This window comes from Miscanthus floridulus, chromosome 10 (assembly GCF_019320115.1).
Source record: "Miscanthus floridulus cultivar M001 chromosome 10, ASM1932011v1, whole genome shotgun sequence".
In the NCBI taxonomy this organism is placed as follows: Eukaryota; Viridiplantae; Streptophyta; class Magnoliopsida; order Poales; family Poaceae; genus Miscanthus; species Miscanthus floridulus.
In genome coordinates, this window is record NC_089589.1 from 22,111,186 (window position 1) to 22,181,923 (window position 70,738).

Sequence of the window (70,738 nt, forward strand, 5' to 3'; positions counted from 1 at the left end):
CTCGATGAACCTGACTTTGCCCAGTGCCTTCGTCAGTATATCTGCTAGCTGGTTCTGTGTACTCACATGATCAATGTCAATGCTCCCATTGTCAACACATTCTCTCACAAAGTGATATTTTGTGTCTATGTGCTTGCTCCGTTCATGATGAACCGGGTTCTTACTCAGGGCTATGGCAGACTTGTTATCAACAAGGAGATTTACTTTCGGAGCTTGGATTCCCAGCAGTTCACCCAGCAGACGACTGAGCCAAATGCCTTGACATGCTGCATTTGCACTAGCAATGTACTCAGCCTCACAAGAGGATAGGGCGACTACTCTTTGCTTCTGAGACACCCAAGTTACCAGATTCATCCCCACAAAGAACACTGATCCACTGGTACTCTTTCTGTCGTCAATGTCACCAGCCAGATCACTATCACTGAAACCGAGTAATTTTGGTTCAGACAAGCCTAATCTGGTGTATCTGCACCCAAAATTCAGAGTTCCAGCTATGTACCGAAGTATCTGTTTGACTGCTGCCCAATGACTAGCCCTTGGCTTTTCCATGTACCTGCTCACTATCCCAACAGAGTATGCAAGATCTGGTCTTGTGTTCACTAAGTATCTCAAACTCCCAATCACACTCCTGTACTTTGTTGCATCAACCAGAGGAGACTTATCATCCTTGCTCAGCTTCAACCTATTTTCCATTGGAACATAGCAGGGATTGCACCCACTCATTCCAGCCTGTTCTAAAATTTTCTTGGCATAGGAACTCTGACACAAGGTTGTCTCTCTCTCTTTCTGATCTACTTGTATTCCCAAGTAATATGTGAGCAGCCCAAGGTCACTCATACTGAAACTTTTCATCATTTGTCGCTTGAATGCAGTAATGCTGTCCTGGCTCGGCCCTGTGATGATTAAATCATCCACATACACTCCCACTATGAGAAAGTTTCCATTGTTATCTGAACGCCGGTAAACTGCATGCTCAAGTGGATTTCTAGCAAAGCCAAGTTTCAGCAGCTCCTTATCTAACCTTGCATTCCAAGCTCTGGGTGCCTGACGCAGCCCATACAATGCCTTCTTTAATCTCAGCACCTTGCCACTCCCATTCTCTACAACAAAGCCAGGAGGCTGCTGGACATACACCTCCTCACACAAGTCTCCATTCAAAAATGCCGATTTGACATCCATGTGATGTACTTTCCAACCACTTCTAGCTGCCAGCGCTATCAACAGCCTGACTGTCTCAATTCTTGCAACCGGGGCAAAAACCTCTTCAAAGTCCACCCCCTCACGCTGAGCATATCCCTTCGCGACTAACCTTGCTTTGTGCTTGATCACCTTGCCTTCAGGATCTTTCTTTACTTTGAACACCCATTTGAGGCCAATAGCACGATGTCCAGCAGGTAAGTCAGACAGCTCCCATGTTTTATTTGACTGAATCGACTCCATTTCAGCTTTCATGGCTTCTCTCCAACACTGTTCTTTCAAGGCCTCATTAACACACCCTGGTTCTTCAGCAGCTAAGTAGCACAGCCCACTATATTCAAACCCATGGAGTTCATCAGTAGTGTCAAAAATATTCTGCAGAGATCGAAATCTCACTGGTACTCCTTCTGAATCCACTGTTTGTCCTGTTGGTGGGCTTACAAGTTCAATAGCTGGTGTTGCAGGACTTCCTTGAGGTGTTTGTGCTGCAGACCACTGACCTGGAGAGTGTGATCCTCCCGAGGCTGCTGCAAATGGGTCATCACCTTCAGCCATCTGCTCTGCATTGCCGAATTCAGGTACTGTTCCCGGTTCGGCAATAGTGAAGCGTTCAACTTCAAACTCCGGGGCAGCTGTGTTTGTCTGAGCTTCTGAATCCCAATTCCAAGCCCGACTCTCTTCAAAGATCACATCACGCGATATGTGGAGCTTCTTAGCTACTGGATCATATACTCTATAGCCTTTTGTCCCTGACTCATATCCGACAAACACCATTTGAGTCGATCTGTCTGACAGTTTTGAAATTCCAGGCCCTGTCTTCTTCACATGAGCAACACACCCGAAAGTACGAAAGTAGTGCACCTTGGGCTTCTTCTTGTACCAGGCTTCATATGGAGTCTTGCCTTGCAAACTCCTAGTCGGTGCTCTATTCAGTAGATGAACAGCTGTTGCCACTGCCTCTCCCCAGAGCTCTCCTGGAACACCCTTGCTCTTCAGTAGGCACCTCGCCATCTCAACAACCGTCCTGTTGCGACGTTCCACCACACCATTTTGCTGAGGTGTATACGGTGTGGTGGTGAAATGCTTCACTCCATGTTCAGCACAATACTCAGTGAACTCAATTGAATTGAACTCACCTCCTCTATCACTTCTGAATGCCCGCAACTTGCACTGTTGTTCAGTCTCAGCCAAAGCCTTGACCTTCTTGAAACACTTGAATGCCTCATCTTTGCTAGTCAGGAACTCCACCCACATAAATCGACTGTGATCATCAACTATCAATAGGAAATAGTTCTTACCACCAGCTGTACTTGGTTTGATCTTCCCACATAAATCAGCATGCACCAAATCCAAAGGTTTCTGAGCCCGGTAATTGGTCACTTGTGGGAATGGATGACGATGCTGCTTTCCCAGTGCACATCCATCACAAAACTCCTCAACACGATCCAGCTGGGGTAATCCTTCCACCATACCTTTTATCCCAAGTTCACGGAGTGCTCTAAAATTCAGATGGCCGTATCTACCATGCCATAGCCAGGCCTGATCGTTTGCCTTTGCCACAAGACAGACTGGAGCTGCAAGCTGCATCTTCAAGAAATATAGCCTGTTCTTGACACGTGGTGCTCGTGCCAGCAGTGAGCGACTAACATCAAAAATCTCACAGTAGCCATCCTCTAGCACTACTTTGCAGCCTCCCTCTTCTAATTGGCCTAAACTGATAATACTGCTCTGTAACTTGGGAATGTAATATACCTCAGAGAGTACCTTATGCCCGTTCTTCTTCGTCTGCAGCAGCACTGATCCGATGCCCTTGATATCGACGAGAGAACCATCTCCAAAGCGAACTGTGCCTCCAACCGAAGTATCCAGGGATGAGAGCACCTCACGGCGCCCAGTCATGTGATTGCTGGCTCCGGTGTCAAGCACCCATGCGTCCTCGCTTTCATCTTGATCAGCGAGGAACACCTTCTTCTCAGTGAGGTGCACGATGTGGCATGCTGTGCCCTCCTCCGACAGCTCGACGTCGCGCGGTGACACGCGCACGGCGTTCACCGTAGCCATCAAGATCGACGACTGATCGGTGTCGGCCTGCGCTGTGTGAGCCTCCTCCTTGCGCTCCCGCTTGGGCCTCTTGCAGTCTTCTGCCCAGTGGCCGTAGATGCCACAGTTCCTGCAGCGCCCCTTGCGCCTGGGAGTGCCCATCGTTGTCAGTTTGACAACGGGCTCCTTCTTGTCGCCGCGATCACCGCGATCTCCTGAGCCACCGCCACCACCACCGCCACTCTTCGACTTCCAGGCCTTCTTCTCTCCTACGAATGACCCCGACGATTCAGGCTTGAGTCGGTGGCGGTTCCTCGCCGCCCAGTCCTCCTCTGTCAGCAGGAGTTTTCCGGCCTTGTCGGTGACGGACTCGATCTCGAGGCGGTCCTCCGCCATCTTCAGTCTCCCAACGAGCTCCTCGATCGTTAAGGTTTTCAGATCGAGTAGAGTCTCGATGGAGATTGCAATCTGCAGGTACCTCTTGGGGAGAACGCGAAGCATCTTCTTGACCACCCAAGAATCCTCAATGGCTTCACCAGACGTGCGCAGATCCGCCGCCAGTGCGTTGATGCGCAGGGCAAAATCATCAACTGTCTCTCCCTCCTTGAACGCGATATTCTCGAATTCTTGGAGCAGGCGTTGGGCATTGGCTTCTTTCACGCGTTCAGCTCCAACGCGCATACTCTTCACCGCCTCCCACGCCTCCTTGACAGTTTTCTTCGCCCCCAACATCTGCCACATCTCCTGAGGAACAGATCGGAGAAGTCCGCCCATGGCTTGGCGATCATGGCTCCTTTTCACCGTCTCACCTCCCGGCTCGATTGCTTCCCACACCTCCAAGATCTCGAAGTTACACTTCATCAGGACTGCCCACTCGGCATAATTCGAGCGGGTGAGCATCGGCCACATGAGAGATCCCTCTCGGACTCCATGCCCCGATCCGCCTGCGCCCGACGCGCCCGTCTCCGGCATCTCCGACAGCGGCGCTGGTGATCTTCGTGGAACAACGTACTTCTTGCGAGGTGGTTGACGCGGCGGGCTGACCGAACCGTCGTAGAACATGCAACGCGGCTCTGATACCAATTGTTGGCGCCGGCTGCCGGAATGGCTACGCCGACGACGCCGACGGTTTGCTTTGAGCTTTTCCACGATATAGATCCTCCTGCGAGAGTGAATATGTATCCTGACGTGGACTTTCTTTCATCTCCCGCATAATCAGAATCTGTATACCCCTCATTGTGCAGGAAATTAGATATTCTGTATGTTAGCATGAGACCCTTCATACCTTGCAGGTAACGCAAAACTTACTTTACTAATTTTCAGTGTTCTATTCCTGGATTACTCTGATATCTGCCAAGCAACCCGGTAACAAATGCTAAGTCAGGGCGAGTACACACTTGAGCATACTGTAAACTTCCGACAGCTGAACTATATGGAACCGCTTTCATTTGATCGATCTCATATTGGTTTCTAGGACATTAAAATTCCCCATATCTGTCGCCCTTGACTATGAGAGCAGGTGAAGACTTACAATTTTGCATACTGTATTTTTTAGATCTTTTTCTAAGTATGCCTTTTGTGATAATCCTAAAACGCCATTTTCTCTATCTCAGTGAATCACTATTTCTAGGAGAACGAAGCTTCACCTAGATCCTTCATATCAAACTTTGAGGACAAGAACTTCTTTGTTTCTAGTAGTAGATTAACATCACTGCTAGTGAGCAAGATGTCATCCACATACAAGACTAGGAAAATGTATTTCCCACTCTTGAACTTTGCATAAACACAATTGCCCTCTACATTTTCTTGAAACCCAAACTTTCTTATTGTACTATCAAACTTCAAATACCACTGTCTTAAAGCTTGTTTTAATCCATAAATAGATTTCTTTAGGTGGCATCCCATACGTTATTTTACTTCCACAACAAAACCTTTCGGTTGTGCCATGTAAACATTTTCCTCCAGATCCCCATTTAGGAACGCCGTCTTTACATCCATCTGATGTAATTCTAAGTCATAATGTGCTACAAGCGCCATTATGATTCTAAAAGAATCCTTACATGAGACTGGAGAAAATATCTCATTGTAATCTATGCCTTCTCTTTGCATGAAACCTTTTGCCACAAGTCGCGCTTTAAATATTTCTATATTCCCTTTGGAGTCATGTTTAGTTTTGTAGACCCATTTACAGCCTACTGTCGTGGCTCCTTTAGGAATTGTTTCTAAGTTCCAAACACTGTTGGTTTTCATTGATTTCATTTCATCTTCCATGGCCTCAAGCCACTTGGATGAGTGAGCGCTTCTCATGGCTTCTTCAAATGAGGTGGGATCACCCTCCATTTGAAATTCCTCACTTTCATAAACTTCATAATCATCAGGAATGGCTGATCTCTTGACTCTTTGAGACCTTCTAGGGGCCGTGTTAGATGACGCTTGTTCTATATGAGGCTGTTGTTGTTCTTCCTCATGTGTGACTACGGGTTCTAGGGGATCCTAAAGGACAAGTTCCTCATGTTCATTCATTGTTGCCACAAGAGAACTAACAACAATTGTTGTTACTACAGTGGCTTGCACTGTTGGTACAGCTACAACAGGTAGCGTGAAGAATGGCTCCTGAACCATAGGAGTAGGCACGTATACCTGCTTATCTTCAAAACTAATTTCTCGCGCTACCATGCTCCCCCTGATCATATAATCCTACAAGAAGACAACATGTCTTGTTTCTACAAACTTCGTTTGTCTGTTAGGACAATAGAAGCGATAACCTTTTGACTTTTCTGGATAGTCAATGAAATGGCAACTGACTGTCTTGAAGTCTAGCTTCCCTATGTTTGGGTTAAACACTTTTGCCTCAGCTGGACAACCCCACACACGTAAATAGTTAAGTGACGGTTCCTTTCCTGTCCACAACTCATACGGTGTTTTTGGCACCGACTTACTTGGTACTCGATTATGAATATGAATGGCGGTTTTCAACGCCTCCATCTATAAACTTATCGGTAAGGTAGAGTAACTTATCATGCTTCTCACCGTATCTATTAAGGTACGGTTACGTCTTTTAGCTACTCCATTCTGTTGAGGCTCGCCCGGTGTAGAATACTGGGCTACTATGCCATTTTCCTATAAGTACCTTGCAAAGGGTCCAGGAACTTGGCCGTATAGGGTGTGTCTACCGTAGTACTCTCCCGCACGGTCGGACCTTACTACCTTAATCTTTAAGTTGTGCTGATTTTCTACTTCAGCCTTGAATATTTTAAATTTATCCAATGCTTCTGATCTTTCGTTAATTGGATAAATATAGCTAAAACGAGAATAGTCATCTATGAATGTTATAAATGAATCATAATCATCCACGCTCTTTACAGAAAAAGGACCACAGATGTCTGTGTGAACTATTTCTAAAATTCCTGTGCTTCGTTTGGCATCTTTCTTTATTTTCTTAATGTACTTTCCTTTTATGCAATCTATGCATTGTTCTAAATCTAAAAATTCTAATGGCGGAAGAATTGATTTCTTAATCAATCGCTCTATTCTCTCCCTCGAAATATGGCCTAAACGACAGTGCCATAATTTTGAAGATACATCATGCACTCTCTTTCGCTTATTTGTGGCATTCATAGACGAAGATGCATTCTCATTCTTAATACTTACATCATTCACATTCTCAGAAAGTGATAATAAATAAAGCTTGTCTTGTCAGAAGGCAAGACCAATACATTTATTATTATAAACAATCTGATATTTGCCATTACCAAAATGGCAATCATATCCATCATCGTCTAAATGTGAAACACTTATTAAGTTTCCTCACAAAGAGTGTACAAATAGAACATCTTAAGTAGAAAACCGTCAACTAATTCTAGAGAAAGATTTCCAATGGCTTCAACTCCATTTGCTACTTTAATTCTTCATTCTCCTCTTTGCAGGGTTCTCCTCGTATGGAATCTCTGTAACGAATTTGCAACATAAACAGTTGCACTTGAATCAATCCACTAAGTAGATTTGCATAACTTAAATATAGGGATTTATCTATGAATATAATGAAATCCTCACCTCTCTTCAGAAGGCTCTTCAGGAAGTCTGGACAGTCCCTCTGTTAGTGTCCATGCTTCTTGCACCATTTGCACTGATCCTTTTCAACTTGAGCATTGTTGTTCTTCAGATGATGCTCAGTCTGAGGGGCTTTCCCTTGAGGTTTGGCATTTTTATTGAAGTTTTTTTTCTTGTCCTTCACAAGGTTAGCAGAGTCACCGTGTAAGGATTTTAGCCTCTCCTCTTCTTGAACACACATTGCGATGAGCTTCTCTATATCCCACTTATTGGGCTGCATGTTGTAATTAACAACAAAAGTTTCATATTCCTTTAGCAAGGAAGCAAAAACCAAATGAATCAGGAACTCATCCTTGAGCTCCAAATCCATTGGCTTCAGCTTCGAGGCCATGTTGCTCATCTTCAGTATGTGCTCTCTGATATCGCCACCCATATATTTTTTATTGAACAATTTCTTGATCAATGTACTGGCATAAGCCTTTGAAGAGCCAGTGAACTGACTCTCCACCTTCTTATAGCATCTGAAATTGTGGACTTAGCCACCATCAAGCACTTGCGGTTTGAAATGTCCCATTTCTTGCGTTCGAGATCATACTTCATCCACACTTTTGCATGATCTCGCTGTCGAGCAGTGAAATCAGCATCAGTCTCATTTTCTTCCCTCACCAGGTCCACTAGCTCAGTAGGACACGGAGAGGTAAGCACTAGGTCATTTTCAGATAGCGCAAGTGCTAGCTCATACTTCTCTCGCCATACCCTATAGTTGCCCCCTTTAAGAGGTGGTATGTATGAGATGAATGCCATTGGGTTGAGTCCTGGAAAACATCATCAGAGATAGTGAGAAAATATGACATTATAATTGCATGCTATAATTTAACATTGGTCAAAATTAAAACATACAATATTCTTATACACTAATTCTACATCATCGCTGGGCAGAAATAGAATTAATGCATGGAAAACTTATGAATAAACATTATAATATTGCTATTATCAACGTTGGTCAGAAAAATAATAATATTATAATTTACTGATTAAAATTGATTACTCTTCAAATTAAATTATCCAGTTGGTTCGAATTTAATTAGAAGATTATAAACTTTAACATTGCAGCGGAAACATAAAAAAATTCATTATCTATTTTTAGAAGCATTGAACTTTTCTCATATCTACTTTCTAGAAAAAAAACTAACATGTTGGTGCATTTTTACCAGAAATTTTAAACCTTCGAAATTCATCAAAATATATTCAAATCTGCTTCTGAAAATAAATAAACTTCAAACGTTATTTGCTATTCATTTAGGCCCGGCCTGCAGCAGCAGTAAACGGCCAAGCGGCAATAGTGCGCGTCCCGGCAGCAGCAGCGACTCGCGGCGCCTCCACCGCGCCCAGGCTGCAACCTGGGCCTAGGACGGGAAAGTGCCTCCCCGCCTAGGCCGATTTTGGTCCGACGCGCTCTCAGCCGTCCATCCAGATCCGACGGCCAGGCGTCGTCTTCGGGAGATCAAAACCCCCGGCCGGCTCGTGCCCCCCAAACCCTAGCTCATTTATTCCCTCTCCCTTTCCTCTCTCAGCGCAGTAGCGGTCGAGCGAACGAGCGAGAGCGCAGAGAGATGATGGCGCCATTGTCGGCCCCCTCACCGGCGCGCGCGCTCCCCAGCGGGTGAGCGCGCCGCCATCGAGTGGCCTAGCGGCGGTGCCTTTGGCCGAAGCTCGCACGCACCTGACGAGCAACGGCTCGGCCTTCTTCCCGCGCACCGGCAAAACAGCAGCGCGGTGCAGCGGCGAGGTAAGCTGTCTTCCAAAGCCCTTTCCCTTTCACCTTCTTCCCTCTGAATGGATTTTCTTTCTCTTCTTCTCAGAAGTTGTCCGATTTAGGGTTAGGGTTAGGGTTAGGGTTGCGTACTGTTCCTCTTCCCCGAGCTGTTTGTGCAGGTTAGGGTTAGGGTTTCCGTTGCTTCTCAAAACCAAGACCCTTTCGTACTGCTTTTCTTCACCCGATTTGGATTTAGGGTTCGATGAACCCTCTGCTTAGATCCGAAACGGATCTACCACCTCCTTCTAAATGCTGCTATTCGGTTTTCTACTCCGATAGGCTAGATCTACACCTAGTTAGGCGACTGATACATTGATAGAAGTAGAACAAGATCACTAGCCATAGATCTAGCATGTTTACATGCATTTGGAATAAACAGTGAGTCCGAGAACATCTACTAGTACGGGATTAATAGATAGAGTGAGAGAGAGAGGGGTGAAGTAGGTGCAAACCATCGGCCGCCTTCACAGAAGACGGGCTGGCCATCGCAGCGCTCGGTGGAGACTCGGTGGAGCCACGATGGTGAATGGCGGCGGTGCAGTAGTGGCGTTGCCCGCGGTCGTAGGTGAGGTCCAGTGGCGGCGGCGAACCTCGTGATGGTGCTTGCCGTCACTGGCTACGCACCCTCTCTTAGATCGGATTAGGGTTATGTCGGTGGAGCGACTGTAGCTCGTTCAACCTCGTGGAAAGAGTCGTTGGCCCCCACCTCTGTTTTTATAGCGCAGTGTGATAGGGGCCCACCAACCACGTAGGGTTGGGCGTCCCCGATCAGGACGCGGATCCAAGGGCCCAATTGGATAGAGATCAGCTAACAATCTACTTCCAGCTGTCCGAGAGGCACCGTGTCAAAGTCAAACATGGTGGCGAAGAAGAAGATGCACTATGGCTACTAAAAGTCGATATGAGAAGCAAGACAATACAATCAGTCTCACGCTATGAAGATGGGTTTCCAAACATGGGAGACACTCTAATCCCCAGCAACGTATCGTATTTCTTAAATCCTTATCATCCAAATGATGGCACATTGACACGGCAAAGACAGATGGGCGTCGAGAGGCCACCGGTAGCCGTCGTCGTTGATGAGCAGCCATTATTTGGGAGAGAACGATGCTAGGAATCCAACGCTAGAACCATCTTCGTCGTTTCCTGAACCATCTGAGCAAGCATCGGAATTCTTGGAGGCGTTTCTAGAGATATCTAGGTATGGCTTGGATGGTGATGAGCTGCTGAAAGCCTATAGAATTCTTAGCCACCACAATGGCCGCCGGTTTAGATCTCTTTTAAGGTTACCGAAGGATTTGAGGAAGGATTGGTTGCTGATGGAGATTAAGGCAAGCCAAGCTTACTGACCTATCAGCAGCTCTTTTCGCATCGCCGGCTCATCGCAAGATTGCTTCCTATAAATGGTCAGGCAAGTTGTATCATGTGTCATCGAACGAGCTAGTATAACGCTTAATACTTTTGTGATTTGTGAGTACAATGCTCTATTGGAATCGTTCGGCTGCACTTATCTGCAGCGCTATAGCTTGTAGGCTGTAGCGGCGGCTGCTGCACTGAATAAGAGAAAAAAAATACTGTAATAATAATGGCAGCTCCAGTGCTAACATCGAACCAAGTCTCACGGCTGGTCTAGTCAATCGATATTGCGTACGGTTCGTCCTCTCTGTTGTGAGCGTCGATTAGTGGATCCATGATACAATTAAAAATTGTACGTTTGCCTGTGCAGGTAAGCCACGAGCTGTGTTTCAAGCTTTATTCCCCACGGCCACGGTTCAAACCTGAAACAAGACCCGATTTTTCTCTCATCTCTGTCGCTTCGATCTGCAGTGCTCTTATAGCCTGTTCGTTCGCTCGTATCTAGCTTATAAGCCATAGCTTATCAGCCAATGAATAATATTTTTCTCTCACACAAAACCAGCCAATAGTACTTTCAGTCACATCATTAGGAGAAGTCTGAAATTCTGGTAGTGTTAAATGGTACATGATGGTAAGTCATTTTCATTTAATCAGTCATTTATCCTGTTTAAACAGCTACTTTGTTCATTTTAATTACGGCTGCACTAGCGCGCGGATGTTCGGACGCCCACGGCTGCTCCACTTCGTCTCTCAGATTCACGCGCCACCCGCGCCATCTCCGTTGTCCGCGTTAGCATCTGAACCTCCCGCTTCAGATCCGTTGCTGACGCTGCTCGGATGACTCGCCCCCGCCTCTTTCACAACAACTTCGCGCACCCTATGCCTCATGGACACCAACGCCGGCGGTCTGCACTTGCAACATGAAACACTCGAATGCAACATACATTTGAAATAGATGAAACGTTTGGAACATACACTTACAACATGTGTGTCAAACATATGCAACATCCAGATAAAACAACTGCAACATGAAAAACACTTATTGCAACATAAGACTGAAACAGTTGAAATATTTAGAACATACTGTTGCAACATATGTATGAAATCATATGCAACATCTAGATAAAAAACGATAGCAACATATGTCTACAAAATGAAATATTTTGAACAAACGCTTGCAAAATGCATCTGAAGCACTTGCAACATATGTAACATGTGCAACATTCCCGATCTACTTTTACAACATCCATAAGAAATAACTGCAACATACCTTTAAAACGACTGAAACACCTCAAACATGCATTTGCAGCATAGGGGAGGGGAAGCCTGGGCCGGTCGATTCCAGCCATCGGGGTCGCAGCCGGCGACGAGCGGCGGCGCACGAGCACCACCGCCACCAATACCGGGCTTGGCTCGGCGGCGACGGTGGGGGATGGGGGAGGAGCGCCATGGTCGCTAGGGTGGGGGAAGCTCGGGCGCTGGACTGAGAGAGGGCACCGCGCCAAGGTGGAGGAGAGCCGCCTACTCCCCTACAACCCCGCCATGCCACCTCCATGGATCTCGCCGGAGGCGAGTGGATCTCGCTCCTGCTCCATGGATCTCGCCGGGGTGGGGGAGGGGGCTGCTGGATCTACGGGCGTTGGGGGCTCCCGGAGGGGGAGGACGGCGGGCGTTGGTGCACTGCGGCAGGGGATGAGGAGTGCGGATTGGCAGGGGTAAGGGCGGGGGCGGAGCGAGGCGTGCAGGAGTTGATTTTATTTTTTTAGGCGAGCGGCGCGTGCGGCAGTGAGCGAAGCGAGGCGTTCGTCCTTCCGGACGTCTTAACAGTAGCATTACCATTTTATTTGGGCATTTAGCCTGAACAGTGGATAAATAGTAGTTGAGTGCTTGTTTAACATCTAGGAAAACATTGTTTGCACATCAAAGACTAAAAAACACCAACAAAAAAAACGGACACAACGTATATGGCTTGGGGGTACTTGAAAGATGCCACATCATGCTATACGGCCTACGGGGTGGTGGATGAAAAATTAAAATGAGGTGACTTTAGGCGGGTCACTCGTCCTAAAGAAGAGGGACGGAGACAATTACCAGTGAATAAATAGCATTAAAGTAAAGCACTGCTGCCCACGTGGCTAAAGGTTCTCCGACCCCATCGGAAGCACAGCTCATTCCCCCGCCAAAATTGCAGAGGGCGCCAGCCTCTCTCAGTTTCTGAAACCATTCCTGCAGGTCCCTGCTCCCTCCCTGGTTATAAGCAGCTCACAATCTTGGCATTTGTAGGCTGGCAGAGTCAGAGACTCAGAGGAGCGAAGCTTTTCAGTTTTGACACAACACAATCTTCCCTTCCACTTCCAGCTCTGCTTCACTACACTCATCCAACCAACGAACCATCCATCCATGGGTCTCTTCAGCACGCCGGCCAAGGTGTACAAGCCGGCGGCGGAGGTGGACCTTGGCCCGGACAGCGGCGAGCACTACATCAGCCCCAACGTCAAAGGTCCCTCGCCCTGCCCTGTCCTGATCGCTCGCAGTTGCAGACTTGCAATCAATCGTGCACATGCATGCATGATTCAGTTCAGACTTCAGACTTCAGAGTCCTCTGCATCCAGAACCCAGTGATGCTCGGAGATGATATCAGTGTCTGCTTACCCTGATGCATCGATCGTATTTCCCCTGCAGCTCCACGCGTCGCCGGGTTCCTGGTGAAGATGCTGGCGTGGGTGCTCGAGACGCACGTCCTCGGCTGGATCGTGCTCTCTGTCCTCAAGAGGGACAACCTCATCTACAAGGTGCATGCCATCTGAATGAATGAAACTGAACTTAGCCTGAAACTATACTAGTAACTAGTCACCAACTCATAGTCGTCCTCGTCTCCGCAGCTCGTCTCGGACGCCGAGATCCCTGAGCCGCCGCTGTTCACGGCCACCCACGCATGGCAAGGTTGTCTGTCACCTTCTCACCTCTGACATTCGATCGCTCTACATTAACAGAATGAAACCGTTGCGTTTGCTGTACGATGGATGCAGCAGCGATCCCCGAGCAGCAAGTGAGCGTGACGGAGCCCGACTTGTCGCCGGCGGAGCGCGTGCAGGCGGCCGTCGCCTGCATCCCAGCTGACCTGGAGCCGCCGGCGGCGGCGCTCGCTGATGGCCCGTCGTTCAGGCGTTGGACGGTGCGGGACTTCCACAGGGCCTACAGCTCAGGACAGACTACCCCTGTCATGGTAAACAACCCGTTTTTCTGTATTTTTACCCCGGCCGGCATGCATGATGGTAAAGTAAAATAACGTTACAGCTCAACTTTACGTTCGTCATTCCATCCCTGTCAGGGTCCCTAGTTACCTTCTGTCTCGATGCATATGCTAAAAGTGAAAAGGAGGGGAGAGACAAAGAGATTAAAGTCACCTGGACCACTTTTAGTCACTTTTAGATATCTCTTGATGACTAAAGCCACTAAACTTTAGTGACCCCTTTTAATTAGGGTGTTTAGCATTTTAGTAATTAAAAGTGATTAAACTCTAGTGACTCTGACCAAACAGACCCTAATTTTGCACCAAGTTTGGTAGGCAATAATAGACCCCCACCGTTCCTCCCTGACAAGCAGAGCCTTGAATGCAGCGACAGAATTTAGGTGGCCTCTGAGCATTCGCTGCACCTGAACCAATCCTGCCAATCAACATTTGTGTGCAAAGTTATTAAGGTGATGTTTAAATTCAGGGCCTAAAATTTAGGGTGTCATAACGGGTGTCATTTAAGGGTGTCACATGAAAGTGTTCGGATAGTAATAATAAAACAAATTACAGAAGTCATTAGGAATCCGCGAGACGAATTTATTAAGCCTAATTAATTCGTCATTAGCACATGTTTACTATTGCACCACATTGTCAAATCATGGACTAATTAGGCTTAAAAATCATCTCGCAAAGTAGTCGTAATATGTGCAATTAATTATTTTTTAGTCTATATTTAATACTCCATGCATGTGTCCAAACATCTGATGTGATAAGGACTAAACTTTACGGAAGGAACTAAACCAGGCCTAAGATAATCGAAGATCACTGCTACACAAGTCTTTCTCGAGGTGGCTAGACATCCTTAGAAATCAATTTATAGCGGCAGACGAAACATCAGCCGCCTCTACGAGTCGTTTCCTAAAAAAAAAATCAAAAGTCAAGCCTAAAAACCAGAAATAATGCTGTCTCTATAAATCATTTTCTAGACAATCAAAAATCAAGTCCAAAAAATAGTAATAATTTTTTAATCCCGAGAAGACCACACTAGGTAACTACAAGAACCTCATAATTTTTCGCGCAAAATTTGTGCGTGTACATGGTGACCCGCAATCTATTGTCTCACGCGGGCTAACCTGTCCAGCCATTCGACCCCTAAATCAATTGTGAAAAAGGTGGATATGTTTACTTTTTTGGATATTGAAATAAATATTTGAGACCCTAAAAGAATTCAAATAAAATAATTTGGAACTACAAAGTTGTTGATCTCGTCGATTTGTCGATTCGAGGCTGTTCGAATATTTTGTATTTTAAAATGTTAGAACTTCAAACAGAATTTGGGAGCCTAAACTAACTACCAACTCCAATAAAAAAAAGTTTGAACTACAAAGTTGTTAATCTCGTCAAGAGTTACAACTTTAGTTTTAGTAATTTCTCCATCTGAGGTCATTTGGAAATTTTGAATTTCAAAATGACCATATTCAAATAGAATTCTAAACTATATATGATTTCAAATAGAAAAATCTACTACAAACTTTTACATCCCTACGAGATCTATGACTTCAATATTGGTCATTTGAAAAAAAAAATTGGATTTTAAAATGTAAGAACTTCAAACCAATTTTATGGGCCCTAAATGTTTTCGAATGAAACTACAAAGTTGTAGATCTCGGAGATCTACAATTTGATATAAAGTTTGTATTCATCCATCGTTGTTTGACATACTGCCTCTGTTCTAAATTATAAGTTGCTTTGACTTTTTTTAGTACATCCATTTTATTATGCATCTAGATATAATAATATGTCTACATAGGAAAATAAATGAACAAAAAAAATCAAAACAACTTATAATAATTTGGAACGGAGGGAGTAGTTATGAATTTACTATAGTGCTACACATCTCTTTAGAGGCGGCTCTAGATATAGTTGCCCATAAAAATTAATTTTTAGGGGTGGCCGGAAAATCCAGCCGTATCTCGCTACAAATGCATTTATTTCTAGAGCCAGCTCGTTTCGATGATCATTTTTAAGGACGATTTTAGAGTCTTTATTAAAAAGAACGTCATCTCTGCGAATGCTTTCTGTAGTGGTGGATTATCATATCGGAACCGTGTTGTTTATGCCGGCTGCGCATGCGTGCAGGTGGCGCGGAGATTCCTGGCAGCAGTGGAGGAATGTTCGGGGCCGGATCTGAACATGGGCTTGTTCATCAGCTGCGACCCCGGGGACGTGCTGCGCCAGGCCGACGCCTCCACCCGCAGATACCAGCAAGGTGCGTGTAGTAGTCGTAGTACGTACTCGAACAGGTTGCCACCGTCAGCTGTCCTGCGCTCATCGCATTCCGCGCAGTAATCTGTGAACAGAACAGCTAGGCAGAAGAAATCAATCGATCACCGTAGAATAGAAGCAACTGACAGCGGCATCCATGCATGTATCAGTAGTACTCAGCAGTGCTCATCAGTGGTCAGTAGTTGATGAGTACTCCTGCGTGCCTCAATTTCTCGCCGCTGACATTCAGCTCAGCAGTGGGCTTTTGCTTCTAGAAGCTGTCAGCCTGTCACCATAACTAGAAAGCAGCACCATTTTTACTGCACCGCGCCAGAGCTGCCCGGTAGATGGGCCAACAGTTAGCTGCCAGCAGCCGGCACTGTGGACGGTGTAATAGGGTAGTGAGGACTGAGAGTAGTAGTGGCCCATGAGGCCACACGAGGCATGCTCCTGCAGGGCCCGGAGATGGAACGAGCAGTGTGGTGTACGGTGTACCAGCTCGATGAACAGTGCGGCAGCTGCTCTACAGGACGGCACTGCCCGTGGCCGCCACAGCCTGCCCCTAGAGGCCGGCCGCGCCGCCTCCCTCGCTGAATCGTCTAGCTGAGCTGAGACAAGGGAGTAAAGGAACGCGCACACGGGGTGTTACCGTGTTAGGTTACGGCTTTACGCTGCGGAGGTGAACGCACACAAGATGTCAGTCATCAGACATTGCCCTTAGTAGGCAGGCACTGATGTCTGATGACTGACGAACGAAGCGTTTCAGTCTTCCAGAGGAACGGCATCGTCGATCGATCGTCTCCGGAGGAGCCTGCACTGAATGCCCTTGAAGAGAAAACCAGTGCTGAATTGAATTACTAGCTTGCGCAAGATTTGATCGTGCATTACATTACACGTACATGGGTGGATGTCTGCATGATTGATGTACGTTGCTGGACGTATGGTCCCTGGGCTGTTGGATCCATCCCTCCCTCATCGCTGGATTCTGGAATGGGGGGCACTCATTCATTCATTGCTGCTGCTGCATCAGCATCATCAGCATGTGGCCGTAGTATGCATGCATGCCGGCCAAGGACTCCGGTAGGAATTGCATTGCATGCTTGCTGACCTGTACGAATTCAAGGAGGGGGAGTGGGGGACGGGGGAGGAGAGATCGCATGCCGTCCTGTTCGGCTGGTATATAAGCCGGCTGGTTTCGGCTGATTCAATAGTATTCTGTAAGGAAGAATAAGCTTATTCGACTGAAAAGTAGTTCAAGCGAACAGGGTGACGCGCTAGCTCAATGTCACTGTATCGTTCGTAATATGCAGAGTTATTGCTCACATGATGTATGATGATTGGATCTTCGGATGATGCAACGCTGCAGGGGCGCCGCTGTCCGCCATGGACGGAGTGCTGGTTGCCGTCAAGGACGAGATCGACTGCCTGCCGTACCCGACCACCGGTAAGCTAGGTAACATGTACTAGTTTGGTTGAAATTGGCTGAAAAATACTGTTCCGGTTAAATTGTTGTGAGAGAAAAATACTGTTCCGGTTAAAAAAAGAAGCCGAACAAGCCGACTTTTAAAGTCGGCCGAATGAGGCCTAGAACGAACACGGTCGGTTACCTCAGGCTCTTTTTTTTAAAATATTGGAACCAGATTCCAGCCACTACACCCTCAGAAGAGTATAGGAAGCCTTACATTGCAACACCGAGCACCGAGGCTCACAGACCATCCAAGACACAAGAAGATAAACATTAATAGGATAGGTACCACTGCAAGGTGTTTTATCTTAAGTTAAACGTCTTCGAATTTAACAAGATTTATTCAAAATGTAGTAACGAGTTTGATCCAAAAAAAAATGCTATAGAAAATGTATTAAATTATGGATATGATGTCTTGCAACTAATTTACTGCTATAATTGTTGATACAATTTTTTTAACTTTTGGTCAAATTTTAAGGTAAAAAAAAGATGACTTAGGATTCACTGTTCCAAATCAAGGTCGTCCCGTCATTCTGTGGGCTCGCCTACTGATTACTGAACACGTTGTGTCGAGTGTCGTACCTGTCAGAATCTACCAACAGTGCACTAGCAACAAAATCAGAGCTGCGATCGACATGCTGACGCTGTAGCTTTCACCACCGTTACCAAGTAATTTTTACCGGTACCGTATGTACGTACGGCAAATAATGCATGCATGCACTGCCATGACGACGACGCAGGCGGCACGCAGTGGCTGGGGTCGGCGCGGCGGTGCGTGGCGGACGCGGCGTGCGTGGCGCAGCTGCGAGCGTGCGGCGCCGTGATGGCCGGCAAGGCCAACATGCACGAGCTCGGCGCTGGCACCAGCGGCATCAACCCGCACCACGGCTCCACGCGCAACCCCTACAACGTCGGCAGGGTCTCCGGCGGCTCCTCGGGCGGGTCCGCCGCCGCAGTCTGCGCTGGGCTCTGCCCCGTCGCCCTCGGCGCCGACGGAGGCGGTAATAAAAGGAGCACGCGTGCTTCTTTTTCTTTCATTCAGTTGTGGCCGCAGATCATCACTGTAATAAGTCACTGACGCTGGCGTGGCGTTTTGGGCGCTGTTCCTGCAGGGTCCGTGCGCATGCCGGCGGCGCTCTGTGGCGTCGTCGGGTTCAAGCCGACCGCCGGCCGGCTCTCCAACTCCGGGTGCGCCACCTTCGTACATAAATGAACGCAGAACACAATCCTAGCTTGTGATGCTAATGGCCATGCACACTGTTAACTGACACGATTAATGTTTCAGGCTTCTTCCCCTGAACTGGACGGTCGGCATGCCGGGGATCCTAGCAGCAACGGTCGAGGACACGCTCATCGCGTCAGTGCCGGCCACCTTCTCATTTTTTCTTCCATAAACCAAATCTGATCCATTTGTATTTCCTTGTACATGTGTGTGTGTGTGTGTGTGTGTGTGTGTGTGTGTTCATCCATGGGCAGGCAAATGATGTCTTTGTTTGTTTCTGTACTTTGTTTCAGTTATGCGGCCATTGCTGATCAGTCAAAACCAAGCCCTTTGCAGGTGACAGAAAGCAGGATCCCGGCCCATTTCATTTTGTCCCATTTTCTGCTTCCACACATTTCAGCGACTACTAGCTCAGTGTTCAGTAAAGATTGACTGATCGACTTGTTGATGATCTGCTCTGTAGCAGCCTGAACTGAACCTGCCCATGCTGACATGCACGAGGTCCATGCCTAACATCAGGCTCGCCAAATACGCAAAGGTCAGTCGGTCGGTCTCTGAACTTTGGTCACCAATGTCTGAAATTTATGCCTGAACATCGCGCTGACATTAATTTGCGACCAAAAAAAAACAGTGGTTCGACGATAGTTCAGAGGACATCAGGAGCCTCTGCGGGAAGGCTCTGCAGATGCTGCGCACGCACTACGGTTGGGAGGTAAGGCGCAGTTTAGCATCTGAATTCTGAAGAACATTACATGGCTGCAGTTCTTCCATTCTGAAAAAGAAATGCTACGTGCTACAAACTCTTTCCGTTTTGGCTGCAAAGAGTGTGGACGTCACAGTCCCGGAGATCGAAGAGATGCGGCTGGCGCACTACGTGACCATGGGCTCAGAGTGCACTGCCTCCCTCGCAAAGTATCTCGACAACATGTAAGCAGCTCAGTTAGCTGTTGGCCGGGTCAGTTCGTTCCTGATACGCCACTCAAATCCATGGCCTGATGCAGCAACGAACTGAACTTTGTACGGCAGGGACAGGTCTGAGATCGGGTGGGACGTCAGGATCGCGCTCAGCGCCTACGGATCCTTCAGCAGCAGAGATTACCTCAACTCGCAGCGCCTCCGGTAGGCCGCCACGCATCAAATGAACAATGCCATTATTAATCTGAAAAATCTCTGAATCCTGATGCTGCAAAAAACGGGAACTCCTGTAGATGCCGTCAGATGTACTTCCACGAGAAGATCTTCGAGACAGCCGACGCCATCGTCACGCCGATGACAGGGTATGCTATGCATACGCGACTCCATCCTAATCCTTGCTCCACTCCATGGCATGCATGACATGGCTGCTGCTGCTGCTTCACTTGCTGTGTATGTAGGGTGACGGCGTACGCACTGCAGGACGACGCGTTGAGCACGGGGGAGCTGGACTACATCAACGGAGGTAAATGTGATGCGACGATGATTGACCAAGGAGAAGTGATTCAGTGCATCTCTGACAGCTAAAAACAACTTGCAGCTGCTCTGGTGCGGTACTCAATCGCGGGGAACTTCCTGGGGCTGCCGGCGATCACCGTGCCGGTTGGGTACGACAGGGGAGGGCTCCCCGTGGGGCTCCAGTTCATCGGCCGCCCGTGGTCGGAGGCCATGCTGCTGCACCTCGCCTACGCCATGCAGGAGGCGTGCGGCAAGGAGCACCGGAAGAAGCCCAAGGTGCACTACGACCTCCTCAGGAATCAGTAGCTCCGGCGGTCCGGCCTCGAGCAAAATGGTGGCCGTGGAGTGTCAGGAGGCGATTCATTACAGCTATATATAGGGTGATTGATTGATTAATTGTGCTCGTGATCATCAAATTTGTCAGAGGGAAAATAAAATGGTTGCAATTGTGCGCACCGTTCATGTCATGTCTACACTCTACAGTCATTCTTGTGAAACTTTATCCATGTGCAATTGCCCGTGCGCCATTATATTCTCCAAAGTTCATCGAGCATTTGTATTCCGCCATACTGTTGCTCTTCAAATCTGTCACGTCTATCGATACCTGCTGCGGGCTTATCTTTTCAATCAAGAAACCTTTGTTTAAAAACAAAGTTCAGGTAGATGGTAGGCATACGAATTAAAAAAAGAAAGAAAGAGACAAGAAAAATGGACCCGGCATGCTAATTAGCATTTAGCAACACAATATCGCAAACTTAGCGTGCATACAGTTCAAAATCATCTATCAACCAACGTTACAATTTCCAACTGTGCAGAAAACTAGCTTGACGCATTTGTTCCAGATAGCTCTAATGTACTGCGAAGCGAGATGATCAAAATTCACAAATTCTATCATCCTCTTTGCAAAAGATGGTGGTTGAGTAGTGCATATAAAGCATCTCAGTTCTGTATCAAACACTGTTCTTTCTATAAAAGCCAGGTATACCCCTCTGTCAAAAAAAAAATTTAAGCATCCCAAAGGCAGTATTGGAAGTCTGAACGCACCTAGGTCCTATATATTGTGAAGATAACAGTGTTTTGGTGATTGATGCACACAAGTAGCTATGACTAACGTGTGCTTTGCACGGAATAATGCAATAGAGTTAGTCACATTGCGAATGGTTGCAAGTGACTGGCCCCAAGACTTGGTGATCGATTAAGGAGATATCTTTTATTAAATGTCATTCACATTATACCCCTTTTATTAATTTATGCTTCCTGGAATGTGTTACCGGATTGTGTTATTCAAGCATCTTTTTATTAAATTTTATACACATGACATGAATCCATTTATGCTTGCCGGTACACATTAGTTAAGTATTATTTTATTAAATTACATCCATATTAAATCAACCAAAACTAAATCACAAATAAGATTTTTGACATCAGCAAGCATCTTACTTATGATTTTAGTTTTTATTTATATGATGTATATCAATTTTAGTAAAAGGATACTTAAATACACACGAGCCAGCAAGTATTGATGTACTATATAATGAAGATACAATTTAATAAAAGGATGTTAAAATGAAGAGTACAATGAGCATAAGTTAACTTATATAATTTGGATGAAATTTAAATATATATTTTTTCACCAAAATGCCACAACTAAGCACAGAAATAGGGCCCAAATAAGGCATAATTGCATACACCAAACAATGTCATACAGGGCATGAGTGCATTTTCTTACACCAGGGGTACTTTGGTCATTTCGTATGTAAGTTAACGATGTTAGCCTTCAAAACTAACGGTAGTGTCATATAGGAAATGGAATTCGAAGACAGTGTCGGATAGAGTTTTCAAAGCCATGGGAGGAATATGTGAGTTTGACGGTGTATAATGCAAGGAATTTTCTCGATTTAATTTGGCACTGGAGCATGTACGGGGCTACAGCCCATGATGCAAACTAAGGCCTGCTGGTAGCCCATGATGCAATGTGCAATAATAAAGCCCATTATGTTTTCCTGCTCATATTCCATGCATTTTCTTGCTAATAATGTGAGGCGATGCAGCCACCTGCTCGGCAGATGCCGATTTTGCTTTTGCGACGATAAAGGCTACTAGCTTAGTCTTTACGTGACGTCACAGCATTCGTAACACTTCCATTTGTAGCACGTAGTAACTAGCAGTACCCACTAACGTGGCAGCTGGAACAGCAGCGGGTGGGGTCCCGAGCTTGACACCGGAGCACGCCGTGCGACGACTGGACTGACCATCTCGATCAGATGAAGCCCTGGCCCCTGGGTGCTATAAATTCTGTTGCACGACGGGCTCAGGAGAGAAACCGGCACCAGCAGACCAGCTAGCTACAAGATCATGGCCGCGGCGGGCAACGACGACGCGGCCACCATCAGCTCCGAGGCCGCCGCCGGGAGGAGGTGGTCTCTGCGCGGCATGACGGCCCTCGTCACCGGCGGCACCCGCGGCATCGGGTACGTACGTAGTATAACACAAGTGGGGCATGCCGGTTCTCTGTAAGTGTAACTGACTCGTACGCACGCATCCATGTGCTCGATCAGGCGTGCCGTGGTGGAGGAGCTGGCGGCGCTGGGCGCGGCGGTGCACACGTGCTCCCGGAACGAGGCGGAGCTGCGCGACCGCCTGGCCGAGTGGGAAGCCACGACCGGCGGCGGCGTCGTCACGGGGTCCGTCTGCGACGTGTCGGCGCGCGACCAGCGGGAGCGTCTGCTGCGCGACGCGGCGGAGCGGTTCGGCGGCAAGCTCAACATCCTGGTGAACAACGTGGGCACCAACTTCAGCAAGCCCACGGCGGAGTACACCGCCGAGGACTACGCGTTCCTGATGGCCACCAACCTGGAGTCCGCCTACCACCTCTGCCAGCTCGCCTACCCGCTGCTGCGGGCGGCCTCCGGCGGCAACGCCAGCGTGGTGCTCGTCTCCTCCGTGTGCGGCGCCGTGGCCGTGTGCACGGGCTCCGTCTACGCCATGGCGAAGGCCGGCATGAACCAGCTGGCACGGAACCTGGCGTGCGAGTGGGCCGCGGACGGCATCCGGGCCAACTCCGTCGCGCCGTGGTACACCAGGACGCCGCTTGTGGAAGGGGACCTGTCGCGGGGGGAGTACGTGGAGGAGATCCTGCGGCGGACGCCGCAGAGGCGCGTCGGGGAGCCCCAGGAGATCTCGTCGCTGGTGGCGTTCCTCTGCATGCCCTGCGCGTCGTATATCACCGGCCAGACCATCGCCGTCGACGGCGGCATGACCGTCAACGGCCTCTACTACCCAGCTCATCAGGACTAAGCTACAATGAAGAAACCAGCGACGCGTCAAGCAATAGCTTGATGAAGAATAAAGTAGTTATTAGTAGCTACATTATTGTCGGTATTTACATCATAGATCTTCTTTACGTAAGAAAGACACTTGAAGAATGCGTTTTGCTACACATATATGGGCTGTTGTCGATTATGTCTGGTGCACTGCAATTTTGTATTAATAATTCATTATAATTGTGTTTTCAGTTCTCGCAAATGAAATGATCTGTTCTGGATGAGGAAAACTATGAGTGTGTTTGGTTGTCATGCACTCATGCTTACCCCTTGTTCAGGCTCAGCTTGTACCTATTTGGTTGCCTATAAAGACTCATATCTAGGCTCCAGCAAGCCAAAAAGAGGGCCTTAGCCTGGCTTAGTGGAAGGGGGCTACGCTAAACACTCCCGCGCGAGTCGCCGCAGCGTCCGGCCGGCATCTGCCTACGTTCGTTTGGTTTGCTCACTCCTACATTTGATCTTTCATATTGTTGATCTTGTGCCTGCTAGTAGCTTGACTAGTTGCATATCATAATTCGATTAGCTATTCTTGTGTAGCTCGACTAGTTGTAATTGTGGGCTTCTAGTAGCTTGTGTGCTATAGCCTCTAGTTCTTCTTGTTATTAGAATTGTGTAGAAAAGGCTTGCTCTTGGGTGATAGGCTAGGCTTGTAGCGGCTATTAGGGTCACCGCTTTTACTAACCTCTTTGTCTAGCTTAATTGCTCTTTAAGGTTATTAAATATGCTATTCACCCCCCTCTAACCATCCCACATCCTTAAGGCGTTGGCAACAAGGCGAGCGAAATCGCCAGAAGAGTTGGATGAGAGAGAAGCCAAAGAAATATATTTTACTCATGCTCTAGCTTTCAGCTGGCCCCACTCGCTAATGTCACAAATCCTCGGGCAACGAGAAATCATCGGGCGATTTGTTCGTCGCTAGTGAAGAGTCTCTCCTCTTTCTGCCTTGCACGTATGATGAAAGATGGCGACTTCGCCGTCCTTGCGGACCTCCCTTAGGATATGGTTGACACCACACTAAGAGAAGCTATAGAGTAGGCCATGCCCTGCATAATAACAGTAATGTGTTGGGACTGGGCAAAACATTTGCCACACCCTATCCTAGAGCAGTATAGTGCTACCTACCCTAATGTCCCATTGAATCTAATTGAAGCATAGAAGTCCACCGAAGTACACATGACGTCTCAAGAGTACTTATCCAATCGAATATAAGATTTTGCACCGTAGAACAATAGTACCACTAACTACCATTGCATGTAACCCACCTCTAGCTATGTAAGGCATGGTGGCAGAGATAACAATAGGGACCCATATCACGGGGATGGGGGTAGATTTATCCCCACTGAGGACTAAAAGGGGAAGAAACCTCCGCCATCGGGTCTAACAGGGGCGGGTATGGTTGTGCAATCCTCGTCCCCGTTCCCCTGCATCACCGTTCACACAACCACTCACAAGGATCACAAGTCACAACCTGCCTGTTCATCCGCGGTCCATGAAAGCCCAACCAAAAAGCCATGTATAAATAAAAAGAATGCAAAACCTAACCAGCCGAAGTATTTCCTTCCTTTCCCATCCCCAATCTCACCCGCTCCTGCCAAGATAGCCCTTGTTTAGTTCGCGAAAAGTTGGAAATTTGGCTACTGTAGCACTTTCGTTTTTATTTGGCAATTAATGTTCAATCATGGACTAATTAGACTCAAAACGTTCGTCTCGCAATTTCCAATCAAACTGTGCAATTAGTTTTTTTCGTCTACATTTAATGCTCCATGCACGTATCGCAAGATTCGATGTGATGGGTACTGTAGCACTCACATGCTGCACTTTTGCAGTCCTCCACGCGACGCGTCGCACTCACTCCCGCATCCGTGCACCTGCTCCTAGCCACACATCGCGCTTCCCCTTGCAAGCCACAGCCCCACAACGTACTCCGCACACTTTTGCTGCAATATTTTCTGTTTTGGTTCTACGAGAGATCCTCAAAATAACTAATGATAAATTTGTCTAGTGTGCCCATAAAATGCGTTTCTTTTCTAGCATTATACCAAAAGACTTGATCTACTATAATTATACATTCCGTATTGCATAAATTATGTTCAATTTATGCCATGTAACTATATGCACTATCCATTGCAAAATAGAAGATACTATACTAACCTCCGCTTCCAAATACTTGGCACTCACTTTATTTGTTTCAAAAAAATATGTTTCCCTGAAATCTACTTTCATATTTGATCTTAAAAACTACTTATATAGATGTTGTAGAATTATTAACATATCTTTATAGCACATTTTTAGTCATTTTTCATTCTAGATAGAAAAAAATCACATCCCAACGTTTTCTCGTGACTTGGCATAATTTTTTTACTGTTTGTGCATTTTTCTAACAAAAATTTGTAATTTGTCATTGAACATAGTAACACTTTTTGTCGGTGTTGTACACTTTGAAGTATCTAAAAAATTGTTTATAGAAAAAAACGAACGATCAAAGTTAGCTCCATTGGAATTTAGAAAGTTGGGTGAAGTGCACAAGAACAAAGGGAAGTAGATAGATGCACCTCATTAAACGTATTTAGCCAAAAAAAAAACTTGTAAGAAAGGATTTTGAAACAGGGGCTTAGGCCTTGTTTAGTTGCAGGAAGTTGGAATTTGGGGCTACTGTAGCACTTTCGTTTTTATTTGGTAATTAGTGTTCAATCATGGACTAATTAGACTCAAAACGTTCGTCTCGTAATTTCCCACCAAACTGTGCAATTAGTTTTTTTTTCGTCTACATTTAATGCTCCATGCACAGGCCGCAAATATTCGATGTGACAGATACTGTAGCACTTTTTGGGAATTTGGGGTGGAACTAAACAAGACCTTAGTAATTGTGAAATCTCAAATCTGTACGGTTGCAAAAATATTGAGGCATCGTGTACGATGTGCCACGTAAGATGGGAGATAGATGGACACTATCGATCACATCGTGGCGTGCCTGGCCCACGGCTCTACCAATCCAGAACGGACACGTCCAAGACCCAGTTTAGTTGCCGAAAATTTTGGCAAAACGATACTGTAACATTTTCGTTGTTATTTGACAATTAGTGTCCAATCATAGTTTAATTAGGCTTAAAATATTCGTATCGTGGATTTCGTCTAAACTGTGTAATTAGTTTTATTTTTTATTTATATTTAATGCTTCATGCATGCATCAAAGATTCAATGTGATGGGGAATCTTGAAAAATTTAGTGTTTTGGAGGGGAACTAAACAGGCCCCAAGGGTGCGTTTAGATCCAAAAAATTTTGGATTTTGGCTCACTGTAGCATTTCGTTTGTATTTGGTAATTAGTGTCTAATTATGGACTAATTAGGTTTAAAAGTTTCGTCTCGCGATTTCTCGACCAACTGTGTAATTAGTTTTTTTTTTGTCTACATTTAGTACTCCATGCATGTGCCGCAAGATTCGATGTGACAGTTACTATGCAAAATTTTTTGGCAACTGAACGGGCCCAAGTCTGGTACCCCAGGGGCAAAACTGTAAAAGAGCATGGTGGGCCCTAGCCGGTCTCGCGTCTGGAGGAGGGGAGTCGCAACAAAAAGAAACCAAACTCGGCTCGAGAGAGATCGCATCTGCCTCTGCCTGACCACCTTCCCTTCCCTTCCTCCCTCCTCGCCCCAGCGACGCGGCCGCGCGGAGACCGAGCAAGGCAACGAACCCACCACACAGAGGCAGGGAGAGGAGGAGCAGGAAGCCGGAGACGAAGATGTCGTCGGTGTTCAGCGGCGATGAGACGGCCCCGTTCTTCGGCTTCCTCGGCGCCGCCGCCGCCCTCGTCTTCTCATGTTCGTTCCCCCTACCCCCATCCCCCTCTCCCACTCGCGCGCTCAAGCGATTCCGTACCCAAAGCTCTAGTTTCTTCGAATAAAGTTTGGATTTTCACCGTCCATTGCCCGATCTGTCGCCGGGGCTCCGTGGCTCGGCTCGATCTGGCCGAGCCCCAGCCTCCGGTGAGCTCGATTCCGGGCGCGCCGGTGCTGGATCTGCCCGATTCGGTCCCGATCGGGTGTGGGATTTCAGAAATCGACGGGCTTTCTCGGTCGGGCAGCGGGGCAGGCAGGTGCTGACTTGGCTGTTCTTTTTTGCTTTATTGATCCGGCGCAGGCATGGGCGCGGCGTACGGGACGGCGAAGAGCGGCGTCGGCGTGGCGTCGATGGGCGTGATGCGGCCGGAGCTCGTCATGAAGTCCATCGTGCCCGTCGTCATGGCTGGTGTGCTTGGTATCTACGGGCTCATCATCGCCGTCATCATCAGCACGGGGATCAACCCCAAGGCCAAGTCATACTACCTGTTCGATGGCTACGCCCACCTCTCGTCCGGGCTTGCCTGTGGCCTTGCTGGGCTTGCAGCTGGCATGGCCATCGGCATTGTAGGTGATGCTGGAGTCAGGTAAAAAGCTCTCTGTAGTGAACATCCATCCTAGATTTATGTCTTTTTGTTACTGTCTGCTATTAAATATTCCATGTCAAGAATGTTAATATTGTGTTATTGGGTGCTACTAGGTTAATAACATTAATAATGTGATAATAACCTAAATCCATGTAATATAGGTAGTTAATAGCATTCAAATTCTTGCTCATTATTAATCTAATGCCTTTTGTCATGTTGGTCTTGCACATGAATTTTTCTTCTGGGGACGAAAAGCATTTGAAAAATGAAATGTCTAAAATGATGCCTATTTTACAGTTAATAAGTATTCTTTCTGACTTGGAACTATTTCCTGTCAGTTTAATGATGGCATATATGTACTCTGCGTTTTACCCCTGTTTTGTTTCTGCACTTTCTGAAACATTTTCCTTCAACTGATAAAATAGTTTTGATTAGAAAACATGTAGGTTTTAGTTTCCTCCGCATCTTTAAGCTCAACATAGATAATAGTTGTGTGGTGAGAGAACTGCAGATTACATATCTTTTAGAGTTAACTGTATTGTTATTGTACTTCATGTCTTCATTCATTTTCGCTGAAGTATGACCCACCTAAGTTCTGCTGTTTCATGAACACGAACATACTCTTGGGTGACTAGCCAAATTGATATATGCCTATTTATATATGCTTAAAGACTGTTATGATCAACATAAGCTCCTTTTTTTTCTGTAGCTCCAGATGAGATCGATAATCCACATCTTTTTGGATATTTCATAGAGAAGTTTGAAAATGCAATTATTATTTGTTTAGGTTCTTTGTTAGGTTAGAATGTATTAACTAGCTCTTTCTGTCACTACTACTTGGTTGATAAGTTTCAGTCAGTGGCATATGTAACTTTCACCTGGCATTTCTTCTTTTATGGAGGCAGTATATGCTTATTTGGGAGTTGAAATTTTATTTTGACTTATTTTCTGTTCCACCGATTTCAGGGCAAATGCACAACAGCCAAAGCTTTTCGTGGGCATGATCCTCATCCTCATTTTCGCAGAAGCGCTCGCTCTCTACGGTCTCATTGTTGGAATTATCCTTTCATCCCGTGCTGGCCAATCCCGGGCGGATTAAGCGCACTACCATTCTGTGACTACCGCACTGTTTATTATGCTATTCTGAGAGAATTGAAACTCTATGCCCTTGTCTAGTTTATTCTTGTTACCATGTATTAATGAAACAATCTGTAGCTGGAGGAAGGTGACACTTCCAGTCATGTTGGTTTTGGTGGTGTCAATTTTTTGGGTTAAGGTTGGATGGATGCTCCTGGGCTAAGTGGATTTAATTTTATCCTTGGTGAATAAAGAACACGGAATTGTAGCCAAATAATAACGTGATATATATATTTCTTTGCCCCTTTACTGAATCACTGGATTTTCTGTCATCTATCTATACTTGAGCATGTTCACCACGATAGTTGGTGGTTTGTTTCTGATGTTTTTGAGTCAATGGTTGATAGGTTGTATGAAGTACAGAATCACCTCTAAATATACTGAATTCATGCTGCTAGAGATTCCTGCCCCTTGCAATTCTGGATTTCATTGTCATCTATTACACCATGAATTCACATGATGATCTAAATCACGATAACTGCCCATGGTTATTTGTTGAAATTATTATTTGGTTCCACATCGTTGAAGTTATGAGAACCAAAGTGAAAGGAATCTTCAATTCCGTAAGGTATATCCCAACTGGGGAACACTACACATTATTGGCAATTGATTTACCATGCTCTCTTCTTATCAGTCAACTATTGTCTTCCAAAAAAAAAACAGGGTTTTCAAACATGCTAGTACGAAGTAAAAAAGAACTTCTGTTGTTGCCAGTTGCTACCAAGAAACACCCCTATCATTGAGAAACTGTTGCGGCTGCGTCACTAGCTGTACAACTTGACAAGGTCCATCTCGTATGCCTTCTTGATGACCTCCCTCTTGAGCTTGAGGGCAGCCGTGACGAGGCCTGACTCCGGCGTCCATGGCTCTGATATCAACTTAATTTTGGCTGGGATCTCAAATTTCTCCAGTCGTGCTTGCTTAGCAGCCTGAAGAACAAGCACGTATCAGTAAAAATCAAGTAATTATCATACCAACACAGCATGCAGTACCTATGATGCCCGCAACATTTAATTTATAAAGCTGTACTACTATGAGGTATAGTATATATTGCCTTTGTATTTCTCAACGAAAAATTGGAATAAAGAAGCGGTTGGTACTGTTCTATATATCTTCTAGCAAATGCAACAATTACTGAAGCATTAAATTGAAGGATTTTTTTTGGGGGGGGGGGGGGGGGGGGGGGGGGGGGGAGGAATGAATTAACTGGGATGCATGGAGAACACAAACCTTGACCAAAGATTGAAGGACTTCTTTGACTGTGCCTTGCTTCTGGCACAAATCTGAGAAATCGCTATATGTGATTCCTTGTTTTGAGGCCCAGTTTTTCAGCTCACTCTGTGCAGCTACAATAAGTGCGACGCAGTAGTTGTGGAAGGGGTCAGCATGGATCATGATCTGGTCAACGTATGAGCACACACTCAAAGCAGCCTCCACCTGTGATTGTATTATTTATTAGTTAGAATTGATTAACGACTTGTTTTTGTTTGGTTAGAACAAAGAAGCATGCCTACCTTTCCTAGAGAAACATATTCACCATGTTGAAGCTTGACTATATCCTTCTTACGGTCGATGATTTCAAGACATCCGTCTGGGTGCAAGCGCCCAATGTCACCAGAGTAGAACCACCGCATGCCTCTTTCATCAACCTTCAAAAGATACAGCGTTCAAGAAAAGTGACCACAATAAACACTTTCCTGGGCACTGGGTATTGTTGGAAACACACCTTGTACACCTCCTTTGTTTTTGCTTCATTTTTGAAGTAGCCTTTAGTTACATTTGGGCCCCCAATAACTATTTCACCGCGAGGCATTGGCACATCAGTTGTTAAGTATCCACCTTCGGCCCAGTCTACCAACTATCATGTTAGGAAAAACAATTGAGTCTGAAGCCAAGGGAAAATAAAATTACTCATACCACAAAATGAAAGAAGCCATACAAATAAAAGTGAACATGCAAAAAAAGTCATACTATGCAATAGTTTCTGTTTCTAGATTTGCACTTCAAGCATTAAGATATATTGAGCTTATCAGTGATCTTTAATACAGCACTTTTTCTTGAATACTTTAATATGGCACTTGGCACAGATAAGAAAACATATATCTTTTGCAACTACGGAAAATCTTCCGGACTTATGTCATCAGATAATTAACAAGATCTGGTATCAACTGTACCATTATGAATGAAAATAATGCTTGTTGCTTGGGGAGATAGATGTCAGCCGAAGTAAATATAGAGACAACTTTGGTTCTATACCTTAATGTATGAACAAGGCAGAGGGGGACCAACACGGCCAACAGATGTTTCATCATACTCTGAAAATGTCCCACCAGCACAAGTTTCAGTCAGGCCATATCCTTGCGATATTGGAGCCCTGCAATAACATAAATCACCGTATCAATTTCTGCACTGTAAGTATAATGAAATAATTGTATATTCATGTGCAAACTATTGGCTTGAATGTTTGAATCCAAATTTGTGAAACAAAGTAGGCAGCAGATGCAATTGGCGTTACAACACAATTGAGAATGTCACTGAAAAAAAGAATACTTAAATCTCACCCAAGACATATATTGATAAATCTCTGAGTGTCCCCTGACAGAGGTGCTCCACCTGCAAGAATAAAGCGAATCCGTCCACCCAAGATTGCACGAACCTTTTGGAACACAAGCATATCCCACAAGAGCTTCTCTAGTCCCCATGCACCCAACCAGCTTCCATTAACAGCAGCTAGACGGCGGCTGTAGGCAATATCAAATAATCTCTTCGCTAACCCACCTTTTGCATCTACCTGAATTTATCACAGCGTGAAAAAATAGAACAGTTGAGAGAACATGAAAGAGCCCAAAAAACAATGTATGAACTAACAGTAAAGAACATTACGTTTTTTCGTACACCATCACGAACACGATCAAGTATAGCAGGTACAGCAGTCATTAGTGTTGGCTTCAGTACAGACGCATCACCCTGCGTCCCCTTTTTTATTTTATTTGATGTATCAGTCAGGGTCAAAGGTGACCCGTATCCAATTGAAGCCCCAACACCAGTTATGATTGCCTAAACATTCCAGTTGCATAGAGTGAGTGAGCATAAAAAAGAACAACAATGTGGAATAGACTGACATGCCATGTCAATTCTTACCTCAGCTGCCAATTCAAGAATATGTGCTAGGGGAAGGTATGCCAGGTACACATCCTTCTTGCCAAGACCAGGCACAATGGTCATAACAGCTGAAACTACAGCCAAGACATTTTGGTGGCTCATCATGACTCCCTGTGAGAAATTATACAAACAAGAATGTTGCCTCAATCAGAAGAAGTTGTGAAGTAGATTATCTCAGGAAAACAACATTGATAAGTGTACACATCCTGAAGTGATCTAACATGAACACTAGTAAAGAGAGAGTTTATTTCATATCTGCTACAGAATCAAAATGAAGATGTTGAAATACTAGGATTTGAACAAACCTTAGGCATCCCTGTGCTCCCACTCGTATACATAATCACTGCAGTATCTGATGGGAGAGGCAAGTTTTCCTCGACAGGTCTTTGCAATCCTATGCTCTCTACCTCCTCAAATGACTTGATGGTCCAGCTAGTACAGTTTTGAGCCAAGGATACTTCAGCTGAGACACCTTCCTCATTAATGTAGATGACATGTTTCACAGTGTCAAGTTGCCCACTTATATCAATCAGCTTTTTAAGTTCTTTCCGGCCGCACACAACAGTAGTTACCTCAGTCTAAAGAGTAAAACTAGGAATAAGATCAGCTGAAAGTGCAACAGTGCCACATATAATAGGTATGGCATTGTAAATCCTTAAGGAATAACGTTTGAGAATGAATGCCAGTATATTGTGACCATAAAAAAGAGAGATGCCACAACTAACAAAAGCAAAAAAAAAAAGGTAACGGCCTGAGGATGGTATAAACAGGGGTTTTGAATATATATAGACAACACTGGATGAAGAAACCCAACCTCATTTAGTGAGTGACATAGCGCTCCCTCCCCCAAAGAGGCATAGATTGTGACAACCGCAATATTTTGTCTGAAGCATGCCTAGCAAAGAGAGGGATAAAAGATTATAGATTTAGCAATAGATTTGCCGAGCTAAATATTAACTCAATGTAAATAGCATAGGTAAAATGTGGTGGCAAATTCATTTTGCACAAAAAAAAAACATAAGCAAAAGTGCAAAACAGAGTACCAATGTCATTGAATGAAACCGGTTTTCATATGACAGTACAAATAACTTGTTAAATCTTCATATACCTATCCACTGCCCATTCATCAAGAAGGCTACCATAATTATGTTTCTAGAATATGCGACCTTATGTATTTGCAAAGCTTATTGCATTGTGAATGAGATGATGAAGAAACTTGAGGACAATTTGCATTATCCACATTACACTCCAGATATTTGATGCTCGATATCATCTGTTTGCCAATATGGGTAAATTGGTCGGGAAAGTACCTGCAACGCAATCTGCCACTCAGCCCTTGTATCAGAAAAAATAGCAACACGCTCATCCTTCAGGTGCCCAATCCGTAGAAGACCAGAAGCGAAATTGCAGACAGTTTTGAATGCATCAGCATAGCTTTTCCACTCATACTTTCCCAAATGGAGCTTCTCAAAGGATCTTCCATCAGCAGCCACTACCATTTCTCTTGCAATGAGCTTCCTAGTGCCAAATAGGGGCAAGCAGGCAAACTGCTTGCACGATTGCTCAAATAGCTCAGCAAGCGTGGTAATCCCCTCCCAGAGCGTCTCGACAGGCCTCTCAAATCTGTGGTTACGGATGGCGCAGCCAAGCTCTCCACCCACATTGGCTGGCACACCCCTCTTCTTCTCAGACTTCCTCTTGGTGAGCAGCAGGGATGCCACAAAAGGGAGAACGAAACCCAAGAAATACGGATTCATATTGCTTCTGGCTTATCGAGTGTCAATATGCAACACTTTTTTTGGGCAGAGGTCTCGGAGTCAGGAACCTGCAAAAATAATTTCGTTGGGTTAAGTTTTCCACAATTGTTAGTTCTCTGAATGTTAATAGTTCGGGGAGAAAAAAAGGCGAAATACTAAACAGCAGCGCCACCTATATGGTTCATTTTCTCTCCTTATACAGATTTACAACTAGAACTATGCATGCTGAGTAACTACCCGTACAGAACATGAAATCCTCAATTTTTACAGAATCCCACTAAGGATTGTTTGGTAAGTTCAGAGTGATATTTGAAACTTCAGTTCTCAGAAGGCAACCACTCGAGCATAAGTAACAAAGCAAGAACTTTCTGGATCACCATTTACCCCGGTGGTGGTAGAAAGATACTATATATGTCCTCGTAGAAAGTGTTTCTTTGACACAGAGGGAACAAAGCAAGAACTTCTGGATCACCATTTACCCCAAGTCACTGAAATCGCTCGAATCCTACCGCTTGGGTGGCGACTAACTATGACTGAAATTCTAGTGAACTGAAAGTACAATGTCCTAGCTAGCAAGGCCCCTTGAATAGCCTAAACGCAACCACAAGTTCCAGATGTAGAGAACTGGGCAGCAAGACGGTCGCACTTGCACCCCAGAGCAGAGAGAGCCCACATCGGCGGCGCAGCGCGCAAGTACGACGACCCCTGACCCCGACCTACGGATCCAAGCTCAGGAAACGAACAGAGCGCGCACGTACCTGCGGGCGTGAAATGCCGGGTAGCAGGCGGGGGCAGGACGGCGCGGAGACAGCGGAGAGGGAAGGAAAATAAGGCGCGCGGTCGGGCGGAGAATCCGAAGACGACGGAGCCGCCGAGGCCGGCCGGCCGTTTTTTTTTTGTCGCTCTCGCATCACTCGTTCTTCGTCCCTGTCTCGCTTCTGGAGTCGGGTTTTCGGCTGGGTCTGGGCCTTGCGCGTGGGGACTCTTGGGATCCACGGCCCTCGCCGAGCCATCGCCATCTTATTCTCTGGCCTTTTGGGCCACTTTTGCTAGGCTTTTCTGCTTTGTCTGCCAAAAATCTTGGTAAAAGTTGCTCAAAAAAATCTTGGTAAACGAAAAATTATGTATTGTTATTTGAATTCGATAAAACATATAAGGGCCAGCGCATAGCCAGAATGCCTTATATATCACCCACATGGCTCTATCAAACTCTCACCTTTGTCCCCCATCCCTGGTGATCGGCAATGGCGCAATGCTGACTTGTTGCGTCATGTCCACTGTTTGTGAAAGGACCTTGATGTCACATAAGGAGGGGTGAATAGGCCTGTTTAAAATAAAACTCGAACTTGCTGTCAGTTCTAGAGCGGCATTGCCGCTCAGCCGGGCACACGCGAGGCACTGCCGCGTGCATAGACACCTGCGGAAGCACAATTCAAAAACTGCCCAAGGAAAAGTAGATCGAGCAAATTAATGATGTTCCTGGGGTAGTGTAGAGCCTATTCCACCATCTGGATGTTGGTAGAAGTGCACGAGCAAGTAGATCGGGACCAAGCCCTAGAATCACCACAAACACAAATATAGCAATGCAAATCACAAGAACACAAGTGAGACACTAATTTATCCCGTGGTTCAGCTCGCCTATGTCCACGTTGTTGAGGTAGCCACTAAGGCTTTGGTCTCTTTCAACCTTATCCTCGTTCTCAAGTCAATAGAATGAACTCTTGAGATGAGGGGTGATTTCACTAGATGATTAGGGTGATTATAAACCTCTCGGGGCTGCCACACAAGTTGGCAAGCTCCACCGGCGACGCTCTAACCGGCTAGGCCAAGAGTAACAAACACAATCCACCGGCTTGAACGTGAACCAAGTGCTCTAGGAGATGAACAGATTGGTGAGCTCTCTAATGCAGTTTGAAGGCTCAAACTCTCATGGATTTGCAAGGGAATCAAAGGAAGAAGCTTAAGGGGCTCCAAAGGTGAGTAAGAGAGAGAGAGAGAGAGAGAGAGAGCTGCTCTGGTCGCACTTGGGAAGAGAATGGTCGAGATAACCATTAGGGGAAGCAGGAAGGTGATAGACATACCCCTGCTGTCTAATGCCTTGTCACCAACAGGACATGTTTAGATCTATTTAGCACTAAAAATTAGCTAGCTAAAGCTAAAGACTACTATTTTTAGCTAACTAATTTTAAGTACGGGACGTTTGGATCCACCTGCTAATAGCTGCTAATACTGTAAAGTAATCTGCTGCTCTCCCTCTGTACATGCGGCAGGGGCAGGCGCCGAAAGGGCTCCCCTGTTGCTACACTAGCAGGGGCAGGGGCCGAAAGGCTCTCCTGCCGCATTGTAGCCACAGCAGGGGCAGGCGCCAAAGTCAGTCCTACTGTCACATTTAGTCACTGTAGCAGCCTGGCATATCTGTGTACTAGGATTAGATGGGTAGAGTTGTATATATAGCTTCCCACTACAACTCAGTAAAGATAGTTCAGTTTTGCCATCTCCTCTGTAGAGCTCCGGCCAACGCTGGTGCTTGTGCTGTGTGTGTGCGCTCTGTTCTCCCTTCTTCTTCTACCTCCAGCCGTAGTGTGTATGCGAGAATGTCGGTGAGCAGTCGGCTCACCCGTGTGGGAAATCTTGGGACCAATAAGTGGTATCAAAGCCGTACAAGCGCCATCGCCGAACTAACCACTAGCGATGACGGACGGTTTGGAGATGAGCGACAACAGCGACGCTGCTGTGGCTGCCCAGCCACGATAGGAGGCCATCGTGCGCACGGTGTGGGAGGTCAGCGGCACCAGTTGGTCGATGCTGACTCACACCAACTATGACGAGTGGGCGGTGACCATGAGGGTCAAGCTCAGAGCCCGACGGCTCTGGAATGCCATTGACAAGGGCACCGATAACGAAGAAGACAACATGTCAGCGTTGGAGGCTATCCTCGCTGCTGTGCCAGTAGAGTACAGGGAGCCATTGGGGGCAAAGAACTCTGCTAAGGAGGCGTGGGAGGCCATTGCAGCGATGCGCGTCGGCTCTGACCGCGCAAAGAAGGTGACAACCTAGCTGCTGAAGCAGGAGTGTGCCAACCTCAACTTCAAGGATGGTGAGTTGGTGGAGGACTTCTCCCTCCGCCTGCAGTTGCTCATCAGCAAGCTGAGGAGCCATGGCGTTACCATCGACAAAGAAGAGGTGGTCTCCAAGTACCTCCACTCTGTGCCGGTGAAGTACATCCTGATCGCTCTCTCCATAGAGACGATGCTGGACTTGTCCACTCTTACCATAGAGGATGTGACAGGCCGTCTGTGGGTGGTGGACGAGCGCATGGAGCAGGCCATAACAATGACGAACAGCGGCAAGCTGCTGCTGATAGAGGAGTGGGCTACCCGGATGAAGGAGAAGAAATACGGGGAAGCCTCCTCTAGTTGTGATGGCGATGGCAAGCGCCGCGACAAGGCTTCTTTGGAGAAGAAGAAGAAGAAGGTCGACCCCAATGCCTACCGGCGCTACGGGAAGACGGGCCATTGGGCAAAGGAGTGCCCAAATCGCAAGCAGGAGAAGAAGGTTGAGGCTTATTTAGCACAGGCTGATGAGGATGATGAGGCCACTCTCCTAATGGTGACATTCTATGCACTACACGACGTTGAGGCCAAAGAGAAGGGAGAGGTGATGGCGGTGGAAGGGCACAACAAGGCTCTGAAGGCTGTTAACCTCAACGAACCGCGTGCTCAAGTCCACCTCGGATGTGTGGGCGGCGAGCAGGAGCAGCGGTGGTACCTGGACTTCGGCGCCAGCAACCACATGATGGGCTCAAAGGAAGCCTTCTCTGAGCTCAACAGCAACGTGACTGGCACGGTGAAGTTTGGTGATGGCTCAAGGGTGGCTCAAGGGTGATGGATGTATATTACATCCCACAGCTGCGTTCAAGCATCTTCAGCTTTGGCTAGTTGGATGAGCGCGACAGCGAGGTATTAATCAAGGACGACATCCTCAGGATCAGGGACCAAGAGCAGCAGCTTCTTGTCAAGGTGAAGAGGTCCCAGAACCGGCTGTACCTGCTCGACTTGAAGGTGGAGCAGCCCATCTACTTGACTGCATGGCACACGGAGGAGCCATGGCTGTGGCATGCCCGGTATGGCCATATCAGCTTTGATGCTCTTGGTCGGCTAGAGAAGATGGTGACTGGGCTACCTCATATCGAGCACGTAGGCGAGTTGTGTGACAGCTGCCTGATCAAAAAGCAAAGAAGGCTGCCGTTCCCGAAGACGGCGAAGTATCACGCGCAGAGGTCCTCAAGCTAGTCCATGGTGACCTCTATGGGCCGATCACATCGATGACGCACGGTGGGCGCAAGTACTTCATCTTGCTGGTGGATGACTACAGCCGGTTTATGTGGCTGTAGCTTCTAACCAGCAAGATCGAGGCAGCGGAAGCGGTCAAGAAGTTCAAGGCACGCGCGGAGACGAAGAGCGGCAAGAAGCTGCGCGTGCTACGGACTGATTGCGGCGGTGAATTCACTTCAGTAGAGTTCGCTGCGTACTGTGCGGATCAGAGTGTGGTGCGACACCTGAAAGGTTGAGACAACGGACTAGAGGAGGGGGGTGAATAGTCATTTCTAAATTTAATCGCACCGGCTAACCGAAACAAATGCAGAATTAAAACAATCAGTCTAGCCAAGACTACACCCCTCTATCGAAGTTCATAAGCACCTTATAAAGATCCTAATTAGCCAACAAAGGTGCTGGGCTAGCCAGAGCTCACCTATCCAATTTTAGGAGCAAGGTCACACAAACCTATGCCAAATACTTAGCTACACAAACTAAGCAATGTGACTAACAAGGTTACACAAACCAAATTAGCCACGCAAGGGAGCTACTTCTATGCTACACAAGCAAGAAGGTAACTAGTGAGCTACACAAGCTAACTAATTACAAGAGCAACTACACAACCACAATGTATATGAAAGTAATTAAAAGCTTGTGTAAGGGGATTGCAAACCAACGAGAAGAACAATGTTGACACGGTGATTTTTCCCTCGAGGTTCACATGCTTGCCAACATGCTACGTCCCCGTTGAGACAAGCTCCAAGGTTGCCGCCGGTCCTCTTGCTAGTGGTGACCCACAAGTCACACTCTCCCACGTGGAGTGCTTACCACAAGCTCTAGCACTTGACCCGGCTGGACCACTTGTCGCCCTTCGCGTCTCGCTCTACTAGAGTTGCTCTTCGCGGCTCCTGTGGGGCGAGCACAATACCCTCACAAAGCTCTTCTCTGGAGCACCGCACAAACTTCTTGCGAGCTTCAACGGAGTCCACCACCAAGCCATCTAGGAGGTGGCAACCTCCAAGAGTAACAAGCACCACCGGCTTACAAGACAACCACCTAGTGCCACTCGATGCAATCTCACAGTGCAATCGCACTAGAATCGCTCACTCACTCGATCGGATGAACACTATCAAGCTCAAGTGAGTTAGAGGGCTCCCAAGCGCTCCCACATAAGCCACCAAGGCTCTAGTGTGCTCAGCGACAAGCCCAAGGTCGGTCAATGCTTGGTTTTATAGCCCCCAAGAAAATAGAGCCGTTGTACCCCTTCACTGGGCACAGCTTGGGGCGACCAGACGCGCAGGTCCAAGTGATCGGATGCGCCGATCCCTGTGTCCGGTCACTGTACCGCCTCCATGTGGCACTAGCCGTTTGAAATAGCCATTGCCGCCAATGGCTACCTCGCGCGCGCGCCTTCATCCACCGATCGGACGCGCTGCTTAGCTTGACCGGACTCACCATACCTCAGCGTTCGGTCAACAACAGAGAGCTCCCAGAGCCTCCAAAACATGAACGAACGCGTCCGTTCGCATGTGATCGGACACACCACCGCCTGAGTCCGATCGTTTACAGAGAGCTCACCGAGCCTCTATTTTGCGACCAGATGCGTCAGGTGAGTCACAATCGGATGCAACACCTGAGTCCTATCCTTCACCACCTGCCACGTGACAATGCTACGCCCGCACCATTACGTCAGCATACGTCAGAGATGATCGGACGCGGCTCCTACGCGTCAGGTCACTCTTCACGCCAGTGTCCGGTCACAAGACCGAGACCACACGCTCTCTGCTGCCACTGGACCGGACGCACCGGTCCTACCGAGGCCAGCGTCCAGTCACTCACAGTGACACCTTCTCGCCTCCGTTTCTTTACCGAGTGGATCCACATCAACTCCAACTTCTTCTCCTTTGCAAATGTGCCAACACCACCAAGTGTACACCACCATGTGTATGTGTGTTAGCTTTTTACAAACATTTTTAAGGAGTTAGCCACTCAACTTGCCACGTCACTCGATCCTAGCAACGTTGCAAAGTTAGATCACTCGAGCAGCACTAGATGACCGATATGCAAACAAGTTTTCCCCTCTTGATAGTACGGCCATCTATTCTAAACCCGGTCATCAACTTCTCTACACACCTATGACCGGTGAAATGAAATGCTCTAGGTTATAGCTTTGCCTTGCGCATTCCATTCCATCTCTTCCAATGTCGATGCAACATATGCACCAACACGATCAACAATGATATGATCCACTTCATATCATCACGTGATCATATTGGTTCATCGATCTTGACTCAATGTTCACCTAAACGGTCTAAACGGCCGTGTACATGGTTTAGAAAACGCAAATGGCACCATGCTGTCTTGTTTAGGCCATATTCGGTGCATTAAACATCGCCGCCATTTACATGGTCCGAAACGCTAAAAAATGGTATAAACAGGTGACACGGAACAACATTAAACAAGACTGGACCAGTGACACGGAATGTTCAGGCGAAACATGTGCAAGGGCGGGAGTGAAATTTTGGATCTCGCGGTCAATTTTGGGCCAACTGGTAACAGATAAGCCTAGTTCGGCGCAAACTCGCCCTAGGGTTTTCATTTGGCATTTGCCACTCGTCTCAGACAGTGAGCCTCTCAGCCGCCGCCGCCAGGTAGCCACCGCGGCCGCTCGTTTTGGCGGCCAAGCTCACTGCGAACAGCAAGGGCTTATCGGCGAATAGCAAGGCCGACTAGGTCACGCACTCGCGCAGACGCACCACAGGCACGTCACGCCTGCTGGCTCCTGCGCCCTTCCTCGCGACTGGCAACTCACCAGCGCCGAAGCCTCAGCGCCCGCGTCGCCGCGCCGTCGTTGAAAGGTCCTAATATGGCTAGAGGGGGGTGAATAGCCTATTTAAAAATCTACAAATCAACTAGAGCAATTTGATTAGTATGACAAATAGCGTAATGCAAAATTGCTCTAGCTCTACAAGGGTTGCAAGCCACCTATCCAACAATTCTAGTTGCAATGATTACTTAGGCACACAAACTTGCTATGTAATTACCCACTAAGAGCTCTCAATCTTGCTACTCTAAAGAGCTCAACTAGATGAATGTAAATAATAAAGCAAGCTCTCAATTCTAATTACACTAAAGAGCTTGTATCAACTAGTTTGCAAGAATGTAAATAAGTGAGTAGGGTGATTATACCGACGTGTAGGGGATGAACCAATCACAAGAACAATATATAGCCAATCACCGGGAGAATGCCAAAGATAAGAGACAATCGCTTTTCTCCTGAGGTTCACGTGCTTGCCAACACGCTACGTCCCCGTTGTGTCGACCAACACTTGGTGGTTCGGCGGCTAAGAGGTGTTTCACAAACCTTATCCACACGATAGGACACCACAAGAACTGACCCACAAGTGAGGTAACTCAATGACACGAGCAATTTACTAGAGTTACCTTTCGGCACTCCACCGGGGAAGGTACAACTCCCCTTACAATCACCGGAGATGGCCACGAACAATCACCAACTCATGCCAATCCTCCACAGCTGCTCCAACCGTCTAGGTGGTGGCAACCACCAAGAGAAACAAGTGAAATCCGCAGCGCAACACGAATACCAAGTGCCTCTAGATGCAATCACTCAAGCAACGCACTTGGATTCTCTCCCAATCTCACAATGATGATGGATCAATGATGGAGATGAGTGGGAGGACTTTGGCTAAGCTCACAAGGTTGCAATGTCAATGAAAATGTGCAAGTCAGTGAGCTTGAGCCGGCCATGGGGCTATAAATAGAGCCCCAATCAAATAGAGCTGTTATACCCCTTCACTGGGCAAAACGTGCTCTGACCGGACGCTCCGGTCATACAGACCGGACCCTGGACTCAGCGTCCGGTCCACTGATTCATGCCACGTGTCACTAGCTTCAAACGCTATTCGTCAGATTTCAACGGCTACGTAGTTGACCGGACGCTCCGGTAAAACTGACCGGACGCTCCGGTAAAACTGACCGGACGCTGAAGCCCCAGCGTCCGGTCATTTCCAGTAAGCTCCCCGATGCGTATTTCTTCGACCGGACGCGTCCGGTCCACCTTGACCGGACACAGACCAGCGTCCGATGCAATACCCTCGGTACTACGCAGACCCATCAGTTTGACCGGACACACGCTGCTAGGGTCTGGTGCTTTCAGACCCAGTGTTCGGTCAGTTGACTGACGCCAGCGTCTTCGCGATCAACTCGTTTTCACTTCTAACTTCTTCACCCTTGCTCCAATGTGCCAACCACAAGAATTTGCATCCGGCGCAATAGAAAATAGGCATTCCATTTTCCCGAAAGCGCCGAATCACCACCTCCTTTGTAAATGTGCCAACACCACCAAGTGTATTACCTTGTGCACAAGTGTTAGCTTATTTTCACAAACATTTTCAAGGGTGTTAGCACTCCACTAGATCCTAAATGCATATGCAATGAGTTAGAGCATCTAGTGGCACTTTGATAACCGCATTCCGATATGAGTTTCACCCCTCTTAATAGTACGGCTATCAATCCTAAATGTGATCACACTCTCTAAGTGTCTTGATCACCAAAACAAAATAGCTCCTATGGTTTATACCTTTGCCTTGAGCTTTTTGTTTTTCTCTTTCTTCTTTCCAAGTCCAAGCACTTGATCATCATCATGGCATCATCATCATCATGCTATGATCTTCATTTGCTTCATCACTTGGAGTGTGCTACCTATCTCATGATCACTTGATAAACTAGGTTAGCACTTAGGGTTTCATCAATTCATCAAAACCAAACTAGAGCTTTCAATCTCCCCCTTTTTGGTAATTGATGACAACCCTTTCGCAAAGATATGAATTGAAATTCAATTGAATCCATGTTGCTTGCCCAAGCATATTTACCATGTGTAAAAGGGTATGGACAAGTTTCATGAATTCTAAATGGTAGCAATTGCTCCCCCTACATATGTGCTAAGAATTTGGATTGAAGCTTGCACATATGCTTAGATAGGAGATATAGGAGTCAATTTCTACTAAATGATGCTAAGGTATAAGAGATGGACCTTTGAAGTGTGATACCAATCAGAGTGCACCATTATGCCATCCTTAACACCATTAGTAACTAGACATATACAAAAACTTGAATTGCTCGAAGGAGATTAACATTATAAATAAGGGTCTAGTTTTCATATCAAGAATCATGAGTCTAGTATTTAGCTCAATACCACTTGGAAATACAATCACTAGATTACCTATGCATGCTAGTTTTTCATTTCATCAATCAAGCATATAACTAGCATACACCACACAAGCATGGATATTGAAATTTGAAACTTGTGCCATGCAAGCAAATATATGAAATGCACATTCAAATGCAACATACAAGTTTATGAGCTTGCTCCCCCTACTTGTGTGCTCAAAATTTTAATTGATCCCTTTTCTTTATCATATATCTTATATCTCTCCCCCTATGTCAAATACTCCCCTATCACGCATATCTTTGTTTCTCTCCCCCTTTGTCAACAATTAGCACAAAAGGTGAGCTCAAATTATAGATAGGTTGGGGTGAAACCATGTGAGATAAGGATCATTTTCCCAATTTGGTTCAATCTAGATTACTTGCAAAAGTTATTTAACTCCGTTTGATCCAAGGACAAGCTTCTTCACACCTCAAAATAAGGGTTATCTTGTACCATGTTGAGTTAAACACTTATAGCTCATTTTATAGATCAAACACTCGGTTTACAACGCCCACAAACATGTCATATGCTACCACTAGATCGTTTCAAGCATACAAGCAATAGTGGTACCATACAAGCATCAAATTCATTTGATTTTCATGAATGAGCCTATTCAAATGTGAAATATGTCTAGATGCACTAATCATGTCCTTAGCAAGGATGTATGCCATGCCAATCAACTTTTACCTTGAATTGCTCGAAGGAGAGGCATGTCATATAATGGGGGTGCATCAACACATATTGGAGAAGTCAAGTATGTTCAATTCATTCCTTAGCTTGCAAAACCTCTTCTCATCAAGTGGCTTGGTGAATATGTCGGCAAGTTGATCTTCGGTGCCCACACTCTCTATGCAAATGTCCCCTTTTTGTTGGTGATCTCTTATGAAGTGATGACGGACATCTATATGCTTTGTTCTTGAGTGTTGAACCGGGTTGTTGGTGAGCTTTACGGCACTTTCATTGTCACATAGCAATGGTACTTGCTTGAATTTGATTCCAAAATCACTCAAAGTAGCCTTCATCCAAAGTAATTGAGCACAACAACTATCGGCCGAAATGTACTCCGCTTCGGTGGTTGAAAGTGCTACACTATTTTGCTTCTTTGATGACCAAGACACAAGTGATCTTCCCAATAGTTGACATGTGCCTGATGTGCTCTTTCTCTCAACTTTGCACCCCGCATAATCAGAGTCCGAATATCCAATCAACTCAAATCTTGCTCCTTTGGGATACCATAATCCAACATTTTGTGTATGCTTCAAGTACCTCAATATTCTCTTTGTTGCCTTCAAGTGACTTTTTTTTGGTGAGGCTTGAAATCTAGCACACATGCAAACACTAAATATCACATCCGGCCTTGATGCGGTCACATAGAGTAGGCTTCCAATCATAGATCAATACATCTTTTGATCCACCATGTTGCCACTAGCATCACTATCCAAGCTTCCACTTGTCCCCATTGGAGTACTAATAGCTTTACTATCATCCATTCCAAACTTCTTGAGCATGTCCTTGATATACTTGCCTTGACTCACAAATGTGCCATTCTTCATTTGCTTGATTTGAAGACCAAGGAAGTAACTAAGCTCTCCAATCATGGACATCTCAAACTCACTTGCCATCATCTTGCCAAACTCCTCACAAAAATCTTGATTTATTGACCCAAAGATGATATCATCAACATAGATTTGCATCACAAACAAGTCATTTCCAAGCTTCTTAGTGAAAAGAGTGGTGTCAACCTTTTCCATCTTGAATCCCTTAGAGAGTAGGAAATCTCTCAATCTCTCATACCATGCTCTAGGTGCTTGTTTCAATCCATACAAAGCCTTTCTTAACTTGTAAACATGGTTGGGCTTGTTTTCATCTTCAAATCCAGGAGGTTGTTCAACATACACAAGCTCATTGATGTACCCATTAAGAAATGCACTCTTCACATCCATTTGGTACAACTTGATGTTGTGGGCACAAGCATAGGCTAACAAGATCCTAATTGCTTCCAATCTTGCAACTGGGGCATATGTTTCTCCAAAGTCAAGACCTTCAAGTTGAGTGTAACCTTGAGCCACTAATCTTGCTTTGTTCCTTATTACTATCCCATCTTGATCTTGCTTGTTCCGAAAGACCCACTTGGTTCCAATCACATTATGATCCTTAGGCCTCCAACTAACTCCCATACTTGGTTTCTTGTGAAATTGTTTAGCTCTTCATGCATAGCATTGACCCAATCAACATCCGTCAAAGCTTCATCTATCTTCTTAGGTTCAATGGATGACACAAATGAGAAATGCTCACAAAATGAAGCCAATCTCGATCTAGTTTGCACACCTCTTGAAATATCACCAATGATAGTATCCAAAGGATGATATCTTGCAACATTGGTTGGTTGAAGCACTTGCACTTGATTGCTAGCATTTGATTGATCACTTGATTGAGATGATGAACTAGCCATTTGTTGATCTTGCACATTGCCATTACTAGAGCTTGCTTGGATTTGATCATGAGAACCACTAGCTTGCACATTTGAGTTAGGGAGCACTTGATTCTTGTCATCTTCAACATCAATCACTTCTCTAGGCCTTATATCACCAATGTCCATGTTCTTCATTGCATTGACCAATTGAGTGCCTTTTACATCATCTAGATTCTCATCTTCCTCTTGGGAACCATTTGTTTTATCAAATTCCACATCATGAACCTCCTCAAGAGTACCACTAGCCAAATTCCAAACTCTATAGGCCTTGCTAGTAGTGGAGTAACCAAGCAAGAAACCTTCATCACATTTCTTCTCAAACTTGCTCAATCTAGTGCCTTTCTTCAATATGTAGCATTTGCAACCAAAAACCCGAAAGTATGCTATGTTGGGCTTTCTTTCATTCAATAGCTCATAAGGTGTCTTTTCCATCATGGGGTGACAATAGAGTCGGTTGCTATAGTAGCAAGCCGTGTTGATTGCTTCGGCCCAAAAAGAATGACTCACATTGTACTCACTCAACATTGATCTTGCCATGTCAATCAAAGTTCTATTCTTTCTTTCAACTAAGCCATTTGATTGAGGAGTGTACTTGGCCGAGAATTGATGTCTAATTCCGAATTCATCACACAACTCATCAATTCTAGTGTTCTTGAATTCACTACCATTATCACTTCTAACTTTCTTGATTGTTGTTTCAAACTCATTGTGAATACCTTTGACAAATGATTTGAATGTTGTAAACACATCACTCTTGTCACTAAGAAAGAATACCCATGTGTATCTAGTGAAATCATCCACAATCACAAATCCATATTTGTTTCCACCAATGCTAGTGTATGTGGTTGGTCCAAATAAGTCCATGTGCATCAACTCAAATGCCTTGGATGTGCTCATCATGCTCTTCTTAGGATGTGTGTTACCAACTTGTTTTCCGGCTTGACATGCACTACATAGCTTATCTTTCTCAAAAGTGACATCTTTCAAGCCTCTAACTAAGTCATGTTTGACCAACTTGTTCAATTGTTTCATTCCAACATGACCAAGCCTTCTATGCCATAACCAACCCATGCTAGACTTAGTGATCAAACATGTTGACAATTGAGCTTCTCTAGCATTGAAATCAACTAAGTATAGATTCTCATATCTAAATCCTTTGAATATCAAGTTAGAGCCATCTACACTTATGATCTCTACAACATCCACACCAAATATGCACTTGAAACCAAGATCACACAATTGAGCTACCGACAATAGGTTGAAGTTCAAGCTTTCTACTAGTAGCACATTGGAAATGCTCAAGTCATTTGATATTGCAATCTTACCAAGCCCTTTGACCTTGCCTTTGCCATTGTCACCAAATGTGATACTATCAATCCCATTACTCTTGTTTTCATTGATTGAATTGAACATTCTTGGATCACCGGTTATGTGTTGTGTGCACCCACTATCAAGCACCCAATGCCTTCCTCCGGCTTTATAATTGACCTACAAAATAAGATCAATTCCTTTTAGGTACCCAAATTTGCTTGGGTCCTTGAAGGTTAGTTACCAAGGTCTTTGGTACCCAAATGGCCTTCTTCATTGGGCCCACAATTGGTGTACCAATGAACTTAGCCTTCACACCATTGGCACCCTTAAAAAGCATGTAACAAGAATCAAATTTAATTGAGGATACATTTGGTAGCTTGTTCTTGTTAATCTTGCAATATTGCTCTATATGCCCAACTTGCTTGCATCTATTGCAAAACCGACCATCGCCCTTCACAAAGCTAGCTTTGGGAGTGACAAAGGTCGCCTTGCCTTTCTTGGGGGTATAGCCTAATCCCTCTTTGTTGAGAGAAAACCTTTGGCTACCCAAGCACTTTAGCAAGTGGGCTTCTCCACCATAGGCATTGCCTAAGGCACGAGTGAGTTCATTCACCTCCTTCTTGAGGGTCTCATTTTCCACTACTAGTGATGCATCATTCTTAGGTGGAGTGGAAGTGGTAGTGCTACAAGAAGTGTTAGTGGGAGCAATAGCAATAGGCTTATAAGAAGATTCATCAATAAGATCACATGTTAGTCCCACATCACATGTAACTATCACTTGCTCCTTCTTGGCTTCCTCCTTCTTGACTTGCTCAATGAGAGAGGAGTGAGATTTTTCAAGCTTTGAGTGAGCTTTGCCAAGCTTCTCATGGGCATCCATTAGCCCCTCATGAGTGACATTGAGCTCATCAAAGGATTGCTCAAGAAATTTTACTCTCTTGCGCAATTCTTTGCACTCCTTTCTCTTCATCTCATTGCAAGCGTGCACTTGCTCACACATGTCCATGAGCTCCTCCTTAGAGTACTCATCATTGTCATCATCATCATTATCATCCCTACATGAGTCACTTTCACATTCATTATCATCACTCTCATCATATTTTACCTTGGTAGGCTTAGCCATGAGGCATGTTGATGAAGTGTCGAAGATGGAGGGCTTGTTGTTGATGGCGATGCTTGCTAGTGCTTTCTTGATTGATTTCTTGCCATCATCACTAGAGTCATCACTATCCGATGAGCCATCACTATCCCAAGTGACCACATAGCCTCCACCCTTCTTCTTCTTTTGGAAGGTCATTCTCTTCTCCTTCTTATCCTTCTTTTCTTTCTTATCCTCCTTGTGCTTTTTCTTCTCATCCTCATCATTGTCACTATTGTATGGACAATTTGCTACTACATGATCGGGGCTCTTACAATTGTAGCATCTTCTCACATACTCTTTCTTCTTGGTGTGATCTCTTCTCTTTCTTGCACCATAGCCCTTCTTCTTCATGAACTTGCCCATCTTGCGCACAAAGAGAGCCATAGCCTCATCATCAATATCACTTAGATCTTCATCATCACTTGATTCTTTCTTGGACTTGCCCTTGTTTTTGTATGATGATGAACTAGCCTTGAATGCTATGCTTTTCTTCTTCTTGTCCTCTTCTTCCTTCTTGTCCTCCTTGTCATCCCCTCCCTTTCCACACGGTATGTCTCTTGTGTCATGACATCACCTAGTACTTGGTTGGGGGTAATGTCCTTCAATCCTCCTCTTATGATGAGCAATCTTAACATCTCAAATCTTGAAGGTAAGAACATCAAGAATCGATGGGAGACATCATCATCCTTGATCTTCTCTCCCAATACCTTCAAGTCATTGACAATGACTTGCAATCGATGGAACATCTCTGGAATACTCTCATCTTTCTTCATCTTGAAGCTTGTCAATTTATCCTTGAGGATATACAACTTGGCACTCTTCACCGCCGGTGTGCCCTCATATGTTTCCTCCAATCTCTTCCACACCTCATTTGCTCTATCACAATCCTGATTTGCTCAAACACCTTGGAATCAATGGCATTGTATATGGTGTTGAGAGCCATTGTATTGCATTGCTTGTTGATCTTATCTTGATTGGTTGGATCATCGGGATCAATGATAGCATAGTCATTCTCGGTCACTTCCCATGCTTGATCATTGATTGAACCAAGATACATTCTCATCTTTCTCTTCCAATAACCATAGCATGTGCCATCAAAGAACGGTGGTTTGCCCCCCACTTGGTTGAACACAACTTGAGCCATAATTTGACACCGAGGTTGTTAAGCCTTTAATCAAACGGTGACCATGGCTCTGATACCACTTGAAAGGTCCTAATATAGCTAGAGGGGGGGTGAATAGACTATTTAAAAATTTACAAATCAACTAGAGCAATTTGATTAGTATGACAAATAGCGTAATGCAAACTTGCTCTAGCTCTACAAGGGTTGCAAGCCACCTATCCAACAATTCTAGTTGCAATGATTACTTAGGCACACAAACTTGCTATGTAATTACCCACTAAGAGCTCTCAATCTTGCTACTCTAAAGAGCTCAACTAGATGAATGTAAATAATAAAGCAAGCTCTCAATTCTAATTACACTAAAGAGCTTGTATCAACTAGTTTGCAAGAATGTAAATAAGTGAGTAGGGTGATTATACCGACGTGTAGGGGATCAACCAATCACAAGAAGAATATATAGCCAATCACCGGGAGAATGCCAAAGACAAGAGACAATCGATTTTCTCCTGAGGTTCACGTGCTTGCCAACACGCTACGTCCCCGTTGTGTCGACCAACACTTGGTGGTTCGGCGGCTAAGAGGTGTTTCATAAACCTTATCCACACGATAGGACACCGCAAGAACCGACCCACAAGTGAGGTAACTCAATGACATGAGCAATTTACTAGAGTTACCTTTCGGCACTCCGCCGGGGAAGGTACAACTCCCCTTACAATCACCGGAGATGGCCACGAACAATCACCAACTCGTGCCAATCCTCCACCGCTGCTCCAACCGTCTAGGTGGTGGCAACCACCAAGAGAAACAAGTGAAATCCGCAGCGCAACACGAATACCAAGTGCCTCTAGATGCAATCACTCTAGCAACGCACTTGGATTCTCTCCCAATCTCACAATGATGATGGATCAATGATGGAGATGAGTGGAAGGACTTTGGCTAAGCTCACAAGGTTGCAATGTCAATGAAAATGTGCAAGTCAGTGAGCTTGAGCCGACCATGGGGCTATAAATAGAGCCCCAATCAAATAGAGCCGTTATACCCCTTCACTGGGCAAAACGTGCTCTGACCGGATGCTTCGGTCATACAGACCGGACCCTGGACTCAGCATCTGGTCCACTGATTCATGCCATATGTCACTAGCTTCAAACGCTTTTCGTCAGATTTCAACGGCTACGTAGTTGACCGGACGCTCCGGTAAAACTGACCGGACGCTGAAGCCCCAGCGTCCGGTCGTTTCCAGTAAGCTCCCCGATGCGTATTTCTTCGACCGGACGCGTCCGGTCCACCTTGACCGGACACAGACCAGCGTCCGGTGCAATACCCTCGGTACTGCACAGACCCGTCAGTTTGACCGGACACACGCTGCCAGGGTCCGGTGCTTTCAGACCCAGTGTTCGGTCAGTTGACTAACGCCAGCGTCTTCGCAATCAACTCATTTTCACTTCTAACTTCTTCACCCTTGCTCCAATGTGCCAACCACAAGAATTTGCATCCGGCGCAATAGAAAATAGGCATTCCATTTCCCCGAAAGCGCCGAATCACCACCTCTTTTGTAAATGTGCTAACACCACCAAGTGTATTACCTTGTGCACAAGTATTAGCATATTTTCACAAACATTTTCAAGGGTGTTAGCACTCCACTAGATCCTAAATGCATATGCAATGAGTTAGAGCATCTAGTGGCACTTTGATAACCGCATTCCGATACGAGTTTCACCCCTCTTAATAGTACAACTATCAATCCTAAATGTGATCACACTCTCTAAGTGTCTTGATCACCAAAACAAAACAGCTCCTATGGTTTATACCTTTGCCTTGAGCTTTTTGTTTTTCTCTTTCTTCTTTCCAAGTCCAAGCACTTGATCATCATCATGGTATCATCATCATCATGCTATGATCTTCATTTGCTTCATCACTTGGAGTGTGCTACCTATCTCATGATCACTTGATAAACTAGGTTAGCACTTAGGGTTTCATCAATTCACCAAAAACCAAACTAGAGCTTTTAGTCGTCCAGGGGCCAGATCTCAAGGCTACAGAGGCTTGCTCGTAGCTGCTGCGGGCCATCCCCGGCTCCCCGTCGGCCCGCCCACCACGCCTCACGGCAGCACCGCGCTCTGTAGTGGCTTGGCAGGAAGCTGCTGCTGTAGAGGCTCACCCCGCGACAGCACCCGCGCTTCGCAGTAGCTGCTGCAACAGGACATCAGCCGGGCTAGAAGAGCAGGAAGCTAGGAGCAGGCGAGCAGGTCGCTACCCTATCCCATCCACATCCAGCTGGACAGCCAGTCTATTTCTATATATTCCAAATTTGAAACCTCTAGGAATTATGACTGTTCTATTGAGGCATCAGTAGTTGTATACATAATACATTCACTGATTCAATTGGATTGGAAACTCAAATTAGAGTCTAAATTTACAGATAGCTCAGATGATACAAATACACAATGAAGATGACCAAAACATCTCTATATGATGACATCTTACATCAGTTTTCAAGAATTGAGCTCACTTACTGATTGAAATTGAGCCTAGCTAGTTAGCCTTTCCTGCTATACATTGATTTTCAGTTATGTCAGCTTCTTTGTTGGATGCCATTCACGGCTAGATGCCTACTGCCTAGTTAGCTTTGGCCTCTAGGGCATGTCTGGACACGTGCAAATGGGATAAATAACTAGTTAGCTTGTGAATTGTGAATTGGGAACACTTTCTGCTGAGTATCTTAGTAATTGCATTATTCAGACAAGTGCAGCTAAAGGAGATGGCTGTATTAAAAAATTTCGTGGTGATTTCATCTGCTTAGAACTGGACATGGAGTATCTCACACATCAAGATTGCATCTGCTGCTCCTTTCTGATAGAATAGGATGCAATGATAAATACTAAATAGTTGTCTAAAGTTTGCTCATTAAATTATTTGTAGTTGCAGGATGTCATCCGCTGCATCTAATCCTTCTGGTTCCACTAGCAAACCCATGATCCTAAAGAGGAACACTAGTGACATTGGGTGGGACTATGGAGTGTTGGTGGATCCAAACAACTTGAATGTGATCAAGTGCAAGTATTGTGGCCTACAGGTGACAGCAGGAATACATAGGCTAAAGCTCCATATTGCTAGGATTCATGGTGAGGTTAATATATTATATCTATTCTCTATCAAGCCATGATTCTATATTCTTGCTGAGAACTTAATGTTTCTTTTTTAAATAATAAATATGCAGGTTAGACCTTGCAAAATATCAATGGAAAAGGATAAAGAAAAGTGCAAGAAAGCCATAGATGACTCAAAAAGGCTAAAAAGTCTAGGCTTACTCAACAACAAGAGGTTAGAGATGCTGTGGACCTTGATGGTGCGCCGGATGCTGATGAGGACACCAACATAGCAGAGGTAGAAGAGGTTGATGCGGCTGGAGGGAAGACCATTAGGAAAATAGGGCCTATGGATAATTTTACAATGCCTCTTGATCAAGCCTCCCTAAGCAGCACAAGGGTGATCCGGTAGCAATTAATCACTGAATCAATAATGAAAGAGAGAATGCATAGCTTGCAATGCTACATTGCGAGATGGGTGTATGTGCGTAGTAAGTTCTTGCCTTGCAGCTTGCCATTTGCTCCATTATAAGTTCTAACTATGAATTTCTTGCATTCTGTGCTTTTAATGTCTAACTGTGAATATCTTGGTTTCATTTTAGGTGTGGCTTTTAACCAGATAAACAATGTAGAGTTCGATCAAGTTATAGAAGCAGCTGGTGGAAAGAAACCAAACCAGCACCAGTTGAGAGAGAAATTATTGTTTGAGGAAGTTGAGGAGACAAACAAGATGATGAAGGCACATGAAGAGGAATGGGCTAAGAATGGTTGCTCAATCATGACAGATGCATGGACTAACCAGAAAAGGAGAAGTATCATGAATATGTGTATGCATTGCACCATTGGCTCAAGCTTTCTTGAATCAAAGGAAACCTCAGAAGAGTCACACACTGGAAAGCTTATTTTTGAGTATGTGGATGGCTATATTGAGAGAGTAGGTGCTGAAAATGTAGTCCAAGTTGTCATAGATAATGCTTCAAACAATATGGTAGCAAAGGATTTACTTTTTGTGAAGAGGCCAAACATATTTTGGACATCATGTGCAACTCACACCCTGAATTTGATGCTTGAAGGAATTGGGAAGATGAAGAAGTTCAAGGGCTACATTGATCAAGCTAAGTCACTGACGATCTTTATCTACACACACCATAGAACCTTGGCTTTGATGAGGAAATATACAAAGAAGAGAGATATTGTGAGGCCTGGTGTAACTAGATTTGCTTCCAATTTCCTAACTTTGCAAAGCTTGTATGAGAAGAAGGAGCAACTACGGCAATGTCTCAATGTGATGAATGGGACAAATTCTTAGGTTTGAGCCACATCAAGAAGAATAGCAAAGGTGTCCTAGCTACTTCCACAATGACAAAACCTACCTTTTGGAGTGGGGTTGCACTTTGCTTGAGGGTATTTGAGCCACTGATTAAGGTACTTCGCATGGTTGATAGTGATATCAAACCATCCTTGTCATTTCTGTATGGGGACATCATAAAGGCCAAGGAAGAAATCAAGACGGGCTTTCGCAACATTGAGAAGACAGGAAATCTCAATTTGTACAACAATGTTATAGAGATCATTGATGACAAGATGAAGGATAGGCTGGACACTCCATTGCATAAGGCTGCTTATTTATTGAATCCATATTACAGCTACAATGATGATTCCATCTTCATGAATGACAAAATCATGGATGGATTCTTCACTGTTATTGAGACCTTTTACCATGGTGACTATGACAAGCAAAACAAAGTGCTCAGTGAGGAGCTATGCAAGTTTAGAGAGAAACAAGGTCACTTTGGAAAACCTGTAGCAAAGGCTGGTTGTAAGCAATATGATTTCAACCCAGGTAATTCTGCAGTACATTGATATACCTTGTTGTTTTCACTTGTACGAACGTGCTTTTCCATGCTAGAATCTGCTGCAACATTATTTCCATGCTAGAATCTGCATCAACATTTTTTCCATGCTAGAATCTACACCTTCTAATTTATTTCAGTGTAATTTAAGTTGATATAAAACCTGGCTGTAAGGACTAATTCTGCAATAATTTGATATACCTTGGTATTTTCACTTGTAGCAACATGGTGGACAAATTATGGAACATAGGTTCCAACTCTGCAAAGAATGGCCATAAGGATTTTTTCTTTAACTTCTAGTGCTTCTGGATGTGAAAGGACTTGGAGCTGTTTTGAATCTGTAAGCCTCCCGACTCTTTGTGCTTCTATAAACTCTAATTATGTCTATATAACTTATGATTTTAGACTGTTAACTAAAACTAAATTTGCTTATGTAGAATCATACAAAAAAAAGGAACAAGCTGACATGTGAGCGTCTCAACCAACTTGTATTTGTTCAATACAATAATAGGATGAATGCGAAAAAAATGCAGGCTAAGAAGAATCAGAACATGGATCCTCGTTTGGGAACCGAAGCAACTAAAGCTCAGGGATGGCTTGTTGAAGGTGGTGATGAAGAGGATGGTGAGCCTGTTTCTGGGCTGACATGGAAAATAATTGAAGAAGCTTGTGGGGTTGAGGAATGTGGGAAACTTCATCGAAGTGCAAGGCTGGCCCAAATGAGAGATGTTAGTGAAGATGAATTTGAGTCTGAAAAAGAAGAACCAATCAATGAGGATGAGATTGACTTTGAATCTGACCAAGAGGATGTGGTCCCAATTGTTGGGGATGAGGAGGGGGAGAATGATGAGTAGTTAGTAGTCACTCACAGTCACAATGACATATAGAGCTGCTGAATTTTGCTTTTGCATGGCTAGTAGCTAGTGATGGGCTGATGGCTGATCTTTTGGTTATGACATGTGATTGAAATTGATTGCGGTCTTGCTGTGATGACCTAATGTGCTTGTGTGACTGAGAGTTGTGACTTGTGAGAACTCAACTAATGTCCTTTTGCTTATTTACTAATTTGCCTTTGGTCTGTGGTCTTGTGCGGTGAGCCTGTGATGACCAATGCGACAATGATTTTTAGTTTAGACATGGTGTAATCTGAATTTATGCACTCATGTGATGTTATGCACTATTGTATTGATATGAAGACATGCTAAATAGCTGTCATTTGTTAGTTTGGGAGTGTGTCAATTGTGATTTATCTTGCTATTGACTATCATTTGACTCATTTCTTTATCATTAATCATGATTTGATTGACATGTGAATGTGGAATCAATACTTGATATTGTGCTACAGATTAGAACACTTATTTATTTACAATGACAAAATACATATATTTGATAGAATACTTGATTTTTTACATGCACATATATAATTATATGTATTTTTTTTAAAAAGTACAAAACCGTTTAGACCGTTTAACTTTGTTTAAACACCGTGTAAACAGTCTAAACGCTAAACAAAGGGCGACCGTGTAAAGACCGTTTACCGTTTATGAAAACATTGTCTTGACTTCACTTGCTCTTCACCGTTGCCTCGGTCCATCGGCGCCAAGTCATCACTCAACTTGCCCTTCACGCTTGCAACCGGTCCGTCGAGCCAAGTCATGTCTTGATCTTCTCCACCTTGATCACATGACTCAATATCATGTCTCATGTGCAATGAGCTCCTTCATCATCACATGTGTGAGCTTTGCAACACCTTCGAGCCATTTCCACTTCCATGGCATATGTTGCTCACACACATGTACCTGTGGATTAATCACTTGTGTATCTCGTATAAACACAATTAGTCCACCTAGGGTTATCACTCAATTACCAAAACCAATCAAGGACCTTTCAATCTCCCCCTTTTTGGTAATTGATGACAACTCTACAAAGATATTGAAATTAAGCTCTTTTGGATTCATGTTTCTTGCCCAAGCAATTTTACCATGTGTAAATGATTTTGGACAAGTACCACAAACCCGAAATGGTAGTATTAGCTCCCCCTACATATGTGCTAGAGTGTTTGGTTTGAAGCTCGCACATATGCATAGATTAGAATTGTGGGAGATTAATTACTATCAAATGATGCTAAGGTGTATAGAGTAAACCTTTGAAGCATGATACCAATCGGAGTTGCACCTTTAAGTTCATCCTTAGCACCATGGTTAGCTAGATATCACTTGAAAATAAAAGCACTAGATACCTCGTGAGATCAACATTAAAAGCAAGGTACTAGCATTACTTGAAAAGCATACCAAGTGTCTAGCTATCATCCTATGCATGCTAGTTTTCATTTCATCAATCAAATTCTACAACTAGCATACACCACACAAGTATGCATATTGAATTTAAAAGCTTATGCAATGCAAGCAAGCACATGAATATGCACATATCAAATGCAATCAATCAAAGTTCATGAGCTTGCTCCCCCTACTTGGGTGCTTCTCTTGTCCAAGAATTTTGATCCTTTCACATCCTTCAATGTTGCTCCCCCTCTTTATTTATGTCCATGTCCAACCTCCACTTCTTTGTCTCAATCTTTTCCAAAGCTTTCATATCTTTGTACTTTCCAAAGCTTTCATATCTTTGTACAATCTCTCCCCCTCTGACATCAATTTCCATAAAAGGTGTGCTTCTCATTGATGCAAAGGCTTGCTTTTGGGTAGATGGTTGAGGCTTGTATCTTGCATTTTTATGGACATCACTTGATTATTGGAATGACACCACTTGTATAGCTTCTTGAGATACTACACATAGAATCTTTGACCTTGATACCAATTGGTGGGACACCTCCCCCTAAGTCATTTCATGGGTCATCCATTTGATAAACTTGAGCTCTTTGTAGTGAGGGATGCATTCTTTATTTTATGATCTCTTATGTAGAGATGACACCACTTTGAAAGAAATTTCTAGTATAGAACCACTTGTTGGATTTATCAATAAAAACCATTTCTTGAACATTTGCTATCTTCATGAGTACCACTTATAGGATATTACTTGTGAGTTGATCTAGACATCACTTGTGAATTCTTGATGAAATACTTGAGTCTAGATACCACTTGAAACAAACAAACCAGATATCCATTTGCATTATTGTCTTGTGCTTGTACTCTTATCACTATCATGAGCTCCTATGGTTGACTTGAACTAAATTGATTTGCCTAAGCTTCCAAGTCTGGTTTGAACCCTCTCTAATCTTCTTCACACTTATTTGAAGGTTATCTTATCAAGGTTGTACTTGTCACTTGTTGGCAATCCAAATTAAATGAAGTACTTGGGTTCACTAGCTCATGAACTAATTCATATACTAACCACTAGATCAACTAATCATTCAAGCAATAGTGGTAGGCTATGAATTTAAACATTTCATTTGTTAAGCGTGATCCTACGAAGCATGTACTATATGCACTAATCGCATACTAGTAAGGGATGAAATGATCATGCACATTACAATGATACATTTGCTATGTTGGAGTAGAGGATAGTCACATAGATTCCAATTCATTACTCCAATAGCAATGTGAAGTCCAATTATAAGCTTGGTGAAGACCAATCATGAATAATGAATTCCATTCTTCACCTATATGATTTGAGAACCACTAATATGATCAAGTGCACTATCTTGTTGTGGTTAGCTTGCTTCATCTTTTGATCTTTGCTTGTGTGAGAGAACTATTTGGAATACCACTTGAATTACCATGACTAGCTCTCTTTTGGGTGTTGCTTGCTTTTCTTGATCAACCCTTTTGATTGCTTCAACTAAGCATCTCAAATGTCCCTCGGATTACCACTTCTATGTTAGCCTTCTAAGTACCACACTTGGTTTACCTACACATAGGCGGCAAGCCTCTACACTAGAGAGAAGTGACCTCTCTCTAAAGAACCATCCTTGATACTCACTTAAAATGACTTGATTGATTGATCCAAGTGATGAACTTAACTTGATGAGTAACCTTGATTTCTTCTTTAAGTCCTTTTCTTTCTACTTGTTTAAGTCATTTTCTTTCTACCAAATGATTTCTAATAGTCACTAGAACTTAAACTTCATCTTCATCTTGAGTTTGATTTTGATCTTCCAATTTGAGTACCAAATGTGTACAAAGTACACTCAACAATCAAATGACCTTATACTATTTGCCTGTTATTTTTCTAGATCATCTCAAAAGCAAATTTAGATACCTCAAACACTTGTAAACATATTTCCAACTTGAGGACCTTTCAATCAAAGTGGCTCCAAATAAATCCAATAATTGTCACTTTTCTGGCAGATTCTGTACTCTTCAAAGAAAAATGCATATCTCCCAAAGTACAAATCCAAATACCACAAAATTTGGTGGAGATGTGCTTCACTAAGTTATATAGCAGCTGTAAAAATTTGAGCTTAATTTTACTTCTAGATTGATACCAGATTTCTATTCTTCCACCACTGTTACATGCTGAAACTGTTGTACTATAGCTGATAAGATCCACTCTAAAACCGAAGCATCTCTTATCCAATTCTTATGAAATTTGTACAGCATCTTATACCATAAGTAAAGAGCATGTACACCAATTTTTATACCAATCCAATAAGTTTTGATCACTCAAACATGGCTAAGATCATAGTTCACTCAGATTTTCGATAGAAGACAGATTTCAATCACTTGAGCTTACTTCATCCAATGTGAATCAAACTTGAAATCAACTTGTTTGAATACTTTAACAAGACATAAATCTATTCAATCCACTTACTAAATGTCATCTTATGAACTTATCCAACATAAATCAATCCAAACTTGATTACTAAGCTATTTATCCATTCAAACATCTCATAGCAAGCAACATTGCATATTTATCCAATTCAATCAACTCATATGCACCCAAATGAAATGATCAACAAGAGATATACCTCGGTTAGATCATTATCAATCAGTTTACAAGTTTCAACTCAAATTCTTGCAAGCCATCAAATTGTTTACACCAGAATTTGGAAGAACGATTGCAGGAACTCGAAAGCTCCCAAAATCATGTCATCAAGGAATCAATTGCATAATGGTCGGTGTCAGCTGGTTCGAACGCAGCACTAGAATTGGCTCTCTTCAGATAGCGCAAGCAGATAACTATAATAGCTACAATTGGCGCTAGGAAAAACATGCTGGACTCTACAAAAAGGGAAAGATTAGAGTCCAAGTTATCTTAAATTAGGAATGTTTCCTATTAGGCCAAAAATTATAATGAGTTGTGCTTAAGTAGGATTCATGTGTAGGTTCCGGGTATAAATATTGGACCCCAACTATTGTAAAAAGACAACAATCAATCAAATACAAGTTACTTACTTTTTCAGCTTCGGCCACCCCTTAGGAGTAGGAGTAGAGTAGATCTCGGCAAGTTCTTCAGCGAGTAGGGCTGCATCGGTCCGGCCGACCTCCGGCTTGTCTGTAAGTACCGTCATGGCTTATACTTCTGTTCGTACGGCTGCATCGATCCGGTCGACCTCCACTGCGACTCTGGTATAAGCTAGTTATCGACTCTAGTCTGGTTCAAGTACCACTGCATCGATCCGGTCGACCTCCACTGCTCGAACTAGATTAAGGTCAAGTTATCGGCTCTATCTAAGGGTGGCATCCTTCGGATAGATTCATTAAGTTACCGATATTGCTTGTTGCTTTTATTATTTATTTAATTACAACAATATCACTTTTCCCGATTGGGATTGATCTAGATCAGCCTTATATCCTGTTTAACCCATCATTTATTAATCTAAACTAATCTAATCTGCACCTTAAACGATGATTTATGTTTTATTGTTTGTTTTATGTCAACCTTGATCGTGCATAGTGTGCGGTTAAGGCATGTCGTGTCTTGAATAGATCTATTGGCTCTCGAAGCCGCACATTCAGAACTGTCTGACAAAACCACCATGTTCCGCCTTAAATTACTGATTAATTTTCTCTCCTTGTTAATTGCAGGGTCAAATTGACTAGCACGTCTCGGGAGGAGTACGCAGGATCGATCATCCCCGTGTTGAAGCTAGGCGGATCTCTAGCTCCATCGAGCAGACCCTTCTGGCTTGCTCGTGTGCCGTTGGCACGAGACACGTTTCGTGTCGACACATGTTCTGGCACGCTCGGTGGGACCCCACAATCGTCATGGCGGCTTACAATAACAACGACATCCTCATGGTACCTTATGAAGACCTACCTGATGAAGATAAAGATGTCATCAGCAAAGTTATAGAAGAATTTTAGAACAAGTGTTTGTTGTCCTACACCAAAACACGTGACAATACAATTGTTCAGAAATATCCACTACCGAGAGTTCTGTTGCATGGGCAAATAGATGCAGATGAAGCTGAAGACAGGCGTTTCTTCATGAAAGCTGTAAACAAATCTATTTATGATGCCATATCAAGCCATAATGAAGCTTTCTTGGACACACTCCACAACACCATGAAAGAGGTGTTTCATGGGTTCCTAGTTGATCAGATTATGCCGGCTTATTACAACATTCCACATTCGTCAACTCAAGGGACTAATCAAGATGGTACCAGCCATCAACAAGCAGCGCCAGCTGGTAATGATGATGTCTAGGTAGTTTAGAGTTAATCTAAGTAAGCTCAAGGTGTTACTACGAATCAGATATAGTATAATCCTAGATCGTCAGTGTAACATGTGTAACAGCTAGCGGGGCAAGGTCCGAACCAGATGATTAATTTTGGCACATCAGGCCACATGCCGTCGTCGGCTCAAAAAATAGCACCATCAATTCAAAAGATCCGTATAGATATAGATCCTCATGTCTATAATAAGAGACTTCAAGCAGCAAACCAGCAAAGGACCCAGTAGATAGAAATTCCACAGGGGTATCATTATGGCATAGATTATAACACCCTTCACATGATTCCGAATCTAGGGTATCAAGGCACACAAGATTTCAATCCACAGACGGGTCAGCAGGCGTAGAGAAATCCAAATTCAAATGCTGATGAGTTGTTGCTGAGGGTGACCGAGATGATGAAGAATTAGTTCGGTCTAAAGCCTAAAGGGCTGACCTTCTCGTACAAACGCCCATATCCAGAATGGTATGATTTGGTCGTTCTTCCTACCAATTACAGGCTCCCAGAGTTTGCTAAGTTCACTAGCTAAGACAGCACAAGCACAATTGAACATGTCAGTCAGTATCTTACACAGTTGGGCGAAGCATCCGTTGAAGAGGCCCATCGAGTTTGTTTCTTCTCCTTGTCCCTATTAGGGCCAGCCTTCACTTGGTTTTCATCACTGCCAGTTAACTACATTGCCAATTGGGCTAACCTAGAGAAGAAATTTTATACATATTTTTACACTGAGACAGGAGAAAAGAAAATTACCGATTTAACAACTATAAGGTAGAGAACTAATGAATCGGGCACCGAGTTTCTTCAGAGGTTCTGAGAGACTAGAAATTTGTGTTTCTCATTAAACTTGGCTTTTGAGCAGCTAGCTGATTTGGCCGTTCAAGGAATGTTGCCAACATGGAGGGAGAAACTGCTGGGACAAGAATTTGATAACCTGGGTCAATTGACTCAACGAGTGGCCGCACTCAATAGCCAGTTCCAGAATATGCGCAGAGATACCCGATTCTAGAATAGTACTACAACGGCCGAAGCCTATAATCCATATTCAGTCGATGACGGCTATGAAGATGAAGAAGAAGAAGTGGTTGCCGCGGCTAAATGAAATTGGGGCAAAAAGGCAGTAATGATGCCAAATCCTTGGAGAAGAGGAGTCGAGGAGAGCTATGACTTTGACATCATGAAATAAGACAAGCTCTTCGATTTCTTGCTCGAGAAGGGACAGATCAAGTTGCCTGATAATCATGTTATGTTGCCCCCTGATTAGTTGAAAAATAAGAAGTTATGCAAGTTTCACAATGCTACATCTCATTCTACCAATGAATGCAGAGTTTTCCGGCAGCATATATAGAGGGCTATTCGGCAAGGGAGGCTCAAATTTGATACGCCTTGGAAGATGAAAGTCAATGATAATCCTTTTCTAGGAGATCAAAACATGGTCGATGTTAGGCTGCTCAAAGGGAAGACTAAGGTCCTGACATCAACCAAATCAAGAGAAACTGGAACAGTCGATCCCGAGATGCAAATATCGGCTGACGAATACAGAGAAATTAAAAGACGTCGCGATAAGCAAAAGAGCTGATATGAGCAAGGAGAAACGTCAAAGGATGGGGCGATAAAGCCACGGGTTACATATCAAATTTTGTTGAATAAATGGCAGCGATAGAAGGAAAAAGATTATCAGCGTTGGTTAGAAGAGCGAGAATACCGGCGTCAATAGGAAGAAGAAAGGTATGAAAGAAAGCAAGCTGAATCACATTAGAATTATCCTTTCTTCAGACATTGCTGGAACGCAGGTTTGAAATTGCCTACTAGAAATAATTGTCCAGAGTGCAGTGAACAATATTGGGAGTTTAGGCAATCTCAAGCCAACCGCCGATCTGTCCATGCTCAAGACGAGTATCATCATAATAACGTGGATCGATGCTTAAAAAATAGAAGTGTTCATGATCAGCTAGGAAAGCGAGTTGTTGATCAAAACTAGCCTGATTATGAAGAAGAGAGTAATGAAGAAGGATATGTTTGGCAGGAAGGCCAATGGTGCCTAGAAGGTTTGATAAGAAGCCAGAAAAGAAGGGTGCAACGTCTAAGGAATAAAGAGTTGGAACAGGCTCAGGCATCCGGTAAACCTCAAGTGTAGCGTGCTAAGCAAACAGCCAATAGAAGGCAACCATCAGCTAATATTCAAATAGCTTTTCTTTTGCCATCATAATTTAGAGCTTCAGCAGACCGAGAAATTTACTCAGATTTTGATGAATCGGAGTATGAAGAGATAGTTGCCAAGTTGACGGTTATACAATAGGCTATATTCGATAAACCAGTCAAACATCGGCACTTGAAGGCTTTATATGTAAAAGGTTTTGTTGATGGGAAGTCGATGAACAAGATGTTGGTGGATGGAGGTGTGTCGGATACCACAAGAAGGGGTACCCTAAGCATGAACCAAAAATATTGCTTAAACCTTGCAAAAAACAAAGCCAAAAGACAACCGCGAGGTCTCAGCAGATTCTCCGATTCGCCCGAGGCCTTGCGCCGAGGCCTCAGGCGAAAGGCCAAAAGCTCCCCACCCCACTGAGGCCCTCTCGCCGAGGCACTCTTGCTGGGCCCGTCTCGCCGAGGCCCCGCCCAGAAAGGCCTCGGACGGGATGCCAATTCTCTGATTCGCTCGAGGTTGGGCTTGGCAACAACCTCGTCACCTCCGTCCCGACCGAACTCCTCTGACAAAACGTCACGTCTGGATTAATGCGCCCAACCACTCCCGCAAACGTCAGCCGCATGCGGGTACAGTACGGGCAGAACGACCAACGGGACAGGGGATCGGGCGCAGCAGGGGTTACCTGCCACTGTGCTCATCACTGTGCTCCCTACTGACATGCGTACTACCCTATGCTACCTAACCCCTACGCCAAGGACAAAGCGGCGTGGAGGGTCAACTCCATGTCCCTATAGTCTCGGAAACAGTAGGAGAGCCCAACTGCTCATTCTTCTCCTCGTCCGAGACCCCCCAGCAGGGCCTTGGACGTACTGTTCCTTCTCCGCCTCGGCCGAGGCCAGGCTCGTCCCGTATCCTCATCGTCTCCGCCTCAACCGCTCCTCTGGCATGCCATCCCATCTGTGTGAGTGCCCCTGATCACACCTACTACGTCAGCCATGATTGGCAGGGTACAGCGACAGGGGCGATGGGACGGCGGTCAAATCTCCTTTTTACCATCCCCTACTGCCGGTGCAGGGACTACCGTACCCTGCGGACACTCGCTCCATACTTTTTCCACATGGACCGGGTACGACGCGGACCACCGAGACCCCCGCGTCATACACAGGTCACCTCCGAGGCCTCGGCAAAGCAGGCCTCGGCACGATCAGCTACAGCACCCGCTAGGCCTCGGCACTCCACCAGGTCAAGAGTCCACCAGGCACGGCATGTCTCCGGCCGTGGAGGCCATACTGACTAGACATCGACAAGGACCCCCACGACCTCAACCACTTCAAGCCTGGCCAGCACGGCGCACTAGTCAAGTACCGATCTCCATTCCCAACGCCATGCTACTACAGGACTGAGCTGCAGTAAGCTCCACGTGTAGCTCACTCATGTACTCCTGGCTCCCTCCTTGTGGTTATAAAAGGAAGCAGCCAGGGATAGCTCTAGAGGGGGGGCGAGAAAGAGATACTAAAGAATCGCGCTCTCACATACGCCCAAGACACACTCTGTAACATCCACTCGCCCAAGCTGCCTGAGAGCAGTGTCTCAAGTAGCTCGCACCGTTCCACGCTGAGACCTGGGACTAGCTCCCTCTCTCACCCAGCTTGTAACCCCCTACTACAAGCACTTCGGTGCAAGGAATACAAGATCGATCTCTTAGACTGGACGTAGGGCACCAATTGCCTGAACTAGTATAAACCTTGTGTCTCTTTGCATCACCATCTGGGATTAGGGGCACGCAGTTCACGATTACTAGTTGGTTGAGGACCCCCCGGTCCGAAACGCCGACAGTTGGCGCGCCAGGTAGGGGCCTATGCGTGTTAGCGTGATCGTCCCAACAAGTTCCAGATGGCTGACCCCATACGCCCACTACGTCTCGGCACGGTGGTCTGGTTTGGGAGCCTAGAGTTCATGTCTATAGGATGTGAGTACGATATGCTACTCCTCACACCCAGAGCCCCACCAACCGGCGACGACGTCACGCATCGGTAGCCTAGGCGCAGGCGGCGCCTGGGCCGCCACTCTCGTCACGCTCGCTAGGCACGACGCGAGCGGGACTACTCCGACGCCACACGAGCTCAGGGCTGCGTGCTGCACTCTGCCGACATCCCATGCCCGACTGTTGGTACAGAGTCCCTGGCTGGGGACCTATCTAGCCTAAGCCTGGGCAGGGGAAAGACGCCGGTAGTGCGCAACGACGTCCCGTCGTCAAGCTCTGCCCGCCACATCCTGAGGAATCGACTCAGGCGGAGCAGTGCCCAGCGGTGGCACCATCCCCGTACCCCTTCGGGCTGAAAAAACATCGCCGCCGCCTACGCTTTTGCCTACGCCTCCGCGCACGCGGAGCCCTCAGAACACCACCAACGATTTGCCCTCGACTTCTCCACCACAACCTCGACCCACACCGACACTAACTCCTCGGAGGAGAACGAGGCGTGGGCCGGAGCGGACTTCTCCAGGCTCCATGACCCTGAGGCTATGCGCCGCTTCTTGACTGCAAGCGACTACTGCTTCGGCTACTCCGACTCCGATGACGAAAGCACTTACGATCTGGCCAGGGGCAAGCAATGAGGGTGAAGGGGCAAGCAACCGCTCCCCGCTCCGTACATCGTCGCCCAAGTGCTAAAACCCAGGACCTACAAGCTGGCCAACGAGAAGGGCGAAATCTTCACCAACGCTTGGAACATAGAACAGCTACGTCGTTTCTACCCTTAAACCTCCAAGCATTGTATACATTGTTTCTCAAGATATATTAAAGAAGCATCCTTTAGTTGTCCTAATTTTTCGAGAAAACTCCCCCCCTCGACAGGGGATCGACGTTGAGACAACGTTATAAGGGAGACTTGGCTCTGCCTTTGTAGAACCGAGCCTCCCTCGGGGGCTAAAAGGGGGGGAACCCTCCTAAGTCCCAGACGCTGTTTTTTAATCATTTTCTTTTTTGAATAAATTTCTAGTCCAAATTCTCTCGCGTACTCCGACAAATCGATTGTAAAAAACCAAAGGACCGAAAGTGTGCCTCAACGGCAAAAGGCCGGCCGAGCCACGAGACCGCCTACGCCCCTAGGCTATGGCAACTCCTTCACCACCTTTCGTCGGAGGGGCAGCTGAGGCTCCGAGGAAGTTTTTTGCAAAAGGACTTGTCTAGAAACAAGGCAGAGGACAGAGGCTTGGAAAAGCAATATAAACCGATTAAAAAAGCATGCGCACGAGTACTTCAAAGGCCTCGACGGCCACAAATGTCATGACACGACAATAACTCAATTCGTTTACATGGCCTCTTCAGCCTAGGTCAAGGCTCAGGATCTCTTGCATCGACGGCTGGCGTGGGGGGAACCACCTCTTCTTCAAACAGATTGGCCAGCGCTGCCCCAAGGACCTCAGCCGCCTCCATCAGCTTGGCGACCTCCTCATCAGCCTCCTCCTCATCATCAGGCAAGATGTAACCATCGCTGACAGCCTCGAGGTTGATGGCGTAGTGCGAGGAGACGACAGCCAGGGCACGCTTGACGCCTGTATGCAACGCCGCCCAAAGTTACTCCCGCACTTGGCCACTCAACGCAACCAGGCGGCTCCTGAGGGAGCTACCCGACTGAGCCCCCTCAACAGCCAGGGCCTCGCAGACGGTACGGGCGCTGGCCTACAACGCATCGTGCTCCTCGATCTCGGCCTCAAGCATCGCCTGCACTGTGACAGAGGCCTCTGCCACCCGGGAAACCTCCTTCTCCAACCCTGCGCCAAAACGAGCAGGATGCGGTCAAACACGAAAGGAGGATAAGTCAAACAGGGGCAAAGGCCTATGGGACTTACCCTCAGATTTATCTTTCCAGCGCTGGACCTCGACCCATGATGCCTCGGTCGCCTTGGAGGCCTCCTTCTCTAGCTCTGTACCACACCGGGGAGTTAGGGGGCCGAATGCAAGAAAAATAAATAAAATAAAGGGAACAAAACTTACCCTCGAGCTTCCCCTTCCAAGCCAAGGCATCGACCCGGGAGGCCTCGATCGCCTTGAGGGCCTCGTCCAGGGCGCCCTTTGTCTCACCCAACTGCGCGGCGATGGACTTGGCAGAGATCATCGCCTCTTCAACCCGAGAAAGGAGGGCGTCCCGCTCGCCGGCCACCCGGGTCAGCTCCTCCTCCAGCTCCTTGACTCGCGCCGCCAAAGGAGTGACCTGCTCCCGAGCCGTGGCCGCCTCGGCCTGCATATCTGCACAACGAAGGCGGAGGTCCTCCGCCTCCGTGCTCTGCACTGATAGGAGCCTATTGGCATTTGCGAGCAGGTCCTTCTGCTGCCCGAGTTGGTCCCAGACGTCTCTCTCCTAATGGAGGAACAATGATTTCCCAAGAGACCGGGCCTCGAGCTCCTGGATAGGTAGAACAGGGGTCATGCATTGCGAAAAGACTCAGAACAAGACGACACCGCACGAGAAAAGAAGACGTGTACCTAGGCGACGCTGGGCAGATCGTCGTCCATAACGGACAGCGCCATTCGCAGCGACTGCACCGCCAGCCGGTGATATTGCTCGAAAGAGCTCCAGCGCCCCCCCTCGACCGCATCCTCGAGGGCGAATAGAGGCTCCCCCTCTGGGTCGTCCCGGCTCAACCACGATACACGCGGGTGATTCCACCCACGGGCCTCAAGTCGTACCCACGCGAGGGCCGAGTTCCCCTCGCCAGAAGCCGGAACTGGCTGCTCGGCGGTGCTGGCAATCTCGACATCCGCCGTCTCCTTCCCTCGGGAAGTATTGGCAGGAGAGGTCGCCTGAACCTCCACCCCCCGGGCGCTCTCCTGTGATGGCGGCAGGCCTTGGACAAGGGGCGGCACCAAAGGTTGCCCCACCTCCATCTCTGAATCCCAGTCCGCCGGGCCCGCCACGCTCGCCTCAACCATCTCGGCCTCAGAAGTCCCAGGGGCCTCGGCTTTGCTCCCAGCCTCGGCAACTGGGGACGCCCTGGCCCCATCAGACTCGTGGGCCTCGGCAACACGCGGCGTAGGCCCTTCCTCCTCCGTCTGCTCTGCGGTCACCCCAGGAGCCTCTTCCTGAACGACCGGCCCCCCTAGGTCGGCCCTGGCCGACGCCGCACCATGATGCACGGCGGCTTGCGCCTCTGCCACCTGTTGAGCAGTGGGACTGGCGCTCACTTTGAGTGCCTTGCACGACACCAAGGCTGGCACCTCCACCCGATGCTTCCAACTGAAGGCGAAACACAAACTCGGTCAGCATATGACCATGAGGCGAGTAGGGGACGATGCGAACGTCACTGAAAAAACACTCACCTCGAGCGGGGTTGCAGCCGCTTCGACACCGCAACTCTCCTCTACAACGGCAGTGGCGGTGGCGGAGACACGACCCCGGTATCCACTGGCGCTAGCCGACCCTCGTCGGACTCTAGCGCCCCCTCGATCCTCTGCGGGGGCAGTTGCGTCGCCTCCACCGCCGCCTACTCCACCACTACCGTTGAGCCCAATGGGCTAATGGCACGCTTCCCCAGTGCCCGTAGCTCGGGCGTATCAGCCTCGGACGCGGGGCGAGCGATCGCCGACCCCGGGGCGCCATCTCCTCCTCCCCCTAGAAGCGCCGGGCTGCTCACCGACACCCCGGGCATTGTCTCCCCGACATCGGGGAGATGGTCCAGGGGACCTCGCCCCCTCTCGATCCCGCCATCTTCATCCAAAGAGTCCTCCGATAGCGACAGCGACGGAGACGACTCCACTGGGAGACCATCCTGCCTTTGACGCCGGCGACGTTTCTCCAGCGCTTCGTGCTTGAGTATCTTCTTGTTGCGCTTTGCTTCCCTAGCATTCTTCTTCTTCTTCTGCACCTCGGCATGTGCTCGGTTCGCCGCCCGCCGCCTTACGTCCTTGGGAACGGGTGGCGGGGAGGCTCGTACGTATCTCATCCCCTGCGGGAACTACGAGCACAAGTGAGCAAACGGGAAAACGGTGAGGAACGAGGAGACCCCGGGGGCTGCCACAGCGCGTAACTTACTAGGGAGAGATACCCCTGTGATGGGCGCATGACGACGTGGGATGGACCACCGCTCTTCAGCTTCCCATCAACCGTCTCCCTCACCCGACGTAGAATTTCCTCGTCGGAGAGGGCGGCGGTAGACATCCGAATGCCCTCGATCGGCTCATTCCATCTCATTTCAAACAGGCACCGCCGCCGAGCCATCAGCGGCAGCACCCTCCGGCGATGGAAGGCCACCACGACCACAGCCGCCGTAAGGCTGCAGCCCCGTAGCCTCTCTAGCCCTTCTAGAAGCGGCTACAGCTTGGGCTGATCCTCCCTCGGGACGCCATACCCCCACTTCTCCGGACAGTCCTCCATGATCCACCCAGTGTAGGGGGGAAGTCCGTCGTCGTCATTGTGGAGGTAGAACCAGCTGGTATACTAGCGGCGGTTGGATGACGCGAGCTAGGCCAGGATGTAAAGGTGCTATCGGCCTTGGCGCACCTAGAGAGTGCAGCCACCGGCCCTCGTCGTCTTCCTCGTACTCGCCGTACCCGCTGGCTTGGTGGTATGCCCTGCTCGGAAGAGATGGAGCCGCAGCTTCCAATGGGGGGCAATCCCTAGATACCCCTCGTAGACGGCGACGAAAATAGCCGCCTGTGCAATGGAGTTGGGGTTGAAGTTGTGTAGCTCCACCCCGTAGTAATGCGGGAGCGCCCGCATGAATCGATCCGCCGACACGCCGAGACCACGCTCGTGGAAAGATACGAAGCTCACGACGTACCCTGCGGGTGGCCTCGGCTCCGGCTCGCCGAACGGACCAATCCACTCCGGCCTATCGGGGTCGGTGATCGGGCAGAGAAGGCCATCGTCGACAAGAGACTGCAGCATCTCCACGGACACATCGGATGGATCCCAAGGATCCACTGGGAGGATGACAGGAGGGCCGCCGGCCATTGCGTGATGGAGAATGAGGGCTGCGGCGGTAAGTCTCTCTCTCTCTCTTTCTCTCTCTCGCTCTTCTCCCTTCTTCTCCCTGGCACTCTCTGTTCTTGGCAACAGCTCGAAGGCAGAAAAGGCAAAAACGGGCAAGGTAAGGAGGGGAGGGGCGAGCCCCGTTTCATATTTATGCAGGGAAAGGACGAAACGATCAGGCGACGAAATCGGGGAAGTTTCCCTCAAGTTCAGGCACGGTTAATCCAGATCCGATTCTACTGCCCACGCGCCCACCTTTTTCCTCATTAATCGCACGGACGGTTATGTCCTGACCGCTGACGCCGCGTCGCTTCCAACCGCAGCAACAGCAGGCCCCGAGAAACTGCCTCAAAAGGCGCGCCTACCGTTGTCAGCCGATGGGAGGGGAATATTCCCCCAGCCGATTCCTTCCAGACTAAGGAACTAGGTGCCGAGCCCGATATGGTCCAGGGGTTTGAAGGCTGGACCCCCGAGGGTTTCGACAGCTGCCCCAGGACAACAGAGTCAGGGACAGCTATGGGCGAGCCCGTACATGGCCGAGGCCCGAGTAAGCGATCGCTCGGGATGCCCTAA

General features: G+C 46.2%; 5 protein-coding genes across 8 annotated transcripts; 4 read left to right on the top strand and 1 right to left on the bottom strand.

Annotated features, from left to right (window-relative positions):
* Positions 1-12,719: 12,719 nt before the first annotated feature.
* Positions 12,720-20,609, top strand: LOC136487819 (fatty acid amide hydrolase-like). Of its 4 annotated transcripts, none has more exons than XM_066484928.1 (17): positions 12,722-12,959; positions 13,142-13,251; positions 13,342-13,402; positions 13,492-13,685; positions 15,834-15,963; positions 17,326-17,403; positions 18,165-18,425; positions 18,537-18,612; positions 18,710-18,781; positions 18,940-18,982; positions 19,113-19,184; positions 19,278-19,358; positions 19,470-19,573; positions 19,673-19,765; positions 19,855-19,923; positions 20,020-20,084; positions 20,160-20,609. In XM_066484928.1, the coding sequence occupies exons 1-17, from the start codon at positions 12,860-12,862 to the stop codon at positions 20,381-20,383; spliced, it is 1,833 nt and encodes a 610-aa protein (XP_066341025.1). In that variant the 5' UTR covers positions 12,722-12,859; the 3' UTR covers positions 20,384-20,609. The 4 variants fall into 4 exon arrangements, with proteins under 4 accessions (XP_066341026.1, XP_066341025.1, XP_066341023.1 ...); XM_066484926.1 differs by having other exon boundaries at positions 12,723-12,959; positions 13,489-13,685; positions 19,110-19,184; XM_066484927.1 differs by having other exon boundaries at positions 12,723-12,959; positions 13,489-13,685.
* A 1,791-nt stretch (positions 20,610-22,400) lies between these two features.
* LOC136487821 (tropinone reductase homolog At5g06060-like) lies at positions 22,401-23,539 on the top strand. The gene is made up of 2 exons (XM_066484931.1): positions 22,401-22,548; positions 22,636-23,539. The coding sequence occupies exons 1-2, from the start codon at positions 22,433-22,435 to the stop codon at positions 23,372-23,374; spliced, it is 855 nt and encodes a 284-aa protein (XP_066341028.1). The 5' UTR covers positions 22,401-22,432; the 3' UTR covers positions 23,375-23,539.
* Positions 23,540-26,989: 3,450 nt separating this feature from the next.
* LOC136487822 (V-type proton ATPase 16 kDa proteolipid subunit) lies at positions 26,990-29,216 on the top strand. Its single transcript, XM_066484932.1, has 3 exons — positions 26,990-27,220; positions 27,540-27,825; positions 28,792-29,216. The coding sequence occupies exons 1-3, from the start codon at positions 27,142-27,144 to the stop codon at positions 28,922-28,924; spliced, it is 498 nt and encodes a 165-aa protein (XP_066341029.1). The 5' UTR covers positions 26,990-27,141; the 3' UTR covers positions 28,925-29,216.
* A 210-nt stretch (positions 29,217-29,426) lies between these two features.
* LOC136487823 (long chain acyl-CoA synthetase 9, chloroplastic-like) lies at positions 29,427-34,797 on the bottom strand. The gene is made up of 12 exons (XM_066484933.1): positions 34,640-34,797; positions 33,435-33,949; positions 32,939-33,019; positions 32,430-32,702; positions 32,104-32,235; positions 31,846-32,019; positions 31,524-31,753; positions 31,219-31,336; positions 30,689-30,820; positions 30,477-30,611; positions 30,193-30,399; positions 29,427-29,891 (listed from the first exon to the last, which is right to left on the bottom strand). Exons 2-12 carry the CDS (start codon positions 33,879-33,881, stop codon positions 29,727-29,729), a joined length of 2,094 nt encoding a protein of 697 aa, XP_066341030.1. The 5' UTR covers positions 33,882-33,949; positions 34,640-34,797; the 3' UTR covers positions 29,427-29,726.
* Positions 34,798-53,035: 18,238 nt separating this feature from the next.
* LOC136488181 (uncharacterized) lies at positions 53,036-53,870 on the top strand. Its single transcript, XM_066485196.1, has 2 exons — positions 53,036-53,045; positions 53,164-53,870. The coding sequence occupies exons 1-2, from the start codon at positions 53,036-53,038 to the stop codon at positions 53,868-53,870; spliced, it is 717 nt and encodes a 238-aa protein (XP_066341293.1).
* The last annotated feature ends 16,868 nt before the right edge of the window (positions 53,871-70,738 follow it).

Bases quoted from the DNA above. Each gene is read 5' to 3' on its own strand.
- LOC136487819 (XM_066484926.1), top strand. From the start codon at position 12,860: ATGGGTCTCTTCAGCACGCCGGCCAAGGTGTACAAGCCGGCGGCGGAG. The intron at 13,686-15,833 runs GTAAACAACCCG...GCATGCGTGCAG, and splicing joins GACAGACTACCCCTGTCATG to GTGGCGCGGAGATTCCTGGC. The intron at 20,085-20,159 runs GTAAATGTGATG...AACAACTTGCAG, and splicing joins GCTGGACTACATCAACGGAG to CTGCTCTGGTGCGGTACTCA.
- LOC136487821 (XM_066484931.1), top strand. From the start codon at position 22,433: ATGGCCGCGGCGGGCAACGACGACGCGGCCACCATCAGCTCCGAGGCC. The intron at 22,549-22,635 runs GTACGTACGTAG...GTGCTCGATCAG, and splicing joins GGCGGCACCCGCGGCATCGG to GCGTGCCGTGGTGGAGGAGC.
- LOC136487822 (XM_066484932.1), top strand. From the start codon at position 27,142: ATGTCGTCGGTGTTCAGCGGCGATGAGACGGCCCCGTTCTTCGGCTTC. The intron at 27,221-27,539 runs GTTCGTTCCCCC...GATCCGGCGCAG, and splicing joins CGCCGCCCTCGTCTTCTCAT to GCATGGGCGCGGCGTACGGG. The intron at 27,826-28,791 runs GTAAAAAGCTCT...CACCGATTTCAG, and splicing joins GTAGGTGATGCTGGAGTCAG to GGCAAATGCACAACAGCCAA.
- LOC136487823 (XM_066484933.1), bottom strand. From the start codon at position 33,881: ATGAATCCGTATTTCTTGGGTTTCGTTCTCCCTTTTGTGGCATCCCTG. The intron at 31,337-31,523 runs GTGAGATTTAAG...ATGTTATTGCAG, and splicing joins TTTATCAATATATGTCTTGG to GGCTCCAATATCGCAAGGAT. The intron at 30,612-30,688 runs GTGTGTTTCCAA...TATCTTTTGAAG, and splicing joins AAACAAAGGAGGTGTACAAG to GTTGATGAAAGAGGCATGCG.